Raw genomic sequence first — 72089 nt, 5'->3', positions numbered from 1 at the left:
CACTATTGTTAACTCTGTCTATTTTGACACAACAAAATCAAACTCAAATAGTAAAGTTAAATCATTTAGAATAAAAACGATGGGGATCAGTGATTTGTCTTTAGGCATGCACATTCAGTTCATCCACGTCTGTGTGGCTGATGATTGATCCACTGAACGTGTTGCTGCTGCTCTGTCCCACCCACTGAACAGTCCACCCAGAGAGCTACATTAACACTCATTCACTGAGAAATACTGGCGACTCCCTTCAAGAAAAGTAGTTAAGTTCTGTCCAAAAAGTTGCTAGATATGACGCGAGTCGCTTTAAAAAAAAAATCGCTGAAGGGTTCTGAAAAGTAGCTACATCTGGCGACAAAGTCACCAAGTTGGCAACACTGGTCGATACTACTGAACAACATCCTCATCATCCTGATAACATGAAAATATAATATATCAATTATTTAGTAAAAGTCACAATATGTTGCTAACACACACGTGCACATAGATTTTGATATACTGAGCAGTAATAATGAAGCTAACTGCTGTGTTTAAACGTACACAGCAGTGGTTGCAGTGACAAGACAGTTTGCAGCTTCATCACTTGTCACTACATTATTACATTATTAATGACCTGTTTCTGCACTAGCACTTACCGCAGCGATTGTTTTTTCCTTTTGCCCTCCCTCCTCTCTTTGCATTTCACATCAGATTAAAACACCTGTAGGTTCAAAATGCTGCTCCATATCGTATCATACTTACCAAAGTCTTGATTCACTGAAATCCCTATTTGTAGGTTGGTTATGCTTTTAATATCTTGTCTCATCTTGTTTATGAAAAATGATATCAAGTGAATGTCACCCACTGAATTATTTTTAATTGTAACACATAAAATAGTTAATGAATTTATGACACTGTAATACTATGATGTTTTTTTGTTGAAATGTTTTTCTAAAAAAAAATCTTCACCAGAAAGCATCTATGGTTGATTCATATTTTGTTGTCATGTAATACATTCTTTCTCTTCGGTACAGAAAAAAAGAATTACTGCAACTTCCAGTCTCACTTCAGATGAAGATGAAACACAGATTGACCCATCACAAGTTCTTCAAACAAATGTAAGTATTTACGGGAATAAGGGAATATTGTGGGATGATAAGACATATTTTTCATTATAAGTGGCTGTAGGTTTGTGGATGGTGGCACTCCAGCTGTTTTAGTTTTTCAAATACTGACTGTTTACTAAGTGCAAAAACTACTACAACACGTGACAAATAACCGATGTCTTTCTGCGTTGTGTCTTGTATCTTTGAGTGAGGCACACACAGGAGTCGAGTACTGGAGGTTTATTCTTTTCAAAGGAGACAAAACAACACGGGCGTCACACACAATCCGGGATATCACTCTCCACTCAGCTCCGTGCATCAGCGCTCACTGACGCTAGCTTAATATATCCTGTGACTTTCAATGAATACATGTAGGGAATAAATTATAAAAATGTAAACAAAGCATAAAATGATCTCAAATAAATAAATTAAATAAAAAGACAGTATATTAAATATATACACTAATAAAGGAAATAAAATATAATAGAGAATTGTCAGTTTCCTCACACTCATTTTACATATTTTACCATAAAGACACATAACAGGCATACCTTTTCAAAGGAGACAAAACAACACGGGCGTCACACACAATCCGGGATATCACTCTCCACTCTACAAAACAAAGGAAGCAAACAATTGACCACACATACCGGATAAAACCGCATTTGAAATATCAAGGCGGGAAAAAACTAAGCTACCACCGGCTCAAGCTACCACCGGCTCAAGCTAGGTTACGAGTTAATCAAAATCCACCCTTCCAACAGTTCAATTAAATTGTCTACGCACCAGAGTTTCTCCCGCGTGCCTAAAAGCACGTCGCAAAGCAGTGTGAACCACCACAGCCGTTCAAGGGCAACAAACCAGGGGTTAACATAAAAATCTAACGGGGAGAGACACAAACGGAACTCACCAGCTCCGTGCATCAGCGCTCACTGACGCTAGACACACAGGTGCAACGGCAAACCACTCCCCAGGGAAACAAAAGGCATGCCATACGGAACAACGAAATCAACTTACAACTAGGAACCAATATTTGGTGGAGTTCACAATAAAAAAGGTATGAACAATTATAAAAAAAATAAAACAAAATCAAATTAAATTTAGCTCGGCTACATGTATGATATGAAAAGATAAAATTGTGAGTAGTGAGTACTGTTCCTCTGGTGAAATATGGTCTGACGATACCTTAATAAGCTGTACAGTAGGTGATGGATTCTACAAACATCTACAAAGATGGATATTTACCCCTCTCTTGCCTTTGCAGTTTAACATTTTACTTTTTCTGCCCTTTGTTTAAGAAGCCGAAGATGACAAAGGCTGCAAGAGACAGAGCCCTTTCCCAACTGAAATCCTCGCTGCTGAGAAGAAAGCAAACAACCTCCACCCCCTTGACAAATGAAGACGATACAGACATAGACACCAATGTGGACTTATTTGACCCACCTCAGGCTTCGGGATCAACTGTAAGTATTTACAAAACGCAAGAAATAAGAGTAGAATTAGGGCCCTATTGTTTCCACGATCGCAGAATCGTGGACGGAATTGTGGAATTGAGTAATAAAAACGCAATCTACTTTTTAACACGGAATATCACGGAAAATTACAATTTGACTGAAATGCTGTTATCGTGAGGAAGAGGAATGTAAACCCAGGGGAAATTTTCACAATAATCCGCCTTCGCTTGTAAGAAAATGTAAGAAACACGACACTACACTCCAGGTGAGTCATACTAACATAGCATTGTTGACATTTTCATTTATGCAGGACCTCTGCCAAGGGGAAAGTGAAGAGGAGAGTGTCCTGATGGATCAGCCCAGATCCAGTGTTGGCATGCAACAGGAAGTGATGGATGCTCTGAAAGGTATTCATACAAAGAAGAATTGCTTATGTTTTTTATGTCAGTAATTGTATCGATCGCCTTATCTCTCATATATCAGTGACTTGTGTTTTTTTTTTCCTTAATGCAGAAATACCAGCCTTAGTCAAGTGTGTCAAAGATCTTATCACAACCATGAAGAGAATGCCACCTGTCATGGACACTGACAGTACATGTTCTGGTTCTTCCAGTCCAGCTCCAGAAATGGTATGTTTTGCATTTATACACGTTTTGTAAATACTGCCTTTTTATTACAGGAAACATTTCATCCAAAATTGTTGTAAACTACTTGACTGTTAGCAGTTTTGTCTCTGTAGTCTCGACCCACATTTTGCAAGTACTGTATTTGATAGAAACAATTTTTTCGATTTCAGCATGCAGTTGTTCAGAAATTATGCTTTAATTCATTGAAGACCACTTGCAGAAATTACAACTTAAATAATATTTTGCATTCAATAGTTCGGCTTTGTCTTTTAAGAAATGCATTCCAGCAACGTATTCCTAATACCATTTCTAATAATTGACTAACTCTATTTCCTGGACACAGATTTCCCTTGGCAACACGGGGTTGCAGGTCAGCAAAACCTGATTCAAAAGACTCAACCGAACAAGAATGTCCCTGTTCACACAGGACTTAGCTGTGCTCATCTTTGGGCGGGATGTTTTGGCATCCTCGACTCTCACAGGAAAACCAGGGCTTAATGGAACAGCGAAAGAGCAGCTAAATCCGGAAAAGCTGAGTGCCCTTGTTGGTAAGTATTGGTTAAGTCTTATTATCATTTTGTTTTTATGCCTCTACCCTTGCCTTGGCCATAGCCAGAAGCAACATGTTTCAGATTGCCCTCATGTATGTATGCCCCCTTCTTGCTAATGTGATAACTCTGGAAAAGCATGATTTGTAACACCATTTTATTTGTCCTTTTCTATTTTACAGATACAGTTATTGCTGAATTTCCAGGAACAAATGTGTCTGATGTGAGGGCAGTGATTCGGAGAAAATGTAACAATGAGAATTTTGTGAGCAAAAAGAAACAGTAAGAAGTAAATTAGTAACTGTTTGTAATCGTTTTTGTTTGTTTGTTCTTTGGTGGACATACATTTTGAGTTTAAACAAACTGTGTGAATGTTTCATTAAACGTCAGTTTAATGTTCATCCCTGTCATTACTAGCTTCTCTGCAGTGCACAGCTAGCAGGGTAGTGCTAGCACAGCTATTGTTTATCTTTATTTTTTCCTTTTATTATTGTTATTTAGTTAACTTGTTAAAGAGTGTGACTAAAAATAATTCTCTGGGGACAGATGATCCAAATTCGAATAAAAATTTGTTACATTTTCCCTGTCATGCCGTGCATGTTAAAAATAAACTTTATTTCTACCTCAAGTATGTTCTAAATATTTTTTATGTTTACTTAAAAGTAATTTCAAATTCAAATTAATTATAGAAAAAATATACTTCCTGTGTACTGTTGAAGTGTACTTTAATGAAATACATCTAGTATACTTTGCACATATAATTAGTGTACTCGCAGTATATTATTTTCAATGTGCTAACAATATACTTAGTATACTAATGATATATCATGAGTGCTACTTTAGACATACTAAAGTACAACTTAGTGTACTTATCTGTACTATTTTGAGACAACATTAAGATGAACTATAGTATGCTTTAGTACAACTTTTTAATTTGTATTTTGTAAATATATTTAAAATACAATGGCAATACATCATGATTAAATTAGAAATACATTTCCAGTATATTCTAAATGTATTGATAGTAATCTTAAAAGTGGATTTAAGTATACTTTAAATCGAACTAAAGAACATTATAAATAAGTACAGTATTAGTAGAGAAAAGTGTACTTAAGTATATTTAAGTTAATCTTAATGGTGTCTCAAAATAGTACAGTCAAGTACACTAAGATCTATTTTAGTATATCTTAAGTAGCAATAATGATATATCATCAAGTATACTAAGTACGTTTTTAGTACTCGAAAAGAACACACTTTGAGTACAATAATTTTGTGCTTATGAAGTACACTAAGTGTGCTTAAATTTAGTATGTTAAAGTATACTTTTTTTTCGCCTGGGGAGACAGACACCTTCGGGTAACGTTCATCACAATAAAGTATATTTATTGACAGGCAGTTCCATTAATCAACGCGGGCGCAGAGAAGACAATGGCTGTGTCCCAATTCGTAGACCGCGTCCTTCGAAGGATGCGGTCTACGTAGACCGCGAAGGACACTCCGAAGGCCGTAGAAATGGGACGGTCTAGCTTTCGGAGCATTTCCGGTTTACGTAACAAACCGTTACCGCCCTTTACCTTGCGTGACCACCACGCGCTGCTCCTGTCACCGCCACCCTGACAGCTGACCTGACCAGTTAGTAAACAGAAGTTATACCGGACAGCGCGATAAAAAAATAACAAAGAAACCCAATAAACCAACAAAGAAACCAACAAAAATGGAGCCAGAAATTATAATTTTATTTTTTATCTTTTATTGGAGGAGTTGGGGAATACTCACCGCCGGAGCCGACGGGGGATATATCTTCGGCTCCGAGCAAGAGACGACCACAGATTGGTAAAGCTGTGTTACCTTACTTTTAACCAGCAGTATTGTTAACATTATCGTGTTATATGGCTAGCGTAAATGTAAATGTCATTGAACTTTGACAATATAATTACATATTTAAAATAGTCTCAACCTTACATTAATATAAAAAAATGTTTCTGTCATTAATCAGCTAAATAAAGGTTGAGTAACTTAGATTGATATATAACTATTAACTATTATTCTGCCCCCGCTTCCTTGTGTGTGTGGCGCGAACTAGCCTGTTGCGTCAGCTCGGCAGATAGATAACAGTTTTCCCTTATAAAGAATGAAGCAGCTTGTTTCCTTTCCAAACTTTACTTGGTAAGCACTGTAAAACTGGACAGATACAAAATACATCTTTCAGTATCTCATACAGACGTTCAAGAACAGTATTCATCTATTGTCCGTTTAAAACGTTTCATAACAAACATTAACATATACGTTAGCTTAGGGCAAACGTCTATTGGAAATTACATTAAGATGCTCGCGATTAGCATAAAAGATCAAAATATACATTCTGAACTAATTTAATTCCATGACAAGATAGCTGTATGACATCTACTTACAGGCAAACGTGTTTTCTGGCCAACCAATACAAAAGAGAAAAAGTACGTGACTGTTGGTTCACATGCATCGTCGAACTACGGCAAGACTGCTAGTACAAAAACATTGCGTTAAAAGTTGACCACTAGGGGTCTCCCTTTCACCAAATAAACATCAGAACAGCACAACTATATTATATTATATATATATATATATATATATATATATAAAGATACATAACTATTGCATAGATAGATAACGATAGATATATATAGATATTTAAGCATTATCTATCTAAACTCTCCACACTTAATATCCAGCTATTGTTCAACAGTTTTACTTCTGTTTCTTTCACTAAACAGCCCAGACCCGTGTACTGCAGGATCAATCCAACGGTTCCTGTCCTGGACCGTTATTTTAATGGCCAGGACACCAAAACTGATTTCCGATTGGGCAGGGAGGCCCTGGCAGTGCTGCTGGACCTTCTCGACCAGGAGCGGAGCCATGGATGGGGTGCCACCATTGAGACCCTGGTGTTTCTATTCTGGCTGGCTAGTGGGACATCATACAGGGTGGTCTCCAGAGTGTTCGGGATGCCTCGTTCCACTGTCCACCGCATCGTCCACAGGGTCACTGAGGAGGTGGTGGCCATTCGCCACAAAGTATATTTATATTTATTTTATCACTAATTTCCTCTATCTTTGACTCTTGAGTTGCTGTAACAAGTAAATGTCCTGTGTGGGATAATAAAGTTGATCTTATCCTATCCTATCTTAAGGTCATCCACCTCCCGAAGACCCCTGAAGACCTGGTGGCAGTGACCAATGGGTTTGCAGGGCTGGCAAGACACCGCACTTTTTGGAAAGCAGCGGGAGCAATCGACGGCTGCCATGTCCGTATCAAGCCACCGAGCGGCCCTGATGGTCACTGCTACAGGAACAGGAAACTGTTTTCCTCCATAATTCTGCAGGCTGTTTGTGACCATCAGGGCCGCTTCCTTGATACGTACGTGGGCTGGCCTGGATCAGTCCATGACTCCAGAGTCCTCCGCCACAGCCCACTGTATAGGTCACTCTACCCTCCTCCAGGGCACTTCATCCTTGCAGACGGCGGGTACCCTTGCCTCCAACACCCACTACCCCTCATCACTCCCTACAAGAGGCCAGTGCGAGGTGTGGGAGCCCAGCGCTTCAACTGGCATCATTCCAGGGCACGCTCCATTATAGAGCGTGCTTTTGGAATGATGAAGACCAGGTTCAGGGCCATCTTCCTGCAAGCGCTGGAGGTGCACCACACCTTCGTACCTCACGTAAGTAATCACTCAACACAGGATTTTTTAGAATACTAAGAGTAAATCAAAAAAACATTTATTATTTTCTCAGGAGGTATATATATTTTTTTCATTTATTTTCTTTACCATTTCAGGTCATAACAGCATGTGCCATCCTCCACAACATCTGCCTTGGGGCCGATGACATCATGGCCCCAGAGGAGGAGGATGAGCCTGAGGACGATGTAGAGGAGGATGAGGGGGGCGATGGTTTGGAGGTCAGTGGTGCTCCCTGGCGGGACCAGCTGTCTGCAGAGGTGTCTGCCCTGGAGGAGGCCCCCCCTGACCACCAATATATACAGGCAAGTAATATAATTGAAAAGCTATTTCTATTTATTTAAAATGTTTTGTAGAATAGTTTTACCCGTTCAAATAATTTGTGGCAAGATTTCTTTTGTCAAAATAAGGTTGTGTAGTATTTAGTATGCACTCTTATTCTTGCCCTTTTCCAAACATATTTTAGTGACATGGCAGCCGTCGATTGAGTCAGCCCTGCAAACCCATTCGGTGCGGTGGACAGTGGAGAGAGGCATATCCAGCACACTCTGGAGACCACCATCTCACCATCGACAGCTCCTCAGTTTCCCCCTCCCCTCACGTTAAGAGCTTGGGTGTCATCCTCGATAGCACACTTTCCTTCCATTCTCACATCAACACCATTACCCGCACTGCATATTTCCATCTCCGCAACATCAACAGACTCCGCCCCTCCCTCACCCCCCACACCACCGCCATCCTTGTTCACAGCCTCGTCACCTCCCGTCTGGACTACTGCAATTCTCTCCTCTTCGGCCTCCCCCACAAGTCCCTCCGCAAACTACAACTGGTCCAAAACTCTGCCGCCCGCATCATCACAAAGACCCCCTCATACCATCACATCACCCCTGTCCTCCAGCAGCTCCACTGGCTCCCCGTAACCCACCGCATTAACTACAAACTCCTAGTGTTTACATTCATGGCCATCCATAACCTCGCCCCTCCCTACCTCTCTGATCTCCTGCACATTAACATCCCCACCCGTTCCCTTCGATCCTCCTCCTCCATCCACCTCTCTGTGCCCCCTGCCCGCCTCAGCACTATGGGGGGCAGAGCCTTCAGTCGCTCTGCTCCCCAGCTCTGGAACTCTCTACCACCCGACCTCCGAAACTGTGACTCTCTCCCCATTTTCAAAGCACAACTAAAAACCCACCTGTTTCGGACTGCCTACTCTCTCTAACCTCCATGCTTCCTGCCATTCTGCCCTATGTATTTTAACTTATTATGTTGTCCTTTCTATGTCTATTTTATCACGTTTTTTGTATATTTCATTGTGTGTTTTATTGTGTGTGATGTACAGTGTCCTTGAGTGACCTTTAAGGCGCTTTTCTAAATAAAATGCATTATTATTATTATTATTATTATTACCCCTGGATGTCCCACTGACAGGAGAGACACCAGGGTCTTTAATGTGGCAGCCCATCCGGGTCCAGCAGCACCACCAGGGGCTCCCTGCTCTGCTGAATCATTATGTTTTTGTGTATAGTAGTTTTATAATAATTGTTGTAAATAGTCACATGAATGTTTTGTTGTCAATAGTTTTATTGTTTTATACATGTTTTATAAGTTTTATACAAATAAATTAGTTAATATAAAAAAGTTCATTAGCGTTTTAATAAATAGTTAATAAAAAAGTTAGTTAATAAATAGATAAATAAGTTAAATAATAATAATAAACAATGTTAACAGAACTGAAATTATTTGTCAGCCAAACGCTCCAAAATTGAAAAAAAACGATCCATCCTCTCCCTGCTCTCCTGGGCTCTTCTCTCCTCTGCCTCCCTATTTAGCCTCATGTCCTCTTTAATCAAATGGAACATTTCGTCCTCTCTGTCCCTCTTTCTGGACCTTGGCCGCTGTCTTTCCTCCTCATCCTTCTCCTCCACCTCCAGATCCACCACTGCTGTACTTGGCCCTGGTGTGTTCTCAAGGATGGAGGCAATTAGGACAGGGGGGTTGGTGGAATGCCTCTGTCCCAATACCTCATCCATGAGGACAAACCAGGGCCAAGTGGCAGCAGTGGGTTTCCCACCTACCCCCTCTCCTGACCCTGGATACTTGCAATCCTAAGGCAGAGGAAATCAATCATGGCAGTTAACAACAACAGCAGTATCAAAACAAATTTCAGCAAAAGTGTTTATTAACTTGCATGGTTAAAACAAATAATGTATATTTAAAATGACCTGTACATACTTTATATATTTTTTTTAAATTATCCCATTTTTTCTTTGCCTGCAGGGGAGTCACCTTCCCCTGCAGGCCTATTTTCTCCAGAATTGTCCTAAACACAGAGAGATTATTAATCAGAGAAAACAAGAGACACATTTATCAATCATGTTAATAGCCCATGTTAACAATAGGCCATTTATAATATATACATTTGACCATCTTGTAAAGGTTACATTTAAATTAGCCCTCATCCTATATGAAGCCCATAATAATAAGACAACCAGTAGAAGTCAAAACACCCTTTTTCTTTGTGTGTTTTTCTAGTGCTGTCTAGTACTGATGCGAGCTGTGACTTTTTTTTGTCTTTCTTTCTTTAATAACCCAAAATAGGACATCGTAGTAAACGATTTCTGTGGATGTTGTATCTGTCCTGCTTTTTAATGAGGGCTAATTTAACTAACCTTTACAAGATGGTCAAATGTAGATATTAGAGCTGTCAAGCGATTAAAATATTTAATCGTGATTAATCGCATTAATGTCATAGTTAACTCACGATTAATCGCGATTAATCGCAAATTCTTTTTCTATGCTAAATATCCCTTGATTTTTTTGTCCCATAATTCTTCTCATTTTAATTCTCTTATCAACATGGTGAAGTGCATCGGCTTGTCTTGTGCAAATGATTTTTTATTGATAACAACATTGGCATATACTGATCAAAACAGGACGATACAAAAAAAGAGCCTATGGTGCAATTAAACGACTGCTTTGAACAAATGTCATTTGAACATAGCAGTCAGGCTACTGCTTCTTTTTTTTGAGCCAAAAAAGAAAAAATTAAAAAAAACTTTTTATTTTTTGTAAATAAAATATTTGCGTTAATTGCGCGATAATTTTTTTAACACCGTTAAAATTGGTTTGCGTTAACGCCGTTAATAACGCGTTTAACTGACAGCTCTAGTAGATATACAAATGGCCTATAATAATTTTTATAAACTAACTTACGATATAAATAAACAATTGTTTCCTTACCCCCAAGCCACACTCGCCGAATGTTTCACCCCGGTGAAGAGCTCGTCATTCTCCCCCCTCATTTTGATAAATTGAGCAGTATGCTCCTTGCTCCCTAAAGCAAAACCAAATGTTAGAATTAGTTTTACTTAACACTAACAAACAAAAGCAGCTTAAATTGCAAAATAACCAAGTTAGCTGTGTAATCAATCACAACGTCTGTAACATTACGGTCTGAAAACCAGGGTCCACAACCTGTGTTCGCGTTGGTCCATTTATCTAACGTTATAGAATAGCAAATTATCTATATAATCGCCCCAATTTCGGTAAATATAACCATTTTGACCTCTTAAATTTTAAACTATAGGGCTTAACGGGTGTTCTTAGTTACCGTTACAGCTTCACTAACTGTAACGTTACCTTACTTATATTGCCTATTACTTTAATGAAATAAGTTTTAAGGATAACTTATTTGTGTTTTTAACGATAAAAATTAGTATTTTAACATTTGTATCGTTAAATACTCGAGTGACTGGAAACCAAATACTTACATTTAAATGAAAAAGTCAAATCCACATTCTCCGCCATTGTTGTTTTATTTTTTGGATTGAATGCGCAATGAATCTTGGGAGGGATACGTTGGGCCGTGAAGGATCTTGGGATACGTTGGGCCGCGAAGGATACAGCCGATGCATCCTTCAAATCCGGGAAAAGAAGGCTGCATTCGTAGGCCGCATTTGAAGGACCCTTGGAATTGGGACAGCACTTGGCGCGTCGCTGTGACGCATCCTTCGAATGCAGCCTTCGAAGGATGCGTCCTAGGAATTGGGACACAGCCAATGTGATCCGCTGCATCCAGCCGTCAAACCGCGTCTAACAGAGAGAGAGAATATGGGGCCACAGGACACTGCCTATATCCCCGGCAGCCAGAACACGGCTGCCTGCAATTCCATCGTTACGCCAGGAACACTCAAGCTCCTCCTGCAGGCCAAAGGGAACAGTACCATACATAAACAATATACAACCATATTCCTATACCCTACAGGCAGAGGGAGGAATAGGCCTAGCGCTCAAGGAACAGAGCGGGGCGTCACACTAGACGCAGAGAAGGCGTTTGACAGGGTGGAATGGGCATTCTTGTTTGAAGTACTTGATAGGTTCGGGCTTGAGAATATTTTTTGTAATTGGGTGAAACTTTTATATAAAGAGCCATATGCAGAAATAGTTACTAATAATAATCTATCCACCAATTCAAATTAATAGGGTTTGTAGACAGGGTTGCCCATTATCGCATTTATTATTTACGATTGCAATTGAGCCTTTAGCAATAAGGCATCACTCACTGATCTCAGGCATATGCATAGGTCAAGTCGAACATCGTCTGGCTCTTTATGCTGATGATGTCATTATTTTTCTAAAAAAATTGAATAAATCCGTCCCAGCGCTTATGGACCTTATTAAAAGATTCGTGATGTATCAGGGTACAAAATTAACACCTCCAAATCCTCCATTTTATTGTGTAATTCGAATGATGGGAATAACCCACGACTTGTGTAAGTCAATTCAACTCGGTCAATAGTTTCACATACTGAGGCCCAATCCCATTTCTACCCCTTACCCCTTCCCCTTACCCCTCCCCCCTTCCCCTTGCCCCTCAATACAGAGGGGTAAAACGTTCCCCTAAGAAATGAGACGCCCCTCCATTACGTGGCTTCATCGTCGCTGACTGCGGACAGCTGACTGCTATGTCAACAGAGGCCAAGAGTAGGCATGTTTCAGATCAAGCATACGTTTCGTTGCCTCACATAACATAATGAATTAGTGGATAAAAACGTCAGAAATACTGGCGTTAAACTTCCCTATGTGACGTGTCACATGGCTTTAAAAACTCGCAGGATCTCCATTGTAACTCCCTCCGTCTGCTTTTCCGTGCATATACTCATTCAAATAAATGCAGACATAAGTCACTCCCCTCAACATATCAAAACATTGCCATAGTTGGTTGGAATTAAATCTAACCAAGCTCCTTCAATCGATAGCGTACACACACATCGCTTGGAGGAGCTATGCAAAAGAAGACGTGTCTTGTCGTGAATAATTTGTTGATCAAAAATCTGTTTGTTACAAAAATCCATGCCTTACATGCACAAACACATTATGGTCACTGGAATGTGATTTGATCTTCATTCTAACTGACCACTATATCAAAGCACAACAGTACAAGAACATATTGCATTTGGTTTCTTTATTAAAAGTAGACAATAACCGATGGAAACACGCAAAATGTGCCGGTGGAAGAGCATGAAGATCCTAAATAATGTTAAAACGTTAATTCGTATTAGTTACGATCAGTGGGTGTTCAGAAGGAAAAACACATAAAACATCCAATTACGTAACAGATCATTACACTACCTTGATATAGGGTATGTCTACAGTTGAGTTCCACGCGCACAGACCCCTCTCAAAGGCGGCAATTGAGTCGCATTAATTATTAATTCATGATGCCGTCCTCACTGGTTATAATGTCGGTTGCCTTGGCCATTTTTCTGTTTTTACGCTTGTCTGCTGCTAAAGAAAGACACCGGAGGCGACGAATGTATCACCGACGCATACGTCTGCTGACTAATCAAATGATGGTACGTATAACTTCTTTATTTTTTTATTGCATGAAATATCAGTTAGCCAGCCGGCTCAGCTGGAAATGTAGGCTAGCTTTCGTATGTGTTTGTATACGATCTGTTTTTTAACCATGTATGGATTAATTTATTTTTGTCAGTGCCGGGTTAGTGAGTTAGGAAATGTTATCATCAAGTGGTTTTAAATAGTGATGTAATGGTTTGCGTCGAGGCATCGGGGCGTGTGTCAAGTACAGGGTGTCCGCGCGGTAGTAAAAAATAAAATTTAAAATGAAGGCCCTTGAAGGTAGTGAAAGGTAACAAATGCAATTAGACTTGGTAGTACATTTTTCAGCACCACCTCAATATAAAATGAGCTTCCATTTTTTTGTTTACATGTTTTAACTTCATCTAGCCTAAAAAATACAGTATACGGTGCTTACAGGACCTGAACTGAGTAGCCGTTAGAGTTGGCGTCGCTGGTTGCTATAGCGACGACGTGTTACGAATTCTGCGACCCACCGAAAAGTGTGACCCCAGGGGGCGCTGTTGCATATTTTCTGCAATATGCACGAGTTTGAAGCGTAGACAGGCATGACAAAAACATACATGAAACATAAGATCTCCCCCCGACCAATTACCTTTTTACTAAGGGTGCTTAAAAATTACATTTGATTGATTTAATTAGCATTTTACAGACCCATACAATGGATAGGGCGTTTAGTACGGTCCTTCACCGTTGCTTCTTTACCCATAAAAAGGAACAGTCATTGTTAAATCACTTTCTGTCTAAGGAAAGGCCTGTACATTGGCTTGGAAAAAACGAGCGCGCATCTAATTCATTAGGCTACCAGTAATGGTAACATATTTATTGGTATGCCTGCATGTTTTCAACCATACAAAACATTAAATAGGCCTCAGTAACTGAAACACAAAACAGTCGCATATTAAAAAAAATAGAAACTCTGCAGGTCGGTACCAGCACGTCTAAATGAAAAATGAAAGGTAAAAGAATCAGCTGCTGCTTCGACCATGAAGGAGAAGTTGTTGAAAATGTAGGTTTTGCTTATTGATGAGGGCTTCATGATAATTTGTATAGTTTACTTTACCCTCATATTTGATTTGCGGGAGTGCAGTGTATCATCCCGCACCCGCAAATGCACCTCTATCATCCTGCCCGCACCCGCAATGAGCTTTAATTTTTTGTCCCGCGCTGCACTATTTTGCGTCGCGTCCCGCGGGAGTGAAGACCTCTACTCTCTGTCGTTGTTTTGCGGTGCTAGCAGCAGCAGCACTAGGGCTACAGGGATCGCGGCAGTGTCACATTTATACCTTATAGTAAGTAGTAAGTGGTGCTTTGCATACCCCCCGCCCCGCTGCTTGATGTCGTGTTGGTAGTAAAAAAAATATTGTGGAGGTAGTAAAAAAGGTAGTAAAAGGTAGTAAATTCCTCTCTCTATGATTCCTGCATATACCCTGAAGTAGGTGTCGGCTCCTCCCCAGCGAAGCTCCGTATCGAGTAGGATTCATAGGCGAAATTACGTTGTGCTGTCCCGCGATATGAAAATCTTAGCCAAATGATTCATGAATTCTCAAATGATTTGATCGAACCACTTTGGTGGTTCATCTGGCTGAGAGGCTTTGACATTTCATGAGGCATCATCTCGACCCCAGTTTGAACATCAGTCTTTTTGTTTCTCCAGGCGGATCGTCCACCTATGTATTGCAGGGTGGATGCAACTGCCCATCCTGCGGATATGGCGCGATGAGGGGGCTGAACTGTGGCAAGACTTTCGCCTGTCCAGACGTGCCATGAACAGCCTGCAGAGGCTCCTGGACAGGGGGCAAGATCATGGTTGGGGGAATCAATTTGGAATCCTGATCTACACATATTGGCTTGCCCATGGACTGTCATACCGGGTGGTATCCAGTGTGTTCAGTGTACCGAAGGCAACAGAACACTGCACAGAGTTCTACACCGGGTGGCACAAAGTATCTGGAACAATTTGAACAGGGTGATCTCCTTCCCACAGGCCTATGAGGAGCTGAAAGCAGTAGGGCAAGGGTTTGCTGATCTATCAGGGACCCTTGCTTTTGCAAATGTTGTCGGGCGATCGATGGAACCCATATTCGGATCAAGCCACCACAACTACATCGATTAGACTATCTAAATTACAAGAACTTTTATTAAATTAACATGCAGGCCATATGCGATGCAAAGGGGACATTTTTGCACATTTTTGTGGGCTACCCAGGGTCTGTCCATGACACAAGGGTAATGAAAAACAGTTCTTTTTATTTGACTGCCAGGTATCCACCGCCGGGTTACATGCTCTTAGGTGATGGTGGGTACCCCTGCCTCCAGACGCCCGCATGTCTGTTGACTCCCTATAAAGAGCCGGTGATTGGACGGGTGCAGCAGCGCTTTAATTACCGCCAATCCAAGGCGCGTTGTGTGATAGAGCGGGCCTTCGGGATGATGAAGACGAGGTGGAGGTCAACCCTTTTCCGGGCGCTAGAAGTCAAGCCTACCTTTGCCCCCCAGGTCATTGCTTCCTGTGCCTTCTTGCACAATGTTTGCTTAAATAATGGAGACACACTGGATCCTGATGAAGACATTGCCAGGGATGACCTTGACCCCCATCCCCCTCAAGAACAAATTGGACTCAATGAAACACCAGGATTTGTTATCCGAGACTCACTGGCTGCCCAAGTCTCATATGAATTTTAAATGTTATTACGCTTACTTATCAATTGTAAATAGTTTTTCTACATGCAGTTACCTGTTGGTTTTTATGTTCCCTTACAAGTTTATCCTGATGATTATGTTCATACCTTGTTATTTATTTGTTGATTGATTGTTAGATCAATCAAGTGATAATTTGATTGATCTAACAATCAAAATGGTTAGATCAATTTTGAGTGATAATTCACCCGAATCATCAGATTCTAAACTAAATTCATGGGAAGGTGATCTACAAAAGGAAATTACTAATGAAGAGTGGATTGTGGCATGTAAGAATGAATGCTCAGTCTCAAACTGCCAATACAAGGTAAAAATTGCTACAATACAACTGGTTAATGAGAGTATATATTACACCAGAAAAACTAAATAAATTGAATCCCAATATTCCAGATTTGTGCACAAGATATGGGGACAAAGGGAGAGGTATCGAATTGTTTTAAAAACTTCTTCACATCCTCTTTAGTAGTTTGCCCTGCAGGTTAGTTTTGACCATTAGAGATTCACCATAAACTTCATTTTTGGAAGAGAAGCTGGCGCGGACTACAGGAAGATGCAGGAAGGTCTCCGCCGAGGGAGGACCGATATTGCAGGAACTCGTGTGCCTTACGTGCTCGCAGCTGCAGTCCAACAAGAAGGCCCCGTTGAACGACCAGCCGTTAGGCAAATAGGGCCAGGGTCTAACATCTGAGTTATTGGGGCTCTTGCAGGGGCCGGAGGAGTTGCCCGCTGCATGTTCGGTAACTTGAACACACACCCGTTCACTCGTGAGGCTATGACAACGGGTTAGCTCACAATCGAAGGTATGATAACCGCTGCCTGCCTGATTTCTATGCGCATAACCAGCCCTGATGACTGGAGGCAGGTGATGATACACGAGATGATGTGCCCCTTGTGTTCCTGAGGATAACATAGCTTCTGAGCAAATTTCTCGAGATGAGCTACGGGGACTACTAGAACAACCCACTGGACTTCGGGGCCAGACGTGGTGGGCCCAATACACTGCAGGGAACGCTCAAGTGCCATGGGAAAACGCAACAGGGGCATGGACAGCTGGAACAGGCCTAGATGTTATGCTCAACCATGTCGCCACCGCCGCCAACCGAAATGGTGAGCAGATTAGAAACAGAGTCCTCTACATAGTCCTTCTTGCCATTGTATCATCTGCCCTTAGAGGAGACGTGTCAAACGCGAAGCTAGCAAGAATGCAAGCCGACCTCAGGACTGCCATGCCTTTTGTTGGAAACCTGTCTCGCGAGGACATCTTGCGAACCTGGACCAACTACGGGCATTTAGTTGACGAGGTGTCTGCGGGAGAGGTAATCACCCACTTGATGACATGTATCCCAGGTGGGTGCATTCGCTTGAGGGTATGCTTGGCCCAGGCTGCAGGGAGCGGGATGACTTCTCTGGACACTGTTGCGAGAGCATTTAGAGAACACCCTGACTTCCCGTCGCAAGCGGTTCAGAAAATGTACCCCAACGACTTCGCAGGAGCCTACAAAGCACTACACCTTGTTGCCGGGAACCCTCATTATGGGTATAAGAACGAGCTAGGAGCCGTCAGTTCTACTAACTATCGATCTTTGGCATGGGTGTGTGGTCTCGTCGCCACTGGGGATACATCCCTGAAGGAATACAAAGGGTTCAAGGAGGACTCGTGAAACAAGTCTACCATAACTGACATGATCGCAAGCTATGTGGCTCACTCTGGTGCATCAGTAGACATGTCCACCCCTTACACCGCAGTGGAACATTCTGGTATAAACGAGATGATTGCCATCTCAACTCGTCATGGGGTACCGAACTGAGAGGATGGAGAGCACTCAATCATTTAAGTTCTATTATGTCTCTGCCAGAAGTTTTTGAGTCGTTCCGCCAGTGTTATATGACTGCTTTTTCGTTCCCCTGGATCACTGTGTTCGATTATTATCCAGAGGGTTTTTCTTACATTGACCGCTTTTACTCTGGTTTTTACGGTCCGCCCACTGCCAAAGAGTCTGACGACTTGTCGTTTATATTCACGTTTTGTAATAATATGTTTGATTCATGCACTGAAGGACATGCTATCTCAGACCTCAAGAGGCACGACTCCTTTTAACTAAATACCTCAAAGGACGTGTGATGCCCAGCGCCGGTACACCTGAGGGCCTCAGGCTGACCCTTCAATTTAATAGTCACTTCACTTGATATAACCTCACACTGCATGAAAATGGAGATTACACAATAAGCATTTATTCTAATTGTTTTAAAAAATATATATATGATGTGGGGACGACATGGGAACACTTATCCATCGTATATGGAAGTGAATTCTGGAATGAAGTTGGAAAAGTAATACAGGACATTTTAACAATCCAAATAATAATAAAACCTAAACTTATTTATTCTAGGCATCTATCCAAAGAAACATAATATAAGTAGAGGAAAACTGATTTTTGTAAACATTTGCCTGTTACAGGCCAAAAGATTGATTGCATTAACGTGGAAAAGCAATGGGCGACTAAGTATTAGACAGTGGTTCAAAGAAATGTCGTTATGTCTGCCTCTAGAAAAAATTACTTATACACTCAGGGACAAACAAGAAAAGTTTCAAATAATATGGGGCCCATTCATTAACTACATCAGGGACAAGGATTTCTATCAGATGCTTGATGAAGTAAAGGAGGGATAAGTACAGCCTAATAGGGAGCGCATTGTAATGTACCTACTTTTTTTTATTTTTGCTTATTATTTATCTAAGCATTTATATGTGTGTGTGTGCATGCGTACATTTACATACTTTTTCTTATTATGTACTATGTGGCGGTATGCATTTATGTGTGTTTATTGTGGTAACCCGGTTCTATCAGCCCCCCATCCGATCAATGAACAAGAGTCTCTGATGCTCACAAACTGGCAACAAGGCACGTTTATTAAATCCAAAAACAGAAAAAAGGGGAATCACCCGTCAATGCAAACTATAACTAAAAAGAGTCTGGGCTCCGTGAGCCACTGGGGACGCTGTGGTCGTATCTAACGCGCTGTCCCGGTATCCAGATGAGGAGGTCCTTCCGTGTCGTCCTGTGGTCTTCTCTAGACTGGGTCCTGGGGCCAAAGTCCGTCCGGTAGGGAATCTCGGTCCGCTCTCGGCTCCTACATGGGTCACATACCTCCTGCCATTAGACCACGTCTCCGCTTCCCTTATATAGCCCTCACCTGGGTCTGATTGGCCTGGTACACAGATGGCGTTGAGTGGGACCCTTGGCGCCCTCTGGGGGAAAAGGGTGGTAGACTGCTTGTATTACCTGCCCTCTGGGCTTCCAGCGCCGCCGTGTCGGGGCCGGGTTGCCACATTATATATATGTTTTTTTTTTCTTTCTATATATGTGTTTTTATTTTACTTTTTCTATATTTTATTTTATTATTAATTCTGTTTTTATTTGGTGTTCTTTTGTAAAAGTTGGATAACTTAATAAATACATTTTTAAAAAATAATAATAGTTCCGTCTGACTCTATGCATGATGAACTCAGCCCGCCTCCACAACAGGTCGTTAAGCTCTACTTTAATTACATTTAACTCTTTGTTTACTGATTCAGAGTATTTGTTTTTTAGCCGCTTTTCAAGAGAGTGACACTTCCCTTCTAGCTCACAGATCCTTTTATTCCTTTCTTTTTTAAGGTGGGATGCATAGGAGGATGTAAAATCTCAAATAAACCCTTTAGTGGCCATCCATGTAAATGTGGGATCTTTCACTGAGTTTTTATTATTATCTTAGAAATACTATGAACTTTCCCCTAAATTGTGTAACAAACTCTTGGTCTTGCAACAGTGTTATCTTAAAACGCCACCTAGGTGTCTTCTTAAACCTATGGCTTAGATCTGTCATTAACAATGGATTATGGTCCGATAAAGTTGTGGGTAAAATTTGGATGAGGTCTGTGCATCCTCTCAAATTACGAGAAACTAGAAGGTAATCAATCCTCGAGTAGGATTTATGGCAAACTGAAAAACATGGCCAGGTTCTGAATCCGCCACACGTCGAGCAAATTTAGGTTTTCAATCAGTGTTTAGAGCCACCAATGCTAACTTTTGAGCATGAGAGGCTGGCAAAGTAGATCTATCTAGGTTTAAGTCACATATTGCATTCATATCCCCGCCTATGATCAACTCATATTCTGATAACGATAGCAGTTCCTTGGTTAACTCAGGAAAGTTGCAATCGAAGATTGCTGGTGCGTAAATTGACACAAATGCTACTTTCTTACCACTTATCTTTTCAACAGTAAAGTTCAAGTTCCGTCTGATTAGAATAATAGTCCCCCTAGAGTTAGAGCTACCGCTATCTGAAGCAATCACTTTTTATCGTCTGTTCTGAAAGCGGGGAACATTTTCTGCTCTTAAAGGTTGGGTAGGTGATTTGCGAAACGCCAGCAGATTTTGAAAAAACTCAAATGGTCCTACCCCCTCTCCTTCAACGCTGACTCTGACTCCACCCATTCCAAGTACCTGGACGCGCAATCATGCACGAGCGCGAACAGAGATGAGCGAGAGCGAGCCAGGCTAGCGTAGGTTTGCACCCAGTTGCACCCAGTACCGCGGGAAGTAGGGGTGCTGGGGGTGCTGCAACACCCCCTGTCCGAGGCCCTGTCTTATCACAGAAAACGATCATTTCTAAAAACTCCGGCCAAAGTGGAGATTTCTGAAAACGCCGGTTATGTGTTGTCGTGTCAACGGGGAGAAACGGGATTTTAGGTTCTGAAGCGTCACATTATGCACCAGGAAATGCTTAACGTCATGTGAGCGCCCGCTGTACCGTATTGGTCCGAATATAAACACAAACCCCATTGTAAGACGACCTATATTTGGAAAAAAGATTTGAAGACCAGATCCGGTTTTTATGAATAAATAAATTGTATTCATTGAAATAATATACGAAAATAAAAAGGCATCGAATAAAACACTGCATTGCCACTAAACAGTAGTGCAAATAGGCCGTACTGATGTGTACACCAAAGACTATTCCTGACACTCCTCTGCCCCGCTGTGTTCGCTCTGGCTGTGGTCGCTCCGAACTGTTTCGGCCCGTGGCAAAGCGAGTCATCCTCGCTGCTGTCCAAGGCATTTTGAGACGCAGCATTTATTTAATGCTCATATGACCTAGTGCTGAAAAAAGGTTATATGAAAAAGTGTGAGGGTAGCGGTGGTGCGCTAAACTTGTTCTGTGAGCAGCTGGATGTGAACGATCGATTTTCAACTGTGCGCGCATGCACTGGTGTAATTGAGCTGCGCTGCTATGCATCTTTTTTATCAATGTAACGAGTTGCGAGTCTAGTGCAGGCTGAGTTTTTTTTTTCCCAGCACACCCTGCTGAGAATACGTTCTCACTGCTATGGTTGCACCAGATGTTATAAACATTAAACGGTCACATAAATCATTACTATTTTTAGAAAATGTATGTTTGTTTCATATAATTGTATTGTAAGTCCTGGTTTTCACTAGGGTTGCCGCGGTGTGGACATTTTCACACCGAGTAATACACTCGTCTCCACACCGGTATTACCGAGTATAAACGGTATAAACTTTGAAACTAGGTCAACCGCCACACAAGCATCGGTTTTTAGACCCTTCTCGTCCTTCAGTTGCCGCCAACGTTCGAAAGCAGCGCCTAGGATTATTCTTGATTTCAGTTTTTCTCTTTCAGTGTTTTTATTATCAATTACTCTCTGAAAAAGAGTTTTCCTTCTCTTTGCTGGTGGTGGTGGTGGTGGTGGTGGGGATGGTGGCGTCTTGTCTGCCATGGAAATTGTCTTCTACTGCTAGGTCCAAATGTGGATTAACTAGTTCCAGTAGCTACCGCAGGATAACAACAAACAGGAGCTTGCTCTGGGTCACGAGTACTGCACGAAGGGGTCGCGCGCGGGGGAGTGCAGTACGACCGTTTGATTGACGTACTTACTGTCCAATGCAACGAGGTAGCAATCCAAATGATTGGCTGGAGTTTTTCGAGCCCTGCCCGTTCCACAGATGATTGACTTGTTTAATTTTCATGTCAGTACTTCTAACTCAGTGGCTGTAAGCGGGTTATGATAAGGATTTCAAGTAATTTTGCAAAAATGGCCAAAAAAGCGAATCACCTACCCAACCTTTAAGTGAGTTTCTTGAATAAGTGCAATATCAACCTGTTTACGACCTAGAAAATCTAGGCATTTTGTTCTTTTAACTTTAGCATTTAGGCCCCGTACATTATAGCTCAAAATTGATAATTGAAACATTATCAAACACAGTCCTTTATAGCTTTAAATGTAAAAATAGAAGGTATTTCTCAGACATGAAAGGCACCACCGAGATAATGTCCCTCCCCCCCACTCCTGCAGCCTCCCCTCTCTCTGAACGGTATTTCTGCGACGGATGATATCCACGTAACGCAGTTCTGCAAGTTCTCCTAAGCTCATACACATCCCTCTTATGCAGCAAAATAAAAACTTTACACAGTCAGGTTCTCCAAAAAGAACCAAAAAATATGCACATGAAAAGGGGGTTCATAAACATTCCCCTCCATTAGGAAAACTGAGTAAATATCATACAGCTTAAACCTATAACATTGGTTGTGTGTGTTACCAGTAAACTCTGAAATTATACACAATCACACATCTATTGCAACCCCTTAAACCATTGGTTCTCAAAGTGCGGCCCGCGGGCCAATGGCGGCCCGCGAAATCATTCCTGGCGGCCCGCAATGACATACATAATTATGTAAGTTATAAAAAAGATTTTTTTTTTTTTTTTTTTAGCAATATTAATTTTAACAAATATAAATAAATATAAAGAGAAAATTCGACTCTCTCTAGCTTTCAATTAAATCCTTTTACATTTTTTAGTTTTAATCCGGCTGTACATTACTTTGAAAGGGTGAACCTCAGTTTCATGATTTAGACCTCACTTGACTTCACTCCCAGAGGTCCACGGTGCGGGTGCAATGTTTTTTCACCACTGGGATGCTGACGGCGTTTCCCGCCAAAATTTTTTTTCCTTTGGCGGCCCTCAGTCAAATTTTGGGTTCCTAAATTGGCCCTTAGTTGTCAAAACTTTGAGAACCCCTGCCTTAAACGAACAATGTGAATCCTGTTTTCACAGTAACTTTCAAGTAGAATACAGTTTTATATAGCCACTCTGGCTCTGGTTATTTCCTCTACATAACAAAGTCATCACAGCATTACCTCAGTGTGAATTCCTCCAGCCTCTCATATAACCAAACCAAGTGAAACTTCGGCATTTAGTAGTTGGAGAAATATTTATTTTCAGCGTCGGCCCGAGGCATCATTCTGATCCATATCATCCTTCTGATCCATATCATCCTTCTCCCGGCGCTGAGATGTGGTCTCCGCGGCCGGAGGAAACAGCTGGCGTCGGCTGGTCGCTGTGGTCCTCTTGCCCGTCTCCTTTCTCAGGAACTGCTCGGCCTCGTGTGCTAAAGAAAATGCGCGTTGCTCTTCATTGAACATCATCCTCATGGTGGCCAGGTAGATCATGAAACCTGGGATACCTCTGTCATGGAGCTCCTTCATCACCCCGGCATATGCTTTGCGTCGTTCGTTGGTGAAAGCGCTGTAGTCCGCGTAGAATCGTATTGTCTTCCCCGTCTTGGATGGGCGCCTTTTTCCTCGCCTCACGAGCTCCTTGTAAAATGGAATTGCGGTCTCGGTATCGAAGCACCTTGAAGATCATGGTGGTCTGGCCGTCGTTCTTTGCGTTGTAAATCCTGTGAGCTCGCTCTGTATTTTTGAGGTGCCAATTGATGGAATCCACTTAGGCAGCATATCATGTAAGAAGGCAATGGCATCGCTTCCTTCTCTATTGGCCGTAATCCTCACGTTGTTTCTCCGATCTTGATCCTCCAGTACAGCTATTTTAAAGCGCATTTTCTCCAAGTCAGAGCTGTCACCTCCCGTTTCAGGGATCTGGTGTCAGCCTGCATACGTTCAACTTTACCAACAAGTCCCTTGACTGCTTCCATATGTGCCTCCATATTTTGCCGCAGATTATCCACAGAGCTTTTCATCTCTTCCATAGCGCCTTGTACTGCCCGCTTTACAACTGCCTCCAGACCATCTTGTTGTTTAGCTAACGCTAGCTCGATGGCTTCGCTGTCGGCGTTAGCTTCTGCGGACATGCTCTCCGTTTGGCAGGCGGGGTACAACCTTGCTTTTTGTTCCACGACATCTCTGCTAATTTCACTGACTTGCAAAGTGCTAGTGCTGGGTATAAAACCTGACTTATTTGGTAAAATTAGGGATAGTTCGTGAGAGCCTTAGAGTCCTCCGACCATTGCGCTTGTAGGTCACTTCCGATCCCCTACAAAGTACATGATTAAAAACTATGGGAAAGGCCCGTTGGGACATCTCGATTAATCCAACTCCTGGTAGAGTTCCCTCTTGCTTAAATGTAGCTCAACACACCTCTCTCTCTCTCTCTCTGGGTGCATGTTTGGTGGTTTTGACTGTTTCGTAGTGATTATATGGTTGTTGTTGTTGGTGTAGTTAGGTGAGTATTTAGCGGGTGTTTTGGTGGACGGGGAGCCGTGTTTCACGGCGGGGATGGTGTCTTCGGAGACGTCTAACCGATATGGAGTGAGGGTTCAGCCCGATCCGTCTATCCCGTTAGAGGCACTTTTCCTGGCTGTGGGAGACTGTGTGGGATACGCCAACCTGTCCCATGCCTCCAGAATGAATAAAGAAGGGGTTGTTGTTTCTGAAAGAGGAACCGGGGCCCAGCAGGCCGGCAGAGGAGCGCACTCACGCCTCGTGCCCACTGCATCCGTCCGTTGACTGATCACCATTGACTTTGAATGGGGACGGACGCGCAATGCATTGTGGATCCGTGCGCTCCGTCAAAAAGTAGAACATTTTTCAACTTTTTCGGCAACAACCAATCCATCATCCAATCAGATCGCGTATGCAAATTTAAGCACTGTGACACTACTCGGGCTCTGACGACTCTGGAAAGCTCCCCCATCCGTCAGCCACGCTTCCGACGTCCTTTGACGGACAGTGCAGTGGGCACGAGGCGTCACACCGGCACTCCGCCCGACGAGGAGTCGGCGTAGACCCCGCCGACTGAGCCCGAGGCAGGAGAGGGACACAGCGGACAGTCAGGCCGAGGAACAGCGAGTTGAGTTAGGCAGAGAAGAGAGGCAAGTAGCAGGAGTAGAAAAAGTTTGAAAGTCCGAAAGCTCTCTGGTATAACTGACCCACAAATAGCTATTTAAAAGACCATTTCCGCTGAAATTGATTTAAGAAATTATCGATAATCGATAACCATTGCATAATGCACTTCTCTTTTTGCAGAAACAAGTACCTAATTTCTCTGATAATCTCTACGATACAAGTGATGACAGTGCTCCAGACTCCACTTTTAAGGCTGCGCAGAGGCCAAGAAGGGCCTGTCGCCATCCAGTGAGATTCATTTTACATCATGTTAATACTTGGTTTTGGTTAGTGGCACAAAACACAATGTTCAGAGTTGTACTTGGAGTGCTAGATATTCTGATGATACAGGAATACATCGGTGGAACTTATTGTCATATTGATTTTAAGGCTACCTTCAAAGGCATAAAGCAAAATATTTTTACGTTGAATTTCGAAATTATTATAGCCAGTAAAAGTATTGTGTGTAACTAATTTGTTTTCATAATTATTTTCGTTTAAGATTCAAAAGAGTCTTCTAGAATCAGATGACTAGTGGAGAAGAGTATCTTCCAAATCCCAAAGATGAAGGAACAGATAGTGACAGAAGCTCAGAGTTATCTTTGGAAAGGAAAGAAATTAACAAAACTACTAAGGGCAGCTCCAGGTCTCCCAGCAAGGGCTGCTCCAAATCAAGCCAGAGCAGCTTCAAGTCTTCAAGCAAGAATGGCCCAAAATCATCAAGACAGAGCAGCTCCAGGTCTTCCTTTCAGAGCAGCTTACAGACATCTAAGCACAGCAAAGTGAAGTCGTCCAAGCAGAACAGGGTCATGTTTTCCAGTCAGTCGTTTTGCGTCTTCCAGTAAAAACATCTTCAGGTCTTCTAGTAATAGTCAGTCTGAGGCCAGTCAGAGCCAATTTGAGTCCAGACACACCCAGTTCAGGTCCACTGAGAACAACAGAGGCTTTTAAACCAGTCATGAGTCCTCTCAAAGTGTTGATGATGACAACGTTGATGTAAATGAAGATGTGGTTCATACTAACAAGAAACATCACTGCTTGTTTTGTGGGCAAGAAGTTCAGAAAATGTCAAGGCACTTGCTGCGTAAACAAAAGGATAATGTTGAAGTGGCCAAACCATTCATCTTCCCAACAAATTCCAAAGGGAGGCGACTACATCTTGATCATATCCGAAATAAGGGGAACTATGAACATAACATGGAAGTTATAGAGAGCCAGAAAGGAAAACTCATCCCATCAAAGCAACCAACGGAAAAAACAGAAGGAGCCAATTTCATGCATTGTGTACACTGCTATGGTTTGTTTAAACGAAAAGCAATGTGGCAACATTTTAAGGTCTGCAAATTCCAACCTGAAACATTAAAACCTGGACGAAAAAGAGTCCACGCTCTATGTGCATTCGCTGAAACTATTAAAACCAGATTTCCCAGTGGATATTGGACGCTTCTAAAAGGGATGAATCAAGATACAATTGCAATGGTTGTTAAGCAGTATTATTTCATTCTTGAGTTTGGTTACAGACTCTTCAATAAGAATGGTGAAGTAAAGAGCCAACACCAGTACATTCGACAAAGACTGAGAGAGCTTGTCAGACTGACATTGGAAACCAAAAAAAGTGCACCAGCGAAGACTATTAAAGATCTCATTAAACCTGAAATGTATGATAATTTGGTCACAACTGCAAAATGCATTGCCGGATTTAGTGATGACACTGGAGATTATCAATGTGCATCTCTTGCTCGGAAACTTGGCCACAACAGTTAAATCTCAAGGATTGAAAATGAAGGAAGAAATGAATGTCAAAAATGCTGAGGAATTCATACAGCTACACCAAGATAGCTGGAAATATGACATAGGAAGCTGTAACATAATTCACACATTCATACCAACAGGCCACATATGCCCTTGCCAATTAAAGAGGCTTATTTCTCACGCTAAGGAGGGATCCTGAGCCTAGGGAGGCGTCCAGCTCATACAGGAGGCCATTCATCATGTGTCAATTCTACAGATACGAGCGGTCAATATGTTCGAGAGACCCAAAAGCTCAAGGCCACAAAAACAAGTGTAATTCCCGCACATAGCCACAAACCAAGTTGCAATGCCAACACATAGCCACAAGAGAGCAGCATGAAGACACATACGGGTATTCAGGAGGCGGGAGTTCAGCACCATGCTTAGCTAATCAGCACGTAACTGAGTCCACGCCTGCCCAGTATTAAAGTCCCAACACATAGCCCAGGGGGCCAGAACGCTCCAGGTAACGCATCCTTCAGATGCCCTACTAAGTGTATCTCCACGCGTGCCTATACAATTCCCCTCCTTTTGCTTCATAGAGACTAGACCTTTACCAAATAAAGTGAGTTAAAAGCGATCCTGATTCGAGTACCTTTTCCAAGGAACACGACATGTCTAGAAAGGGTGGCTCCCAGAATGTAGGTTCCTGTCAGGTCGTCCCACAACGTGACAAAAACAAGTGTGTGTGTGTGTGTGTGTGTGTGTGTGTGTGTGTGTGTGTGTGTGTGTGTGTGTGTGTGTGTGTGTGTGTGTGTGTGTGTGTGTGTGTGTGTGTGTGTGTGTGTGTGTGTGTGTGTGTGTGTGTGTGTGTGTGTGTGTGTGTGTGTGTGTGTGTGTAATTGCAATTCCATTTTAAATCAAATAGGCTTGTGAAAAAGATCTTTCTTGACGCACGTCGTTGTTAAAAAGCATATATTTACTTAAAACACAGCACAACCGTCGAGTCACTTGCACAACTCAAGCCTCTCCAGTCTAAAACTCTGGCCCTCTTAAGGAGCACCAGAATGACTGGCTCAATTAGCCTATGAGCCACAGCTGCAGACTATCACAGCTAACCAGCCAGACAGGAGCACATGAATCTTTTAAAACATGTTGAAAACAGTGAAAATGCCATTCACATCTTCACAAGGCTACAGACTCGCATGATTATCGCCTCTCAGCTAACAATAGCCCGTTGCAAAAAATGATAACTGAAAAATTATTTAGCTCTATTGCTAGTATCAAACAACGTAATTACAATCATACATAAATGATGATTAAAAAAACACCAATGCCAATGTTTACTATGAATGCCGCAATATATCAATAAATAATGTTAAGCACATAAGCTGCCCCCACACATAGCCACTAGGAAGCAGGATCGAACACACAATCTGCATTACCCCCACATAGCCACTTGGAAGCAGGATCGAACACATAAGCTGCAATAACTACTCCAGCCACAGATGGCAGCACCTTTGGACAGGTGAGGACGGCGGAGCCAATACATCACACCGGCCACGCCTACTTGATACTAACCAGAATGGGAGTCAGATTGAGGTCAGAGAGACATAGGCAGACCCGCAGACAGCCTCGGGCCTAAGCCACGGGGATCGAAGTAGCTCAACGGTATTTTTCTCCACGCGTATCGGATACAATTCCCTCCCTTTTGATTCATAGTTACCATACCGAAATACTTTAACAAATAAAGTGAGTTAAAAGTGACCCGTTTCAAACTACTTTCTTCAAGAATGCGACAATAATCACATAAATAAATCAAAATCAATGACAAAACATACTTACGCAACCGTGTTCCAGCAAAGAAAATCTCAACTCGTATGATCGTCTCCGCTCTTGGTGTACCGTTATGGCGCGCCCGCGTTCGGGGATCAGACACGGGTCCGCTCAGGATCCGCTGTTTGAACGTAGAATTTTCAGAAGCAGACCTGATCCTCTGGGCAGCACCAAAACGGATGTAACAGTAACGCGGGTTTGGTGAATCCAATGTGGATCCGCCTAGGAGTCTCCTGCTGTGTGGGTAGGGAAGCATTGGTTTAGGCGCGTAGATGCGTTACACGCTCTAAAGCAGCGTGTTGGGTGTATTTTTACGCCCCTAACGCGCCCAACACACCAATGCGCAGAGTTCAAAAATTTGTAACTTTTTACGCTCTTACGCGTGACGCTTAGCCGCGATAGCCAATCAGCATTGAGCTTGACCCGACGTCACTGGCAGAGAGACAGAGGACGCACAGAAGTAGAAAGAAGGCAGCACCACAGACAAGGCGAGGAAGCCGAGGGTTACACCGGCCTCCTCCCACTGCTTCCGGGTCTTGCAGACCAGACGATAACACCAGGATCACGGGGGAGAGTTCTTCAGATTTCTTCCGGCAGCTATTTGGACAGGGTTAGGTCTATTGATCAGCTAGGAGAACGCTCGCACGTGCTTAGATACTCTTCAATCTCTCTTTGCTTCAGAGTCTCAGTTTACCATACCGAAAATACGAGATACCAAATAAACTCTCTTAAAAGCTATTCCTTTGGATTTGACCACTTTCCTTGAAGAACTCAGCACCGTAGAATTTTCGGAAGAGGACCAGGGGCCGGATTCACAAAGCATTCTTGAGAAAAAAAAAGTTCTTAAGTAGCACTTTTTTCTTAACTCATATCAACCAATATTTTTTACTTGCGTTTTTTCCTAACTTTCTTCTTTAGTATTTTCCTAAGAGAGTAATTAAGAACAAATGAGATTCGTGAAGACAAAGTTCTTGAATTTCTTCACAATTTTAAGATAACCCTTCACCTGTCTTAACCCTTATGCCCCGTTTACACCATCCCGCTAATGGCCGATGGACTACCGATGTGGAAGTCGGGGTGATTCGGGTGACATCGGGCTAAAAATGTATGATCGGGTAAATTTATCGGGGTAGCATTTACACATACCCGATGTTATAACGATAACATAACGATGTATGCCAGGGAAGACACCCGAAGTGCGTTTGGCGTCATTTGACGTCATTTCGAATGACGCCAAACACGTCAAATTACGCGTTTGGCGTCATTTCGGGAGAAGGCAAAGGGGAGACTGGTTTAGACTGATATTTATTTATATATTTATTTATATTACAATAGCGATTTTATAATAATAGAACGCCGGTTCTAAATGGGCGAAGTACCCTGTAATTATAAAAGTAGGACATCCATCCATCACCCCCTATTTATACCCAAGTGGCAGATTGAGGGTCTTCCTTAACACAATCTGGTCACTCACAATCGTTATTTGTCTAGGGTTCTCGAGGGTCTTTCGTGTGTTGAGGTTGCCGATATAAAGACGATAAAACACGATAAAGCGCGGAAGATTAACGAATATAGGCGATGTGCCCAGGAAAATTCCCGAACGATTTGTGATGTCTTACGTTGTGCTCCCGTTCTATTCCCGATTATAGCCGATTAGCCCATAGCAACACCTGGTAACCGATTCTACCCCGATAGACCCAAAATTAACAAACATGTTCGTTCTTTGCCGATGTTGCCCGTTGTTGCCCGATCATTGAGCATTTCTTCCCGTTGTCTAACGATGTTCCCGGGAAGAGTAACGGTGTTTCCCGATGCAACCACGCAATTTGCCGATGTTATAACGATAGCTGCTGATTTAGCCATCGGGCACCATCGGGGCCCACTATCGGGTAGGTGTAAACAGGGCATTAGATGCACGAGCGACTGGACCCTACACTCTTCCATAAGTGGGTCAAAAATGACCCATATTAGAATCAATGTGTTTTTATGCCATTTTTGTCATGAATAATCACTTGTATTATATTTAGGACCACACAATAATTATTTCATGTTTGAAATATCTCTATTTTTCACTTTTTAACATTTTTGAAAAATAAAATTACCCAGAACAGCAATAGAAAAATGTGAACATCCACTGTCTGTCCGTCCGTATGTCTGTCTGTAACTGTCCAGTCATTGACAGTTCCTCTCTCTTTTCCCTGTTTTGCCTTCTTGTCTCATCACTGTATGCAGTTCAGACAAACTACCTGTTTCTGGCTGTGATCATTGCACACACGTACATTGCATTTCCCACACCTATTGTTTACTTTGCGATCTTTGTTACTTGGGCAGATCTGACACCTTTCTCTTTGGTTGGCCCTGTCTGCTTCTTTCCTGTGGCTGGGTTGTGGCTTTTGTCACACCACACCTTTCCATTGCTTCAATAATCGGGGTTTGCAGTTGGGGGCATCCTTCCAGTCGACTTCTCATGTGTGGTGTGACAAGCTCCTTTGACAGCTCTTTGAGGAAGAGCCGTCGTGCATTGGTGATGCCGCTCTTGAATTCTGGGTGCTGAGCCGAGAAAAAGGTGTAGGCATTCAGGGTGGCAATGTCAATTATGTTGTACCACAGCACCATGGGCCACGTCTGTGTTTGGCGCTTGCAGGTGTTGGGCAAAATAACCTGCTGAGCACATCACATGTACATTATAAATATAGCTAACTCCCACCCTAGCTTGAGGAGCACAACACATGGCTGTCACGTTACAATATAGTCCATTTTTAACACATAACACACACATGAGAACATGGTCAGGTGAAGGCCAGAACCAAGGCCCCATCTCTCCTCCCGGCAAACGGTAAACACTCAGACAATGCACCGTTTCATCCTCAGAACGGGAGGGCCACAAGCAGGAGACTCTGTGAGACTCTCCCCCGTCAGGAAGAACACAAGAAGATATACATGCATACACTAGAGCCTGGGAGGCAAGGTCAACCAAAGACACACAGAACCATACACATCTTAAACGCACACACCTCATCGAGAGGAAGATACAGCATAAGAGTGTATCACACAGGAACTCATTCCTTCTTCTGCAGCAGACCTTCCACGGAGGCGAAGCTCTGGACGAACCATCAGCGCTGATTAGGGACTTAGACATATTCGATTTCTCACGCTTTATGACTCTGTATAACCGTTGCCACTTTACTTAATAAATCCAAGGTCCTCGTGCCGATAGACTTTATTACCTCTCCGTCTCATTTTATCTGGTCCAGTAGCTAGACAGACCGTTTTTCCCAACACAGGTGTAGGTACCAACCATCTGGTCAGTGGTGTCTACACCTCCTTTCGTCTTGTTGTAAAATGTGATTATTTCTGTTTTTTTCTTTCTGCTATATAGATTGCTATATAGATTATTGTAAAATAATCTTCCTGAGGGGTGACACTTCTGATATAGTCTGTGTGGTCCACAGTTAATTTATTCCTGACAGCCACAGTTGATTTTTTTTTGACCCACTTATGGAAGCTTGGGGTAGTTAACAAAAAACTACAATTTCTTAAAATGTATAGAGGGTAAGTTAAAAATGTTAATGGCATTATATCAAAAACATGTTTTTTGAGGAATACCTGGAACATGAAATGATAAGAATTTTTCATTACGAAGATATTTCAAGAAAACAACCTCACCGGGTCATTTTTGACCCACTTATGCATCTAAGGGTTAAAACAGCTTCATTAATATATTGCTTAAAGGTTGGGTATGGAATTTGCTTTTTTGGCCATTTTTGCAAAATTACTTGAAATCCTTATCATAACCCGCTTACAGCCACTGAGTTAGAAGTACTGACATGAAAATTAAACAAGTCAATCATCTGGGGAACGGGCAGGGCTCGAAAAACTCCAGCCAATCATTTGGATTGCCACCTCGTTGCATTGGACAGTAAGTACGTCAATCAAACGGTCGTACTGCACTCCCCCTCCCCCGCGCGCGCGACCCCTTCGTGCAGTACTCGTGACCCAGAGCAAGCTCCTGTTTGTTGTTATCCTGCGGTAGCTACTGGAACTAGTTAATCCACATTTGGACCTAGCAGTAGAAGACAATTTCCATGGCAGACAAGACGCCACCATCCCCACCACCACCACCACCACCAGCAAAGAGAAGGAAAACTCTTTTTCAGAGAGTAATTGATAATAAAAACGCTGAAAGAGAAAAACTGAAATCAAGAATAATCCTAGGCGCTGCTTTCGAACGTTGGCGGCCACTGAAGGACGAGAAGGGTCTAAAAACCGATGCTTGTGTGGCGGTTGACCTAGTTTCAAAGTTTATACCGTTTATACTCGGTAATACCGGTGTTGAGACGAGTGTATTACTCGTTGTGAAAATGTCCACACCGCAGCAACCCTAGTGAAAACCAGGACTTCCAATACAATTATATGAAACAAACATACATTTTCTAAAAATAGTAATGATTTATGTGACCGTTTAATGTTTATAACATCTGGTGCAACCATAGCCGCGAGAACGTATTCTCAGCAGGGGGTGCTGGAAAAAAAAAACTCAGCCTGCACTAGACTCGCAACTCGTTACATTGATAAAAAAGATATATAGCAGCGCAGCTCAATTACACCAGTGCATGCGCGCACAGTTGAAAATCGATCGTTGTGTTCACTTCCTTCACACCATGGTTCACATCCAGCTGCTCACAGAACAAGTTTAGCGCACCACCGCTACCCTCACACTTTTTCATATAACCTTTTTTCAGCACTAGGTCATATGAGCATTAAATAAATGCTGCGTCTCAAAATGCCTTGGACAGCAGCGAGGATGACTCGCTTTGCCACGGGCCGAAACAGTTCGGAGCGACCACAGCCAGAGCAAACACAGCAGGGCAGAGGAGTGTCAGGAATAGTCTTTGGTGTACACATCAGTACGGCCTATTTTCACTACTGTTTAGTGGCAATGCAGTGTTTTATTCTATGCCTATATATATTATTTCAATGAATACAATTTATTTATTCATAAAAACAAGATCTGGTCTTCAAATCTTTTTTCCAAATATAGGTCGTCTTACAATGGGGTTTGTGTTTATATTCGGACCAATACGGTACAGCGGGCGCTCACATGACGTTAAGCATTTCCTGGTGCATAATGTGACGCTTCAGAACCTAAAATCCCGTTTCTCCCCGTTGACACGACAACACATAACCAGCGTTTTCAGAAATCTCCACTTTGGCCGGAGTTTTTAGAAATGATCGTTTTCTGTGATAAGACAGGGCCTCGGACAGGGGGTGTTGCAGCACCCCCACTTCCCGCGGTACTGGGTGCAACTTACAGCTGAATGTAGTGCCATGTTGTTAAACGAAAACCTACGCTAGCCTGGCTCGCTCTCGCGCATCTCTGTTCGCGCTCGTGCATGATTGCGCGTCCAGGTACTTGGAATGGGTGGAGTCAGAGTCAGCGTTGAAGGAGAGGGGGTAGGACCATTTGAGTTGTGTATTTTCAAAATCTGCTGGCGTTTCGCAAATCGCATACCCAACCTTTAACCATAGACTATGTTAATCAATGTTGTTATTTTAAGCTTGTCATACTAGTTTTATTGTATCAAAAAAGCCTATTTTGACAATTGAAAATGAAATGGGCCTAAACTCTGTCAGTAACTATTAGGCCTATTGATAATACCAGAATGTTGAGAAGTAATAGTAATCAAGGATATGTTATTACACTTCAATTTACTCTTAAGTATATCAAGAAGGCAGCTGTATTTATTTAGACTATTTGATTATCTCAGTAGGCCAAGTCACTGAAAACATATTACTTACTTTTTTTAGATCGAAGTTCTTTGGGTGGGAGTTAGGGAGGAAAATCCACCAAGGCCATTGAGAGACAGAATGGATTCGCTCATACTCCCTGACCAAATGTTAATTAGACAATATAGGCTCCCTAGGTCTGCAATTATTTATTTGGCAGATATGCTGTCAGATGATCTGAAAAGGAAAACAATGCGATCGTCACCACTTCCAGTTGTAACACAAATTATGGCTGCCCTGAGATTTTTTGCCTCTGGGTCTTTCCAAATGGTCGTAGGGGGCACCCTGGGTGTGAGCCTAGCCGAGTGGTCAGAGATGTTGCAAATGCACTCTGCAGAAGAGCACGGCAGTTCATCAAGTTTCCAGCAACAGAGGCAGAATGCATTAGAACCAAACAACAATTTGGTGGCAGGGTTTCCTAACGTATTGGGCGTAGTTGAAGGGACACATATTGCAATCAAAGTATGATAATGTACAAATATCCTATTCTTGTATTCTTTTTTATTTTGGATTCATTATACTTTCTTATATGTTGTTTATAAAAAATATTGACTTGAATATATATATATGTGTGTGTTACGTGGGGATTAATGTGCTAATTAACTTATATTCATTTCATAGGCACCAAGTGATGAGGAGGATGGCTTTGTGAATAGAAAGAACTTCCACCCCATTAACACACAGGTGATCTGTGATGCAACACTAAGGGTTACTGACCTTGTGGCAAGGTGGCCAGGTAGTACCCACGACTCCTTCATATTGATGAATTCGGGAACAGGCATAAAATGTAATGAAGGAGAAATGCCAGATGGATGGTTGTTAGGTGAGTAACTAGTGATGAATTTTAATTTAGACTACACAAAATGATTCACCGTTTAATACTGCAATAATTGACCTAACTACTTTCCTAACCAATAAAAGGTGATAGTGGCAACGCTCTACGACCATGGCTGATGACTCCAATCCTCCACCCAGCAACAGAGCCTGAACAGCGCAACAGCCGTGCACAACGCAAAACAAGAAGTGTTGTGGAGAGGTGCATTGGGGTTGTCAAATCCAGATTAAGATGCATTGACCGCTCTGGTGGAGTGCTCCAATACACCCCTGAAAAGGGGTGTAAAATAATCACCTGTGTCTTCATCCTGCACAACATCTGCATGATGTACCGGCTGCCTCTTCCGGATGTTCCAGACAACCATGAACCAGAGGGAGATGGCCCCGTCCCCGCCCCATGTAATACCGGCATTCAAGTGAGACAAGAGCTTGTAAGGAGAAGATTCATGTAAATAAATAAATAATAAACGACACCTGAAAATCGATGAGCAATTTATTTTATTATTAATTATACTCATTACTAATACTTATATATAATATATTACTCTAATATAATACAATACAATACTCTATAATACTCTAATATATAATATATTACTCTATAATACAATACTCTAATATATATTGCTGAGTTCTTCAAGGAAAGTGATCGAATCCAAAGGAATAGCTTTAAAGAGACTTTATTTGTATAAAGTATTTTCGGTATGGTAAACTGATACTCTGAAGCAAAGAGAGATTGAAGATGCATTCTAAACACGTGCTGAGCGACTCCTAGCTGATCAATAGACCTAACCCTGTCCAATAGCTACCGGGAGTTTCTGAAGACAATACTCGATCTGTAGGCTGTTATGGTCTGAACAGCGCGGTCCGGAAGTAGTGGGGGGAGCCAATGTGGGGTAACCCTTGGTTTTCTCGCCTGGTCTGTGGTGCTGCCTTCTGTGGCTAAAGTATTTATTGCAGCCTTCAGTAAGGTCTTACTCCCCTTGTGGCTATGTATGGTATTTACGGCTTATATGTTTGGTCCTACTTCATTGGGTCTATGTGTGGGTAGCTTAGATTCTTAAAATACGTAACAATATCTAATATACTAATATATTATTACTAATACATTACTAATATTCCTTTTTTTTTTAGCTCAAATTTGGCTTTGGCCAAGAGCAGTCTCCTTCTCCACCAGCAAAAGTTGCTCTTGAACTCTTCTAAGTTGCCACACTTCCTCCAAAAGGTCTCCCTGAATGAAGATCATGTCCTCCATGCTGTGTGTCGTCACTGGTGTGGGCTGGAGGATGGACTCTGAAATGAGTTGTGACAGAGTGACAAGATCTTCTTCAGAATTCTGTAAGAACAAAAAGAACAGCAGAAGGTTCAATTCAATTGTAAAGCCAACAGGGGTAAATGTTAGGACTCAGGCTAGCTTTACACGACAACGATCTGAACACAAACCGCAAAAGTGGCGTTGCGTTCCCACTTTTTATTTCACGTTTAGACGAGCGACTTTGGGTGGAAATCTGCATGCACACGGGGACGCAAAAATGTGTGAAATTTGATGTAGTATGCATGCCAGGTGGCTAGGTGGTACTGTGAAGCACTGCCATACAACAACACCAAGAGCGTGCGCATGCGTTGAAACGTCCTTCTACTTCTCTCCTTAGCGCGAAATCGAAATTCGGAAAACCAAAACATGGCAAAGAAGCAAACAGAAAACTCTGTCTGGACAGACGAGGAGGTTGAGCTATTGCTGCATACAACAGTTGATTACAAAGCCACAAAGGTTGATGTTTGTTGGTGTTTGGCTGTACTGCACATGGGTATGACGTCAACGCGTAGGCAAGGATAGCCAGCGTGCGCAGCTCAGAGCACACTTTTGCGTTTTCAACCCTTTAGACGGGAACGTGACGGTGGAGCGTTTTTAAGATTTCCACTCTGGAGGGTGGGTTCATTTTTTTGCGTTTTTAAGCCCCAAAAACGCTGTCGCCGTCTAAACGAAAGGCACATCTGATAAAATATTTTGTCGGTTTCACCCGGGAGCGTTGTCGTGTAAAGCCACCCTCAGATTGTGAAGAGGAGGTCTAATTAAGCACTTCAATGATGCTGAGAACTGAGATTTCCATGTGAGATCTCTGTAGTCATCTCACATTTTACTGCTTTACAGCAAACAGCAATACATAACTGTAATTACACTACTTTTGTAACACATTATTGCCCAACACTGGATGGTATGGGCAGAAAGACATTCATGCTGAAAGGTCAATTTCTCCCCTCCTCTTTTGTTTGACATTGAATAGCTGGATGGCCCAGGGGACATGCCTCATCAAACTCTTGACACAAAAGAGGCAGCTTTCCTAAACAATATCAAAATGTATGGCGTGGTAGTCAGTGTCTGATACTGTTATAAACTTACATTTTGTAAGTTTAAAGTTCAATGTGGGGGGGGTACAATGACTTGAGTGGGTACAATAACTTGTGTGGGTGCACCTCCAGCTTGGTTGGGAAGAAATTCAAGGTCCACCATAGTATCTACAGAAAAGCAACAGAATCAGGAAAATTGGGCCATTAGTTAGGTAGTAGAATGCAGGCTCTGTTCACACAGTATACTAACCTAAAGGCCTAAGTGAAAAAAAAAGCTTAATCAACAGGATCAACAGTTAACAGTTAGTGACAGTCGCTTGTGAGCTTACCCGTTTGAGTCTGCTGTAGCAGCTGCATACAGCCGTTGTCTCCAGTGTCCACCCCTCCTTGAACTCCTCCTACCAGCGATTCCCCTATCACATCCAAAAACTTCTCCTCCAATGCGTCAAGTTTAACAGAGGACGTCCCTCCTGTCTTCCTCATCCCCCTCGCCCTCTCAGCAGCTTTTTTCTTGACGAGGGATATTACGTCTGCCCATTTTTTTTGGATTGCAATTGCATCGCGCTCCTTCTCCCCCACTGCGGACACCGATTGTGGGCGTGGGCAACTTTCGCCCACGCCCTCTTCTTATTTTCTGCCGTCACTACATTATCCAACCTACGCCTACGCCTTGAAACCACCTCCTCCACCAACACCTCCAACTCCTGTTTTGAGAAGTTCTTGCTGCGCTTGGTACTGTTGTCCTCCATTTTTTCGGTTTATTAATTAAAGGTCCCATGACATGAAAATCTCACTTTATGAGGTTTTCTAACATAAATATGAGTTCCCCTAGCCTGCCTATGGTCCCCCAATGGCTAAAACTTGCGTTTGGTGTAAAACGAGCACTAGCTGTTCTGCTCGCCTTTGAAAAAACAGAGGCTCAAGTGCGCTGATTTGGAATGTCTGTATTCATGACGTCATCAGGAATCTCAGCTCCTCCCCTTACTCTGCCTGGCCCGCCCAGAGGTGTTGGCCCGCCAATGAGACTCGACCGTGCAAGCGCCACGTGTGTGTGTGTGTGCGTGTGAATACACACACTGTAACGCAAGTGTTTCTTGTCGGTTCTTTGACGTGTCTTGTATTTCCACAACAAGACTGTTGTGGGGGTTATCTGAGCCATGGTTGAGAAGGAATTGGGGGAAAGGAACTTTGGCTTTGACTGGCTGAAGTACATGAACTGCGACATGCCGCCGGTTGCCGCGAGGCACCATCGCCCGGCAGCGGGCAGCCGGCAGCAGGCAGCGCCCGGTTCAGTCGACTTCAGGTTTAAATTCACTAAATATTTAAGGAAGAAACCCTTGAGTTAATAATGCATTGACATGATTTCATATTGCAGACTTAACCAGAGCAAGTCCCTACAGGCATATCATTAAACACATCACTAGTGGCCTATCGGTAATCTTTGTGGTTGGACACTCCATGTATGTCGCAGATCACACCGTGTGGGTATTTAGTGGAGGTCTGAAAAGTATAGCTTACCTCAGTCCAACAGCCAGTCGCTGTTTGGGCTCAATGGCAGCTCTGTAATTTGTTGACTGCCTGGTCAGTTCAGGACCGATTGTGGACAGAAGCTCTTCCATTTGCACTACACTCATTCGAAAGTATTGATGGTGGCGTTGGCTGTCCAGCCGCAACTCGCTACAAGGTGATGAAAATCCCCTTGTTCTCTCCTCCTCTGATTTATGGGATGTACCCAATAGCGACTTCTCCTCATCCTCTGCTGTTCAAGGAGAAGTACTCTCCTTCTGTTAACTGGCACTGCATGAAATATGAAATCGCACAAAATAATAGGTTAGATAATGTTTTAAAGACTTGTACAGGACCCTGACAACATATAAATTCCAACAATAAAATATTGTCAGAAAAGGATGGTAGGTTTAGTTATAGCCCATACAGGTGTTGTGCCGAAAATGTAATCCCCGTCGAATCGCACCCAATCTCCGCGTGAACGCGCTTTCGCTTATTTCGTCTGTGCTATTACGTATTTTAGTCCCCTCGTAGTTCATTATCGTGTACGTTGCCCATCTTGTGACGATATGATATAAAAACTGCTCTATCCATATTCGGCCCAACACCGGCATAAAATGAAAATCATGATTGTGTTGCCTAGGTTACTTTATAACTACAGCTAGCTCATGGCTAACATTTATTCAATAAAATTCTCTACGAACAAGTGAAGGCTATAGTCTTGAAAACAATAGCCTAGGCCCTATAGGCTACCACAATTAAAATAGATGAAACGTGATAACTGAGCTTTTTTACTTACCCATGGTAGATCGATGGAAAATTATGAGATGATTCGATAAGAATGAAATCCTGCGCCGATGCCTCCTCTATTCTCTAATCGCAATATTGTCGCGAGCTGACCGAGACGTTGCTTAATCATGACTTATGGCATAAATCATACCGTATTTAATGGGTTATAATATTGATACATATATATTATGTTGGGTTTGAATATAACTCGCGAATAATATTGTATGAATAATTATTATAATTATGCACGTCTTGAGCCATAGTCGGAACGTGTCCATGCCGCTTCCAGTGGGGATTGCAGTACGGAACACAGCCGGTTCGCTGCCGTGCCGCTTCCGTGCCGTTTCCAGTGGAAATTGGCCTTTACACATGACTTTACCAGGGTAGTCAATTCTCCTCACTGGTGCATTAACATTTTTAGGCTTTGAGCCAGGTAAGAATCCAGGTAACGACGAACCATAATGTAATTAAAAAATAATAATAATAAAACCCATAATGTTACAAAAAAAAATCCATACAGCAATAATCACAACAATAGATGCAATGATAAGTCAAAAAACTTTACAGTAATAACTGTAAAACATCAAAACTGGTGGTAATCTGGTTTATGTTTCAAAGCATTTACACATACTTCAGGACATCCCACTTTCCGGAGATGTGCGCGCTAGTTGGATAACTTGTATTTGAGGCTGGTCTTCCAACCCCCATATGGAAGTCTCAAGATTAGCGCCTCAGCAACTTGGTCAAGTCCCTGTCTGTGAGATACACTTTGTGATGAACTACCTCCTGAATCAACCCCTCCAGTATATCGGACTTAAATTTTGGATCAGGGATAAGCAGCATCCCATTTGCTTTTAAAGCTCCATGGGCGTTCTCGAGCTTGAACTCCGCATTGTACGAAAAACGGGGAACTTGAAATGTATCCGGCAAGAAAAACCGTGAAGAAGTGGACTGGTAAGATGAATTGTGCTGTCACTAGAAAAATATGTGGTGTCACCAGGAGTACTGGTTCGTGGACAAAAGAAACGTTAGTTACGTATTGTAACTCTAGATTCTATGAGGCGCAGCCTTTTAAGGCTATCGCTATTGGGTTTTCCCTAGGCGCGAGCCGTAGCACTGAAAAATGTGTAATCCCCGCCCACCAACAGCGTGGGCCTCAATCACGTCCGCAGTCCGCAAATATAAACGGGCGCCGGCGGTCGTTCTGCTCCAAATAAACAGCTATTTAAAGGTCAATGAGGCCGACAACATCTTATATCATAGACGGAGCATCGAACGCTACCACCTACTGGCGCGGACGAGACGCGGGGCCACCATCTTGGAGTGGTGATCCGCTCCACTCAGTGTAATCCGTTTGGCTGGATCAATGAACTGTCAGCGCATTTAATTCATCATACCTCGCTGAATACCACAGATTTTCAAACGTGTAGCTATGATAAAGGACACATGGTTTGGCGTGTTTTATTATTCATAGTTGGCTTAGCACTAATAGATTATTCTGATATGCTTTAAGTGACCAGACATCAGAGATCAAAACTGGGAACATAATCCAGAGAAGGGGAAAAAAAACTGTCAACTATATTTAAGTTGAAGAAACAATATGACATATATCCTGCATAAACAATGTATGAATACATTAGATATGTATATATCTTAGGGACCTTATAGACTGCATCTCTGACTGTGGCTGCAGCAGCAGTTTTGTATTTACTATTAACGTTTTCCTTAAATGATTATGTTTACAAACCCCTGAAAGAGGACTGTTTTGCACAGCTTCTTTCTTGTGCTTCCTTTCTGTAGTTGAAGAGAGGCAAGTTTGGCAATGTGGTGCAGCCATAGTTTATGAAACACCGACAGATGAGAGAATGTCTGAATGGTGGTTGTCGATGCCAAACTGTCTCCTCAATGTGTTCCCCAAGCAGAAATATATCCTCTGTTCCAATTTCCCCCTCGGACGATGTGTAGGACTGTTGGAATCTAGGTCAGTGTTTATGGAATATGATTTATCAAGTATCAGTTCATAGCCGGTTTAACACATAGCCTAGTTCAACAGTAATCCCAAATTGACCCCATTCCAGGTGTCGGGTGTGGCAGGGCCTTTTCCTGTTTATCACACAGGTGGGCCACACAAAAATGGGTTGGAAAGCTAGACTAGCTATACTCTCTATAGCCACTGTCCATCTGATTGTCTAGTTAGTTAACATATATTAGCCCCCCTACACAATCTGGACTGTGGTCCTAACTTTTATCCCTATTGGCTTTTACAATCTTTATCATCATTTATTCATTGACAAGCAATTATATTATGGTCATACTATTGTTTATTAGCCTAGCTGGCTACCATTTCAGTAGTACTATCGAAGACAAAAATACTGGTAATATTCCTTTCACAAAATACAACCAATAGTACGGTAATGTTAAATCTTACTTGTAAAAAGTAATCCTCCTGATTCCTATTGTGGATGGTCCGCTGATTTGAGCAGGAATACGCTGAACAACAGCTTTAAAACCGTACTCCTTAAAACTGAGGTTTTGGAGTTTAACACGCAGCTGGGTGAGGTTGAACGTGATTGCTGTGTAATGCCCCATCTGAGAATGAGCCTTTTGGTCAAGAAAGAAAAGGCCTATAATAAAACAATTATCCTTTAACTCTGACTTAGAAAATATTTATGTAAATGTTTGTATAGGATGGTTCGTCTTCAAAAATAATTGTTAGGGGCCTAATTTGCTGCTGGAGGAACTGTATTTGGAGCCTTAATTTAATTAGCTCTAATTCTATTTTTCTTGTCTCTGCCTCTAATTTAAATGTCTCTTTTTCGACGCGGATAATCTCCTTCTCCATGAGGACCTGTTGTAGGTCCTCAATTCTCCTCCGCTTCGTTGCCGGGGGTGGGGATGACATCGGACAGAAAGGGGTTGCCACTGCTGGTTCTAATGGTGGGGGTGTTGACCTTAGACTTGTGGTGACACTTGCCGTGACACTTGCCAAGTCTTAAACAAAATTTGAGTTTATTAATTCTGGGCAATAAGGATAGTCCTGCTTATTCAACTAACAAACCATCCTCAATAAATATGCTACATAGCCACAACCGATAGCTGAAGCCAGGCAAAATACACATACACATTATTCACTGATCTTACCAGGAAAGCCAGTATCCTCGGCCACGTCGACCCACGCCCTCTCTTTTTTGTTCCTGTCCCTGTACGACACCATCGTGGTGTCGTACAGGACAGGACGGCTGCACACTGCGACTATCAGGTTTATGTCCTCCATTTCTGTTCTGTCCTCTCCGTCTCTCTGCCAGTGACGTCGGGCCAAGCTCAACGCTGATTGGGCAACGCGGCTAATCGTCATGCGTAGGAGCGTAAAAAGTTACATTTTTTGAACTCCTTCCGTAGGTGCGTATATACGCAGCTCATACGCGGCTAAGATTTTGCTTCAGCGCATGTAACGCATCTACGCAGCTCATACACGCGTAAACCAATGGTTCCCTATGGAAAATTTGCCGATTTTATACGCGTCTTACGCGGGTAACGCGTTTGGTGTGTTCCCACCTTTACACTCAAAGAAATGCTGGGTTAAAAACAACCCAATTGTTACGTATTTTAAGCACATAAGAAGCCCCAACATGGAAGCAGGATCGAACACACAAGCTGCATTACCCTCACATAGCCACTAGGAAGCAGGATCGAACACATAAGTACTCCAGCCACAGATGGCAGCACATTGAGATAGGTGAGGAAAGCGGAGCCAATACGTCACACCGGCCACGCCTACTTCAGATAGGCCACGCCCACTTGACCATAACTAGCGCGGCAGTGAGATTGGAGTTCAGAGAATCATAGGCAGACCCGCAGTGAGACCCGGGCCTAAGCCTGGGGCTCAAAGTAGCTCTTCGATATATATCGCAAACACGCGTGTTAGATACAATTACCTCCCTTTTGCCTCATAGTTACCAACCGAAATACTTAGTTAGTTACCAAACAAATAAAGATAATTAAAAGCGACCAAGGATTGGACTACTTTCATCAAAAACGCGACACAATCTTAACCCAACTGCTGGTTTAATATAGGGCAGACCAAGCGTTGCGTTAGGATAACCCAACCAAATGGGTTGACGGTTTAACCCAAAAGTATCAAATGGGTGGGACCAATTTGGGACCAATTTATCCAATGCATATGCATGAAAACCCGTACAATTTAAAACAAGTCAATCAATAATACATTGACATTGAGTTAAGTGTTGAACCTGTAAAAAGTAGGACCATCGTCCGCTATACATAAAACAAATCACATAGTGTGTGTGAGAGATGTGCTTTGAGTCTGTGAGGACACAGAGAGAGTGAGAGACAGAGAGATTCATCACTTAAGCATGAATCACTCTGCATCTTCATCACTCTGGCCAGCATTGTTAGTCACCTGATGCAGTGCATCGTCATAAAAAGCCCTCACCACATCAGACACACCTATTGCTCCTAATAGTGCCAGCACATCGCACTTCTTTGCGCCTTTCACAGAGGTCTGCTTTGGAAGTAACGCAGGTTTCAGGTCAGCCCATCGCTTGCCCTGCTTTAATACGCTATGGAAATTATGCTCCCCATTGTAAGCTATCTTTAAACCAACCTTGTTGGTACTCAAATCAAGCATGCATGCTTCGCTGATTTTAAAGCTCCTCTGTGACTTAAAACGCAGAGTTACGTATGTAACTCCGGTTCTATGAATCCTGGATGACCGCCAGAGGCGGTGCATTAAGCACTGGATTTATCCGTCTCGCGCATGCGCAGTTCGAGTACCTATACCAACAAGGTCACATGTGACCCTCGTGACACCGGATTGGCTATACAGCCCGGTGTCGACAGAGGATCTGTTCCCAGAATCTTCTCGCGAACCACGAGACTTCTGAGTGACCTGTAACTCTGGCGGTCATCCAGGATTCATAGAACCGGAGTTACATACGTAACTCTGCGTTCTATTTCATCCTTACTGACCGCCAGAGGCGGTGCATTAAGCACTGGATGGCCAATACCAACAACGTCACGAAGAGTCAAGGTGCTCATCTACTGATCAGAGAAAGCAGAGCTTGGCATCAGGGCCACGCCCATTGGATGGGGAGTGGCAACGTTGACCCGGTAGAACCTGGAGAATGTGCTAGGCGACGCCCATGACGCCGCGGCACAGATGTCCCCAGGGGCACCCCTCTCAGGGCAGCCCATGATGTGGAGACGCTCCTAGTTGAGTGACACCTCACCCTGGATGGCGGGGGGCGGCCACTGGCCCCATAGGCGTGTGTTATGGTCTCCACAATCCAGTGGGACAGCCTCTGCTTTGTTAAAGCACGACCCCTGTTAGGGCCACCATGGCAAACAAAAAGCTGCTCCGACTGGCGAATACCGGCGGTAGCAGAAATATAAGCCCTAAGGGCCCGCACCGGGCACAGCAGCTCAGACCCACCCTCCCCAGAAGGGGGGTCAAAGCGTGCTAACTGGATGGGCTGGTTAAGGTGATTGCGTGGCAGGGTCTTTGGCAGGAACGCAACGTTCGGCCATAGAGTGACACCCGAGCCATCAGAGTTCCACCTCAGGCATGTATCACTCACTGATAGGCATGCAACTCCCCGACCCGCTTGGCAGATGTTATGGCGAGTAAAAAGGCAGCCTTCATAGACAGCCACTTCAAACCCCCTTGACCCAAAGGCTCGAAGGGAGGAGATGACAAGGCTTCCAGCACCAGCGGCAGGTCCCATGCTGGAGACCGCATGGCTGTAGGGGGACGCAGCCTCAAAGCCCCTCTTAGAAAGAGGGACACTAATCTGTGGAATTTGGGCTGCTAGATTATGGAAAAAATCATAATCACGATTATTTTGGTCAATATTGAAATCACGATCATTCAAACGATTATTTTTTTGTTTGAAAACATGATGTATTTATTCAGCATGTCTCTCCCAAAAAAAACTTTTTAACTTAGGACTTCTAAATTTCGAAAAATACACAAAATGTTAAACAAGATAATGTTCAAATCCAAAATATTGAGCAGATGTGTATCCAGCTGTTCTGCACGTTCTAGAAAACATTTCATGAAAATATATAAGTAAAAAAAGACATTGGAAAACTCGTTTATATTAGTTTTGTGATCGTTCAGCGCTGAAATCGCAATGAAAATGTATTAATCGCCCAGCCCTAAGCAGAACCATATGCTATGTGATCAATGCGTGTGTTGGGTGGTAGAATGAGAATTATTTACCTTGATGGCACCCCGGGCTGGGCCGCAGACCCCTGCTGAAGTCAAACAATCCTGTTATAAGACTATAACTCAATAGACAACGTCACACAGGCCACGCCTACTTCACATAGGCCACGCCCACTTGACCCTAACCAACGCGGCAGTGAGTTGGAGTTCAGAGACCTAGGCAGACCCGCAGAGAGTATGTCGCTCACACGCGTGTAAGATACAATTCCCTCCCTTTTGCTTCATAATTACCACTGCCGTGTTCTTTTGGAAAAAGTCTGCCGAGTCAGGATCGCTTTAACTCACTTTATTTAGCAAAGGTTTGGACTAGCATACTATGAAGCAAAAGGAGGAGAATTGTATAAGCATGCGTGGAGATACACTTAGTAGGGCATCAGAAGGATGCGTTACCTGGAGCGTTCTAACCCCCTGGGCTATGTGTTGGGACTTATCTACTGGGCAGGCGTGGACTCAGTTATGTGCTCTGATTGGCTAAGCATGGTGCTGAACTCCCGCCTCTCTGGATGTTGTATGTGTTGGCATTGCAACTTTGTTTGTGGCTATGTGCGGGAATTACACTTGTTCTTGTGGCCTTGAGCATCTGGGTCTCTCGAACATCTTGACCGCTCATATCTATAGAATTGACACATGATGAATGGCCTCCTTTATGAGCTGGATTCCTCCCTAGGCTCCGGATCCCTCCTTACGCCCCGTGCCCACTACCTCCGTCAGTTGACCGTTGCCCATTGACTTTGAATGGGGACGGACGCGCAATGCATTGTGGATCCGTCCGTTCAGTTGGAGCGTTCGCCACCGTCAGAAAGTTGAAAAATGTTCAACTTTTTCGGCAGCGACGGTTCCGTCATCCAATCAGATCGCGTATGCAAATGTAGGCACTGTGACGCGACTCGGGCTCTGACGATACTGGAAAGCGGGAAAGCGGGTCATCTTGCCTCGCAACAAGCAGGAAGAAGCGGGAAGAACCCGGCGAAGCGATTTGATTGGCTGACGGATGCCTCTGCAAAGACTACTCCCCCATCCGTCAGCCACGCCTTCCCACGTCCGTTGACTGACGGTGCAGTGGGCACGAGGCGTTAGCGTGATAAAGAAGACTCTTTAATTGGTAAGGGCATATGTGGCTTTGGTACGAGTGTGTGAATTACGTTACATGGCTATGTGCGGGAATTACACTTGTTCTTGTGGCCTTGAGCGTCTTGGTCTCTCGAACATCTTCACCGCTCGTATCTCTAGAATTGACACATGATGGATGGCCTCCTGTATGAGCTGGACGCCTCCCTAGGCTCCGGATCCCTCCTTAGCGTGATAAAGAAGACTCTTTAATTGGTAAGGGCATATGTGGCCTTGGTATGAATGTGTGAATTACGTTACACCACACCGAAAAATTTTAACAAATAAAGTGAGTTAAAAGCGACCAAGGATTGGACTACTTTCTTCAAAAACGCGACAGGTGGTAATACCTGGTGATGGATGTTCTACATCATCCATTTCTAAAGAGGGCCCACCAGTTTCAAAAAAATAAGAACCAAAAATGTTTAATTAATATGGCTAGGCTACATGAGCGCACCATAGTGCCAATGCCACCTTCAGATTCCTTTAACTCTAAATGCAGCGTGTTGACTGTTTTACATGATTCCATAACACATTGAATTACCACACATACTACTAGAAAACTACCCACAAAGCAAGCTTAAGACTCTTGTTTGGTGATTGGTGGATTGAATGATTGAAGTTTGAAGAAACAAGACGTATTGGTAATTTAACAATTTATTAATTTTACAAACAGGAGCCTCAGTACTGTGTGGAAAAAAAAGACCCATATCTGAACATGATGGTGACCAGCATGAGGAGGTGCTAGGCTGTTGTGGCTGTGTATGATATATTTTTAAACAAACGATTTGATTGGCTATTTTTTAAGTGACGCTATTACACACATGCCCTAACAGACGGTGGGAGGGGGTGAGTGCATGATCTTCGCTCTGTGCTTTGTATAGTGAAATATAAAAACATAAAACATTATTTTAAATTGGTCATGGGTCCGGATAGGACCGTCACTTGGTCTGGACCGCGGTCCGCCGTTTGAAGATGCCTGCTGTATGCTATTAGCTCAACCAAACACCATACACTCAAAAAAACAAACATTGGATCAACATGATTTTATCATGCCACGTAAACAAATCATGTTATGTCAGCGAACCTTAATCATGTTATTTGAACACATTGTACATGTGTAGGTTGAACATAATATTCATATTTAAATTCAACTAATTTGCATCATGTTGAATTCAAATGTTTGTACTAGGTTTTTTAGATCAAATCAATTTAAATGAATTCTACATTGGTCAAACAACTCAGTCGAACACCTTGTTGTAGTTATTCATGTGGCGTTTGTCAGTTGAACTAATGTTGATCTTGCAAGTGTTTCTTTCATTCCTAGTAAAATAATGCATTGTATACGACCAAATGTTGCTTAATATATGATAGCATACAAATTAAAATGTTACATTTTATTCAACATTTGGCTTAAAACATTTTGCCTGCATCAATTTTTCACATTAGTAGAAATATTGTCAAACTATCTCACAATGATCCGTAGTGGTTGCTGAACATTAAACCACTGTGACAAAAGATGCAGATTCAAACGCTCTGAAACACTGATGTAATGCAGGTACATATAGACAGGCAGGCAGACTCACACACAGTCACATAAGCAGAAATAAACTTTTTACCTAATACCACAATTTTCAAACAATCTTACAAAATGATCCGTAGTGGATCCTGAACTTTAGAGCACTGTGACAAAAGATGCCGATTCAAATGCTGATGTAATGCTGAAAACGCACACATACACAAGAGAATCACACGTGCACTGACACACAGATAGCAACCCGGGCTCACGAAAATACGTGACACTGTCACGTCATTATTGACTCATGATCGGGGACACGTATTTTCAAAATTATAAGCTCGAAATGCCCGAATTCAGTCAAGGGTTTCTTACCTGAAGGGACCTCCGCCCAGACACGCTTGTCTTCTGAGTTTCAGCCATTGTACAATTCAGAATGAACGAGGAGGGCTGTCAATCAAATATCGCAATTCAGAAACGGCCAATCATAGGAAAGCCCGCCTTCCTTGGTTCCCTCCCCCATAGTGGCAAGTTAATATCTATGCATGTGAAATAATATAATACGCCCGAATGCATGTTATTTCACATGCTTTATAGCACTATTGTGTCGCCATAGTTGAGAAGCACTTCCAGGGACCAAGCAGTCAGCTGCTCTGAATGGGTAAAACCAAACCCAAACAATGCTGAACGCAGCAATACAAGGCAATTGGTCTGTTCCAGATAGGCACTTTCCCTTTGGAGATAAATTAAGTTCTTGTAATTCTTAATAGTACTAATAACACGAAGATAAAGGGCAAGTCTATTTTCTTCGCCACAATCCTCAGTGCAGCTTCAATCTGGGGGAAAAAACAAGAGGTAAGATCAAAAGCTAAAGTTGAGCTGTTTTAGAATGAACAAGCATAAATAAATACATAAATAATCATTAAAGAGTAACACTAATCCGTGAATGTGCACACACGCGCACACACTTTACCTAAGTTATGTTTTCCTCTTCATCCTCACTGGTGTCTGGACTGCTGTGGACACTTTGATCTTCCTCTTCAATATTTAGAATAACAGAAGCCTCAGGACCTGAAGCAGTCTTGTATTGTTGGAGGACCACTTTCAACCTCTGAGTTTCTTCTCCTCAAGAGACTGCAAAGTCCTTCATTTCCTTTGTCTCCAGACTCTCCACCTCAAAATATACATGAGATTACATTACAGACCTTCTACATAGTAAGATTGCTCCATGAGTCCACATACTGTAACTTAAATAGAGTAGAAAGCTCTCTCCTGTCCAAATCTACACACCATGTGAATAGTTGCCATGGTACCAAGCAGGCTTCAGATGGAGCTAATAGTAAGCACAAGCTTACCATTATGCTAACCCCGTGTGACACATTAGCCACATATTCCAATGTTCACAATTATTTGGTTAATTTCTGATTTCAGGCTATAGCCACAGTGCTAAATATCTCCACATCGGGCAAAAGCGACACTTTGCAGCCCTACTGACTTGTTACCAAAGCAAACAACGTAAATCACCATTTAACTATGTACAAATTAATGACCATCACTGCAAACAATGATTGTTCTACTCTATTAGGTTTGTGATTGAAAGTGAGTTGGTCATGGACAGCTATGTTTTGCATCAAGTTACCCTCCTCAGCCACCTTGTTTTTGAGAATCAATGCCATGTTCTGCAACCATGTGCAGTGTTGTGCCATCTCCATCACCATCATTTTTTTTTTCCCCTGCAGTCGCTTTGTTGTCATCACTTGGTCATGAAGCAGTTTCTTTTTTCCAATGTTTGCTAAAAAGTCAATTACAGTTTTATGAATAATTTTACAATAACTTAAAATACACATAGAAACGACATGAATATTAAACCACTCAATATGTTTTGCACACTTATTTCAGCATACTGTATACAGCTTAACAAAAATCTTCTGAAAACTGACATACCACTTTCATGAACCTCCCAAGGCCTTATTGGGGACACAGTGCTCCACTCAGGGAGTGCTCCACCACAGCTGCATCGATGTTTGCTGCAGAGTCAAGCTTGTTGTGCTTTTGTATCTCCTGAAGAAGGAGCTTTTTGTCTTCTGCCAGCTTCCTCCGAAGCCGGTGGCAAAGCTTGTTGCTGTCTAGAATGACAAGAAGTAGACGGTTAAAGGCTCTTGACAGAACTGTTTGACAAGAAAAAAACGCATTGCACTCAAAAGGTGAAAGTGAAGCTGCAGTGACTGAAGAATTTAATAATGACAATCTAGATAATAATCAGTTACAATCAAACAGAAGACAATGTAATGATTGAGCTTTAATTGGCTTAATTGCTTCTACATTGTGTACTAATTCCATGTATTTGTTTGTGGAGAGTTAACCTATTGTATTATATGCAGTAGTAATACCATTCTGACAGTACAGGTTCTGCTTCCGCTGCCTCACACTGAGGTAGAGCCCCTCAATGGACCGCTGAAGCCCTGTGTGTGTGGTGCCTTGCAGGTTGTCAGATGTATCTCATGTCTCTGTAGAAATAATAGTAAAATTCACAATAAAACAACACAACAGTTTCGATGTTTGAATTCATGTTACACATAAACCCGACTTGATTGTACAACTTGGTATGTATACTTCCTACAGAGAAACTGGAATATACAACAAAGCCAACATGTCAAACAGTTTGCTTGTCTTGGTGGCAGGTGATGTCACCACCTCTTGTAATCCCTAGAGATCACTTTAACTGCCCTGAATGATCAGCCAACTATTGTTGGCTGATCTAGTTGGCTGATCTTTAATATCAAACCTGAAGATTCAAATAGTAGTGGAAAAGTATTGTGTTATTTTCTGTTATCTGGTCATGCTTACCACCAGCTGCCCATTCCTTCACATCTGAAATCCACTGTGACACCATTTCATCTGAACAATGTAGCTCTGCTAGCTTTGCAGTCTCATCCAGGAGCCTCAGACAAGTCTGATAAACAGTGTTGCACAGTAATCAGGATAAAGTCTGTATGATTAACAACAGCTCAAATGATAATAATAATATGATAACAATATGATAACAAATGATAACAACAAAGGACAAAATAAAACCATTAGACCTACCTTCTCGTATCTTGTGGAAAGTGCCTGATGTAAGGAATCCCATTTCCTGTGGTTCCACAACATTGCATGCAATGTGAGCATGTCCAACCGGGCTATTGAAGGCAAAGTATGAGTTGATGGCATGCAGTCTTTGAAAAAAAGTATGCAAAAATATGGAAAACACTCTGATCACCTGCTTTCGACATATATTTTGTCGTAAGGGCACAACGAGAGAGGTAGCTGTTCACTTGTTCCACCTCTTCACCGACGGTTGTCCCTGCTCCTTCCTGGTTCCTACCACTCCATTTAATCTGTTAGTAAAGGTTGAGTGGAATGGTTACATAATATAGTTTACCCATTAACTTCAATTTAATATTATTAAACATGATAATAAAAAAATAATAAACATACCTCACACTTAGTAGCATGAGCATGCATGACACTGAGGAAATGTTTCATGGAGGTCAGCTCCTGGAAGGCAGGAAGGACACTGGTAACTTTCTCCAGGTATGGCCAGTATTTGCAAGCCACATCCATGGCAAATAATTGTGCCTTGGCTGGCATCAGCTCCTTTTGAAGGTACAGGGGGTAGGCAAATATTTCTCCCCTGTACATATTAAGGGCTTTTAGAAGGAAACCATGGCGACACACAGCAACCTCCATGCCCTCTTCATCCAACTTGGAAGCCCTTCTTGATGTCACCCTTGCTGCTGTCCACTGGGAGTCACCACACGTGCCTCTTCCCTGTGTCTATGACACGTAAACAAAAATAAATAAAATAAAATCAATGGTATCATAAAACACTGTATGTGCCATGTATTCACTCAATTTGATGTTGCAGTTGGGGAGGAAATCTATTGGATATATATGGTTATTCTAGTAACAGAAGTATTTTGTCAAATTACGATTCAAACTTGCCTTTTTCCCCAGCTTTCTGGATTATGTCCACAAATCCAGACACTGCAACTGTCTTCAGCCACAAATAATCCTTCAAAAAAGGCATGGTCACCAGAACTGTGGAAGACAAATAGACAAATAATACATTTATTAAATATATAACTAAATCAATCAATAACACTGGAACAAAGAGCACCTTCCATTTCGGCGAAAGCGATATAATTTTCTGTTTCCATCTGCTGAAACAGCCAACATTTCTGGTGTGCAGGCTGGGCAGGTGAAAACGGCACCACAGCAGAGTTGGTCCTTCTCAAACTAAGCATATAAAAATTCCAAGTGTGTGTCGCCTTTGATATGTCCAGCCTGGAAGATACATAGAATAAAAAAATCGTTGTGATGTTGTCTGCTTATGCAAAGAAATGTTGTAATATGTCCAAGAACAATAATACTAAGTCGTCCTCCACACTTGGTGCGATGCTCCAGCAGCTTTGCGAAGGCCTGTCTGGAGAATCCCGGAGAGATGACTTTCAGTTCCTGAAAGGAGCTTATCAGCATGCCTGTATACACTCTGCACTATCTATTCTATCTGCATGTATGTTTGGTCTGTCATGTTGTACTTTCCCCGCCCTTAGGGGACAATAAAAAGCTTTAACTTAACTTGACAGAGGCTGGCCAATATCCACTCCGAAGGAAGTCCTTCATGTCAGGGGTCCACTGCTGCTGGCACGTCTTACATACATTCAGTGGCTGATGCAAGTCATAATGCCCTTAGAAAAAAAACATGCTTAAAACACATTTTAAAACACCCCCAATATCTTGATATGTGATTTTATTTCTGGAAATCATCTTCAAATAGAAATTTAAATAGTGAATTGTTTTTACCATTGATGTTAATTAAAATTCATTCATTCATATTATCTTTTAAAAGCTGCAGACACAGGTGAACAGCAAAATAAAAGCTTTGTTGAGAATATACCTTGCTCCTGAGTGTAATATCCACCCTCCCCTTTAATGACATGTGTGGTTGGAGGAATGGGTTCAAATAACCCACGTATCAGACATTCCCTGTTGTGGAGTGGCTGTTTTTTGTGATGCAGTACATCGCAGTCACCACAGAACCACTCTTCAAGGAGACACCCTCTGCAACTAGGGATGAAAAACAAAATTTATATAATCAACTATTCATGTGAATAACTCATAAACTACAATACACTCAAGTTACAGTATGCTACAGTATTCTAAATTAAGAAGAAGGTCCTAGATGTACTTTTCACATTCATGTAGGTTTCCTCTGGCTATCCAATTTTTCTCCCACCCCAAAAGACATGCATGTTAGCCTATATAGCAGGGCACTGAGAATTACTGTAATGCTCAGCTACTACCCTGGGTAAATAAAGTTTAAGATTAATGTGATCCAACCTAATAACAGCTGGCTTGTGGCAGAGGCAACACAAGGGATGACCAACAGCCTCCTTTTCAATGAGGCATTGTAGGTTGTTTGGTCGTTTTTCTGTCCAGCGCTCTGAGGCTTTCTGCTGCCGAAAAGTCCATGATGATGCAGAGCTTCTTTGAGGCTTGGCAGAAGGACCAGAGGCATTTAGAGAAGAAAGCCTCTCCATGAACTTTTCTGTAAAGCAAATAAAAACTTTGGCTATAATGGATTCACAGTTGAACTTGCCAGAATTTGTACTTTGACATAACAAAAAGTACATGGACCAAGAATACAAAGTGTTTTTTTCTCAGTGATACCTTTACATTTTTAGATTTAAACTTAAATTCATCAGTGGGATTTACCAAATGCCTCTTTAGGATTTAGTTGTGCTGAGGGTGCAGTAAGCTGAACGTCCACATTGGATGACAGGGAGCACTCAGCTGGGGGGAATGTGACTGTAAAAGAGTACATTAAAGAATAATTAACATTAATAAATATTTTTTCATGCTACAAACTCATCTAGTATTTACGCATTAAATTCCAATAAATGTCAAATAATTCAGATAAGAACAGTGGCATAACATCGTGGTGGTGTGCCCCGGTGCAAATATTGCACCGGGGCACATCAGGACAACGCTTGCTACAGTTTCAGTGCGCCCTAACAATTAATCCCCGCCCCCTCCCTTGTCTGTTCAATTTGGGAACATGTGTGGTTTCATTTTGCTTCTTTCGCATAATTTAATTAATCAATTAAGGGCGCCACCAGAGGGCGCCCCGACACATTTGTTGCCATAGGCGATGGCATAGGTCTTTTTTTTTTTTCTTCCTCCATGGGCCCCTGACGGCGTCTGGGCCCCCACCGGTTGCACCGTCGATATTTACGCCACTGGATAAGAACCTGTAGCTCTGGCTTTGTGTCGCCCTCCACGCCTCCCCCTCGGCTTGCCTCGTCTGGCACAGTCACTATTGGAGCCACATGGAGGTTCTCCACCAGAACGTGCCCGTTTCCTCTCAACTGCTCTCTGTGTGTTGAAGTGAAAATTCAATAATTAAAAGGTTCTGAAACCGAGACGGGTGACGAATGAAAAACGATTAATTTGAAATAAAAACACTAACCTCGGCTTCAGCTATAAGGTGGTCTTGTTTAATTTCAAACAATTTACGTTTCGCCTCTTCGTAGCTGAGATGTGGTCAATGGTATGTCTCATGGCCATTGCAACACAAACAGACTGACCTAGGCAGGCAGGCAGGCGTGGCAAAATGATGATAACGTGTGATGGGGGTTGACTATACAGGAGCTGCAGGGAGAAAAGAAAAAAACTGTCAACCATCAATCAATCACAAACAATGTTAGCAGCAATGTGCACTCTTGGTTTGCAAAAAAATACAATATTAATGTAGCCATTACCTAATGATAAGAAAACCCTATCAGATATGCATTAACATTAACTCAGACTTGCACCTGTGCCTGGGAGGGTGTTATTAACTGCTCGATTCTGGACAAATTTACTGTGAAAGTGTCATATCACAGTTATCACAGTTTTAATAATAGTTAAGTTTTGAAACGGTAGCCTAATATTAACTGTCAGGAATTCTACCATGGTTTACGTTTAAATTTGAAGGACCGCACGGAATACCAGAAGTAGGGAGGGTTTTGTTGTACTTAATTTAGCAGGTTTTTCTTTATCTCTATGGCAGACTTTTGCCGGTACAAGACCGGGAAAGCACCATGAGAGCATAATAAATTGTTCAAAGACGGCACCTTACTTGTTTTCTACACAACTTAACTTAAAGTAAAATCCAAAACAGTTAACTTTTAAAGTGATCCACAGTGACAGATGAAATGACAACGTCTAGATGAGCTCACACAATTAAATTACTCGCACATTATTATAGTCATAATTATGACATCTGCTTAATGCTCAACGCTACAATTCATTGGATATAACGTTAATGCTGCATTGTGTTAGTTTATATTGAACATTATCCGTTCGGCTAGCAAGGTTATGTTAATTTCAAGAGTTTCCCTTTTTAATTGATGCTGACCAATGGTGAATCAATGTTGGGGATTTAATCTTCGCACTAATATTTAAACTATGCAAGCAATTTATCATATTTTCATATATTAGGTAAAAACATCTAATTTGCCGAAATTGAGTGATAGGTTCTACAATTAAGAACAAACGGTGGGCCTCTTCATAACTAATTTAAAAATTTTTTTACAAACCTTAATTTTTGGTGCCCAACTCAGGTATTTCTTGCACTACGCACTCTGCGTATAGGGAGCGGCGGGAGTACAGATCCCTCAAAATTGTACTGTACTCAAGTAAATGTACTCCGTTACTGTCCGGCTCTGCGTATAGTCATACAACTTACCTTAGTAGGAGGGAGCGAATGAGCGAAATTCCCGCTAAAACTGACGACAGTGCTTCTTACGCCACCAGATAGCTTGCGTCTTCACTATGGCAACGGCAGAGAACGCTCATGGGTAAGTACGTAAGGCCAATTTCCACCGGAAGCAGCACGGACACGTTCCGACTGATCAAGACATGCATAATTATAATAATAATATATAGGGGAGGTATTCTAGTACGCTCAACATATTTATAATTCGAAATTCGTCCCAGCCTTTATACCATGGATACACTATAGGGTCTGTAGCATATAACCGCGTTTTCTGATTACAGTTTAATGCATTTTTCACAATTTACCAGCTCTCGTTTTGAAGGCTGAATAGACAATTTGACTGGAACTTCTTAGCAGGTGTCCGTAGGCCTGTATCAGAGTTAATGCACACCCTGCAGCCAATCAGAATACGAGTATTCCCCCAGACCGTGGTTTAAACAATATTATTCACGAGTTATAATCAACCCCTACGCATCAATATTAATTATAACCCATTAAATACGGTATGATTTCTAGATGTCATGGCAACGTCGGCTCGCGACACTGGACTTGCGAGACATCACGCAGACTTTCATTCACATAGCCAAAAACAAGACAATAGATGGCTAGATAAAATAAACATCAAGACATACAATTCTAAAAAGAACAGATGAAGCAGCTACCCTTCTTTTCTCTGCGGTTTGCCTACAGAGCAGCGCACCTGCATTTAATATATTTGTGAATGGTCACAATTTCTCAGAATCAAAGGTGAAAGTAGAAACGGGTGGCCAAAAGCTGTCATATTGTTAGTTATTACAGACAATCTTTAACATGTTGCATATTCTTGGAAGAAAGTTGTCCAATCCCGGGTTGCTTTGAACTCACTTTATTTATTATAAAGTAGGCATGTTTCGGTATGGTAACTGAAGTTATACGGAGGGAATTGTATCTAACACGTGTGAGAGGAAAATACCGTGATCTACTTCAAGCCCCCCGGGCTTAGGCCCGGGTGGCTCTCTGCGCCGTCTACCTATTGATCTCTGGCCTCTGGAGTTCGAAATCACCCGCTAGAGGACGTCAAGTGGGCGTGGCCTAGTGGGCGTGGCCGTAATGGCTTCGGCTTCTTCACCTAATTAAAGGTGACGCCTTCTGTGGTGGAGCAGCCTTCAATAAGGTCTTGCTCCCCTTGTGGCTATGTGAGGGTAATGCAGCTTCTTATATGTTTGGTCCTACTCCCTAGTGGTGTGTTTGGTCCTACTCCCTTGTGTTCTTAAAATACGTAACAATCCCTCCTTGGTCATCTCAGATGACCATACAATAATATTTTAAATCATAAACACCATTTACCACACCGAAAACATAGTCAAAGTAGGATAATTCATCAACACCATCAACCGTGTGGGAACAACTCTATAGAATAGAGAAAAACCACTACGCGTCCCCATAATACTGAAACGGTATTCACATTGTGGCTCTCATAGGAAATACAGGTCATTATTTAACAATACAACAATGAACATATATCTTGTTATCATACACTCATATGGTCAAACAGCACACAAACAAAAGTATCCATAGAAATCCTGAGCTAATACTTTTGGTTATGTGCTACAAGGTCATCCAATTTTCAACATGTGCAAAAGTAAAGTAAAAATTTGTAGTCATAATACAATTTTAAAAATTCAAAATGATTGATAGGCTAGCATGGATTTGGGTGGTTCAGGTGATCTTCGTGTATTGGTGCGCTGTTTCATGTGGGTGGTTTTGGGCGTTGTTATTATCGTAGCCATTGTTTCTTCTGTCGCCGTCGGGCCTGCAATTCATGAACCCAAGACTCGTCCCTCCTTGTCAAGGGCTCAGCTCACAGAGAGGTTACTTTTACATCATGGGAGCCTCCCAACAGGTTCTCCGTCGTCGTCGTGTCAGCAACAGGTGGCCTGTAAACAACTGTCTCAAAGAAGATCAACAGTACCATTATCAATGCAGCGATTCAGAAATAACGGGTTGCACTCGCAACCAAGCAACACTACACAATAATAACATAGTCTGGTATGGTTGTTTTAAAATGTGTTATTCAAGTAAATCCGGGATATTGATTATCTTAAATACAGTCGATTCTACTAGATTAGTATAGGTGTTGACTATTCTACATATTACAGCTGGATAGGGTCGGGCCCCTCAGGTGATGTATTGTTCACTTTCATCGGATCATATCTGATCCCCATGTAAGCCTGAATGGCACTTGGCGCTTCTGTAGCGCCCACTGCTGTGGTGATCAGCAGATGCAGTAGCCCTCGTGCGCAGGGAATATAACGGCAGCCGGTGACAATTAACACGGTCTCTGCATTTATTCCCGCGACGGGCACTTACTGGATCATGCCTTTCCACCTCCCAAACATATTCTCCATCCATCCTGTGAAAGGGTCATTAATGCCGGAGTTCTCTGCCAATTCTAACCTGAGGGATTGTAATCATGCCAGCGCCCTGGCCACCAACCCATCCGGAGCGATTCAAATCCTGCTGTTATTTGATCTCCTCATGTGACTGTTAGTCCTTGCTCGGCGGTGGTAGTTTGTAGGCTCCGGGTGTGTCTGCATCTGGTTCTGGAACTTTTGTTTCTATTGCAGAAATACAAACTCATGTACAGCAGTTAGTTGTTCAAAAACATGTTTCCATTAATTCTAATTTTAATTGTTTTACAGTATCTACTTTGATTTAATTTCACACTACAAAAAATAAATTATCTGTACGGAGCTCTTTAAGGGACATTAGGGAGAACGCTCCTGGACAGAACCTTAGTTTGAAAGTCGTGCTTAGTGACACGACAAATATACATGAGTTTGAAAATTTTGCTTTTTGGCACGAAAACTTTGAAAACACGTGTTCCCGATCACGAGTCAATAGATTAAATGACGTGACAGTGTCACGTATTTTCGTGAGACTGGGTTGGCAGGTCACACACCTGGCATTTGGCATGTCCTTCAACTCCGAGGCAGTGAAGGGAAAGGGGTCAGTAGTGAGCCTGTGTTGAATAGGCATTATGTACAGGCATCCTTTGCCTCCCCAGGCCCTTGTCAATCCAGTCCCTGTGTAGCCCGTCTCATCGGAGGAGACCAAGTTAAGGCGGCGCTGGGATAATTATAACTTGTTTCATTAATTAACACACATAGGGAAACTTGGAAACACACAAGTTCAGTGAAAATTTTACCCATGCATCATCCACGCTCCCTCAAGGTCACACATTTTTGGGTAAGCTGCACAAAGAAGTTCAGCTATCTGTGAAATTAAAAGTGTGTGTTGTACTCAAAATTACACTAAAGAATGCGACATTTAGTATTACAAATTTACAACAGGCCTAAACTGGTTTAAATTTACAAGGCTTAAACTGAGAGTCCTAAGTAAATCAGCTCATATCCCTGTTCAGAGTCCCAAGTAGTAGAAAATTTCAGTTAAATTCTTTTAATTCTGTGGGCTGCTATTTGGGACACCCTGATGTATACGACATGCAAGTTTTAGCCTGATTCCTAAAAAAACCAACATATACATAATTGTCACATACTGTACCTCCTGATGGTCAGAAGCCTCTGGAATATTTATGGTCCTTCTGCCTAAGCCCGCCTGAAGAAGAACCATTTCTTCGGATGGCTTCGGGGTCTTTTGGGAAGTAGCGTCCAATAGCAAGAAATGCATTTGGGACATTTTCTCAGCAGGTCTTTTCCTCTGGAACCTAGGTCCATTCTTAAACATTACAGGGAAAGCCCTGGATGAAAGGATTAGATTCAAAGCAATTCAAGACCTCTACTAATTAACTTCAAGAAGGTTTGATTTCACTTCACACAAAGTAAGGTCATGCTACAAGAACATACAAACCTGCTCTGACCTGAGCTCCGCACTTGCCCTGTATTTGCTCAGGACTGTCCCAGATCTACAGCACAATTAATTCAGTGGCTTCACATCATTGCCTATATGGGTGGTTGATATGTAAACCACCAGTACTAAAGAGAATCATGTTGTACTGCATTTCATGTCTTTCAAAATAAGTGTGTTCCTTTAGATTTTGTACTTTTAATTTGTGTGAAATTACTACTGTTGTCACTTCCTAAGGAGGTCTTTATCATGGCCATGACATCCATGGCCATCTTGCGCAAATTCTGCTGAGGTATTATAGAGAATATGCACCTATTAGAAGTTAACAATGTCAAACAAATAACCCTAAAAAATGTCATGTCAATTATATGGAATTAATTCAATCGCACAAGTCACAATGTGTTAAGTACAGAAATCTTTTTTTTTTATTAACATCAATAGCTGCGTTTCCATCTTAAAGGTGATGCGAATCTTTAAAAAGTTCGCAAAAAAGTAATTCGAATTACGGTAGGTGCGTTTCCATCAAGTGGTTGGAGCGGGTAACTACCCTAGTTCTGCCTGGAAGTGGCGCTGTAGGCAAAAAATGAATGCCGATACGTGGCTGTAATAATTGGTAGAAGTAGGAAAGCTGTATCGTTGTTTGAGAGCTTTCCACTTACTCAACACATTCCAGGGCTTGTCGTATCCTTTTAGTAACATCATCTCTCTTATGGTACGAACACACCAAACGCGTACCCGCGTAAGATTTACGCGCGTAACGCAGCTAAAATGTTGCTTGACCATTTTGTGTCAAAAATGGTCCTACGTACGCAGCTACGCGCCTGTGGCTGCGCTGGATTTAGGAGTCCGAGGAAGGAAACCCAAACGCCGCCGTGTTTGGGTGCATGATAGAGCTTGGATCGGGTTAGATTAAATAATCTTGGATATAAATAACAATAATCGGGTTAAATAACTTCACATGGTGTGTCTGGTGTGTTTCCAGAATTTGTAGTGTTGATCAGCAGAGATATAGTCCGCCAAGACGTTGAGGTTGCTTAGCAACCAGAGACTCTGTCCATGCAAGTGAACGGAGCGTTCCCTCTTCGTCATAACTATCAAACCAAACATCCTTCACATTCACCGAGCGAACATTATGAAAGTAAAATGCACATTTCTCGCTAAAAATGTTTACATAAACGCATTTAATGGCGTAACTATGTTACTATTTCCACCCAGAATAAAGAAAGATGTCGGCCGTATGCTTCTGTGCAAGCGTCACTACTCTCTGCCAGTGACGTCGGGTCAAGCTCAACGCTGATTGGGCAACGCGGCTAATCGTCATGCGTATGAGCGTAAAAAGTTAAATTTTTTGAACTCCTCGCGTACGTGCGTATATGTACGCCGCTAACGCGGGTAAAATGTTGCTTTAACGCATGTACACAGCTCATACGCGCGTAAACCAATGGTTCCCTATGGAAAAATTGCCGATTTTATACGCGTCTATACACACCAAACGCGGGGTACGCGTTTGGTGTGTTCGTACCTTTAGGTCCTGATAAATAGTGAAATTACGTTGTTGTCTTCCATCTAAAATAGCTGTTAGGTTCTTTTCTTGGACGAGAGCAAGGAATAGTTTAATCTCTTCGTCGGTCCACACGTATCTAGTATTTACATTGGCCATCTGTTCGATGTACGTAATTAAAGGATATACAAACGGTTAAAAATAGATACGTCGTTTCTCGAACACGTATGGTTGTTTGAGAGCACAATAGGGTGATGACATTACACGTTGATGTCGGCAGGGTTGCTTTGGCCGGTCGTTATGCGGAAATCGGAAAGACTGTCAGTCCTGTGTGTTCAAAGTTCGCTACGTCACAGCTGTTTCGAAAAGTGTGTTTCCATCTCCCATTTGGCGAATTTACTCTTTCACATTTCTCAAAAACCACCTCAAGCGAGTGGATAAACTTTTTTGCTAATTAGTTTCCATCACCGTTTACTGATTCGATACTTCAAAGTTTGCATAAAATAAGGGGGATGGAAACACACCTAATGAAGATTCACATTCATCCAGGTCATGGTGGTTATGAGTGCCTAGTTGTAGGCAACTAGACTTCTTTTTGGAGTTTGAAGACGTTGCACCTTTTATCTAAAAGGCTTCTTCAGTTCTGAACCTGGTGATGGAGACCTTCCTAGAGATGGAGATACTCAGAGTTTCAGAACCGAAGAAGCCTTTTGGATAATACGTGAAATGTCTTCAAACTCCAAAAACAAGTCCAGTTGCCTATAACTTCGCAGCAATGCTACGATCAAAAATAAATCGACTTGAACCACTTGTAAATTAGAAATAGTGCTAAAAGCAATTCAACTGATTAGCGTTAAGTGGATCGTATACCTCATTGGGGCCCGCCATTTAAAGAACTGAAAAAAATCTGCCAAAAGCAAGAGAGGGTGGGATAGTTAGAACAAACCCAACTTTAGACAGCACTGTGTTACCATGTGCTTGCAGATGGGAACACAGCTTTTCATTTATGTTGTTAATTTGATTTTGTGTAACTTGGCGGTTGCCAGGAGCAACCGTTTTATGTGCAGATCTGCTCACTGTTTGGCAGTGCACCTGGAGCTCCTGCTTCAGCCCCTCCTCCTCGTTACCTGGCACCTGCTGTTGCCTTTAAAGCCTGGGAGGCTTCACTCACTCAGTCTCCAGCCAGGGCCAGCAGCATGGTCCCCATTCACCAGTTTGATTAACCTTTGTTACAATAAACCTAGTTTTCTTATATTCAATCCTTGTTTGTCTGCTTCATGTTACTTCCCTTGAGCCGGGTCGTAACAAGCCTACATCAGGCATTCTGACCAAAACTCATGCACTCCCCCCCACAATTATTCCAGGATTAAAGCAAAGCAAGAATGTTTCAACAAGAGACTGACTCCACCGGGGGCCTGCCCGTAATTCCGACGCCTCATTGTTCCGACGTCTCAATGGTCCGAAATATTTCCCATTAGATCGACATGCCACTATGCCGACGGTTCAATGTTCCGAAAACGGAACCCATTGGTCCGAAGGTCCGTTTGTCCGACTTTTCAAAAAGGAGGCGCAATAGGCCGACGGTTCAATATGCCTACATATAAAGAGTTTTATACCTCGCTAGCGCTCTCGCTCTCTCTCAAAAATACAACATAGGCCCACATATCACGTTCACGATGAATATTGGAGAGCAAAGTGACAACGCATTCATTTCGACAGGGTGTTTCAGCCCAATGGACAGAGAGCGTAGGTCTAATTCTCAACACACACACACACACGACTAAGTACACGGTATGAGATATACGTTTGACTAAATCAATACCAGCGAAATTATTTAGGCTAAAAGCCCACTGTAAACACAGTAAACAACACGTATAGGCCCCCACAAAGCTACTTAAGATAAAAAAAATATTAGTTTTTCACTCACCGTTTGACTTCTTTACGGGAAAAGTATTAGTCCTTGTATAACATGCGCTTCATAAATTCACCTCTTGTGACCGTTCAAGCCCACAGCAACAGTCTGGCTAGGTGAAGTGCACTGCTGGAACTTAGCCTATCGTCTTTTATTTTTGGTTTCATAATCACACGTGTGGAATTGTGCCTTGGCCTATTCGGCATATTGAACCGTCGGCCTAATGCGCCTCCTTTTTGAAAAGTCGGACAAACGGACCTTCGGACCAATGGGTTCCGTTTTCGGAACATTGAACCGTCGGCATAGTGGCATGTCGATCTAATGGGAAATATTTCGGACCAGATATAGGCTAAATCGTGAGGGCATTAAACTTGTTGTGGAGTTAGTACGGGATGCAATAACATCCCCGACTAACAGGAACAATCCGATTAGTCCCGAAATAAAATGTTTGGCAACACTGCGCTATTTAGCAACAGGGAAAATGCAACTTTGCAATGCAGACGATTTAGGAATATCGCAACCATCAGTCATCCGTGCCATAAACCAAACCATCAACGCGCTCTCTAGACCACATATAATCCAACAGTTTATCCGGTTTCCTTTGGACATTCAACATTTACACAGGATCAAAGCCAACTTCATGGCAATTGCAGGTATGCCCGGTGTGGCCTGTGTTATTGACAGGACGCACATAAAAATAATCGCGCCATCAAATGACAAGGACGTGTTCGTCAATAGGAAGAAGGTGCATTCAATCAACACGCAGGTTGTTTTTGATGCAAATTTTAACATACTGGATGTTGTTGCAAAGTGGCCTGGAGCTACCCATGATTCGTGCATTTTAATGGAGAGCGGTCTGAGGCAGCATTTTGAGAGGCACCATGTACCAGTTGGGTGTCACTTCCTGGGTGACAGTGGCTATCCCTGCAAGACGTGGCTCTTGACACCCTACCTCAATCCTCAACCGGGAGCACAGTTAACGTATAACATGTAGCTTAGTCCTATGCGTAAAACACATCGTATTGGCTCTTTGACGCCTTTTATTTGTTGAATCCATATTAATTATTGTTAACTGTTTTCCTCCATACATGTTAAAGCCCACAAACATACACGAAATGTTGTGGAGAGAGGAATTGGGCAGATGAAACGTCGGTTTTTATGTCCTCCACGGCGAAATTCGCCTCACCCCAGAGAGGGCAAGCACAGTCACTGTATGTGCCATTCTCCACAACCTCTGCAAGCGGAGGAACATTCCACAGCCAGAAGATGATGACGACGATGAAGAGGACGATGATGATGATGGCGATCAACATGACGATGAATTTGGCCGTGTGGAACTGAGTGGACTGGCATTTAGGGATCACTTTGTGAATACACATTTTAGGTAAACACCTTGGCACAAATCAATCAACACACATTCGTGTAGTGCACAACATTTATTTTCTTTCAATTTTTCCATCTTAAGACAGTAATATTCAGTCTTCATTTTTATTAGCCGCTCTTGCGTGTTGAGAACCTTTCTTTGCCTTTTTAAAACCCTCATTTCCATCTTCAATTTCCTCTCCAACAGTGAACCGGCACCAGCAGCAGGAGTGAGAGGAGAGCCAGTGGGTTGCTGAGTTCTTCAAGGAAAGTGATCGAATCCAAAGGAATAGCTTTAAAGAGACTTTATTTAGTATAAAGTATTTTCGGTATGGTAAACTGATACTCTGAAGCAAAGAGAGATTGAAGATGTATTCTAAGCACGTGCGAGTATCTCCTAGCTGATCAAAAACATTAACCCATGATGTATGTCTAATAGCTGCCGGAAGATTCTGAAGATAATGTTCGATCTGTAGGCTTTTATGGTCTGAACAGCGCGGTCCGGAAGTAGTGGGGGGAGCAGATGTGAGATAACCCTCGGCTTTCTCGCCTGGTCTGTGGTGCTGCCTTCTGTGGCTAAAGTATTTATTACAGCCTTCAGTAAGGTCTTGCTCCCCTTGTGGGTATGTATGGTATTTACGGCTTATATGTTTGGTCCTGCTTCATTGGGTCTATGTGTGGGTAGCTTAGATTCTTAAAATACGTAACCGGGTGCACCAAGAGGGAGAGTTGGAAGAGGAAGAGCAGGGAGAGGAAGAGCTGTGAGAGGAGGTGCAGCTGGAAGAGGAAGAGCTGTGAGAGGAGGTGCAGCTGGAAGAGGTAGAGCTGGCAGAGGAAGGGCTAGGAGGGGGAGAAGAGGAAGAGCTGTGTGATGTGATGCTGCAGCAGGACTTTGTTCTTCATTTCTCCTGTGGGGAATATATGTACATAATTTGTCACACATTTTTGGGAAGTGGGTTGACCAGTTGCACATTGTAATTCTTCTGTAAATATTAAACGGAAAGGTTTTTCATGGAGCCTATTGCAATCATTGCATACATACCCCTCAATCTCCTTTAGCAACTCGACTGCAGGATCAGCTGCACCCTCAAGGCCAGTTATACTAATGTCCGAGCCTAGGACGGCGTACACCACCGATGCGACCGGGGACAACGGCTTTGGTGCAGATCCTCCTCCAACAAATTAAATTTCAGTTTTATTCACGTTTCATATCACTGTAGCCTTTGTTAATTGTAAATTCAAGACATGCAAATGCATTTCCCAAATGAATGCAAGCAATGTTAATAATGGACTTACCTGTAGCCACGACAGCTCTTTTATTGCCGGCAATCTCGAACCTACACTGTGATTGCAGGGCATACCAACGTTTTTCGCAATCGTCGGTAGAGCGACACACAGCAGGGAAGGAAGCATTTATGTTCACGCAAATTTCTTCCCATGCCTCCCGCTTCTTCTTACTGGTCACTCCAGCCCCGAATCGACCCTGTATTACCCCCCTCCGCTCCAGCACAAACTGGGCAAGTAGTAGCAATTGGTCCTGGGACCAATTGGCCTTTCGCTTGCTTTTCACTTTTTCATCATCCATCATGATAGGGGGACTTGAATTGCGGCATGGGCTGTTATTTAAAGGAAATATGCTAATGAGATAATAGTTTGCAGGGTGTTTTAATTGCCTCCTTGATTTAATGCAATTTACGTATTTTTATTGTTTGCTTTCTCTCTCTCTCTATTGAACGTGCAGGCTATAACGCCATTATCGCACAAACTTGTCATCATGCGTGTATTCTGCTAACTGCACTATAACTACTTAATAGGAATTCATTTCTAGCCTAGGCTATTTCCTTGTTTTTCGGTGATTTAGTGGGCTCGTCTGAACAACCAATCACCGCACTGACCGCTTCTAAACTCGTGCACGAGAATCGACGTAATCCATAGCAACAGCGCGTCACTTAGTTCACTCTTAGTGATATATCCTTAGTAAGAGTAGGTCTCAGCGGCTTTGTGAATAACTTTTAAGAAAAAACTCCTACGTAAAATGTTTTAGCGCGAGTTAGGAGCACTCCTAGCGGTAAGATAAAATGCTTTGTGAATACGGCCCCTGGTCTCCAGGCATGATGTTCGATGTCTTGTCACTGATGGAGGAACCCCTGCCCCCTGAACCCGACGGAGCTCTCCCCCGCTGGTATACCTGTAGACACTGCAGGGAGATGGATACAGACCTGGAGAGAATATGCTGTCGCCAATTGACACTAAACTGCATCAGCAACATGGCATATATGGGATTTTATGTCTTGAATGAGGGGGAGTTGCGGCTGGCGAGGGCGGCGTGGAACAACGTATTTGATATTTTAAGAAGCGAGAGAGGTGGAGGAAGAATAGATATCTTGTTTCCCTTTACTTTATAACACAACATTAGCGGGATCTCTGGAGGAAAAGTAATACTTAAAACCTTAGCTTAGTTTGTTTACGTTCGCTGTACAGCGCCGCGCCAATCAACTGTGACTGGCTTGCTGCAGAGCGTTAGCGTCTTGGGAATACCCGGTCAATATAATGGATATAATATGGACACATAAGACAATCAATATTCGGTATTTGTTATGGATTTATTGTACAAATTCCCTGAAAAGATGCACGTTCCAGGATGAATTGAAAAGTTCCCGTAAGGGCTTAGATGACAGAGAACAGCTGATTTGGAACGGAGCAACAGCTGTTCGCTTTCACAGGGAAAAACGAAGGAACTTCAACCTACTTAGGCCTACTAATTAACGTTCAAAAAGCTATTAAACAAAATATGCAGATACTGTCAAAATCGGTTCCAGGGAGTATATAAGGATTATTAATGTGGTTTTTGATGGTGTTTTTTTCTGGAACGAGTATTCGAATATTCGCTCGGAAAAACCAACGAGTATTCGAAGCCTGAAAAATGGCATTCGGGCCAACCCTATGAAGATCCTATTCGAACAATAAAAGTTGAAAACCACAGTTTGTGTTTTGGCTTGTTTTGCAAAACAGCGTTGGAAACACCAGGGTATTGGCTCGGGATATGTAGGCCTAATACTAATACACACAGGACAAAGAACAGTGTTGGTGTTGGGAAAAACGGTCTGTCTAGCTACTGGACCAGATAAAATGAGACGGAGAGGTAATAAAGTCTATCGGCACAAGGACCTTGGATTTATTAAGTAAAGTGGCAACGGTTATACAGAGTCATAAAGCGTGAGAAATCGAATATGTCTAAGTCCCTAATCAGCGCTGATGGTTCGTCCAGAGCTTCGCCTCCGTGGAAGGTCTGCTGCAGAAGAAGATGAAGAGTCCCTGTGTGATACAGTCTTATGCTGTATCCTCCTCTCGATGAGGTGTGTGCGTTTGAGGTGTGTGCGGTTCGGTGTGTTTTGGCTCCCAGGCCCTGAGAGAGCTTCGTAACGGGGAGAGTTCCTCGTGTCTCTGGTGTGATAAATTAAAACGGGGGAGTGCCCCCCCGAAGTGTCTCGTGTGTGGTAATTTAATGTGGCTCTGAGGCCCTGGTATGGGCAGGTGTATCTCTTGGTTCCTCCTAACGGGGCAGAGCTCTCAAAATGTCTCCTGTGTGATAAATTAAATGTGGCTCTCAGGCCCCTAGTATCTGCATGTGTTCCTTCTAGTGAGGGAGAGCTTCGAGGTGTCTCCTGTGTGATAAATTAAATGTGGCTCTCAGGCCCCTAGTATCTGCATGTGTTCCTTCTAGTGAGGGAGAGCTTCGAGGTGTCTCCTGTGGGATAAATTAATGTGGCTCTCCCGTTCTGGAGATGATACTGGTGCATTGTCTGAGTGTCCACCATCTGCCTGCCTGGGAGATGGGGCCTTCAGCTCCGGCCTTGACCTGACTATATATTATCATGTTTGTGTTATGTGTTCGTTGGGTTTAGAGCAAGAGTTGACTATATATTAATGTGCCTGCCATATGATGTGCTCATCAGGTTATTTTTCCCAACATTGGCAATTTAACACTTATCTTGACATCGACAGAGTTTACCAGACAAACAATGCCAGACTGTAAAGGGGGTACGAAATGAAACGAGGTACTGAGCATCAGCCTTTTGAAGACGCGCAAGGGCTGCTGGTAGCATATGTTATGCTGCATTAAAAAAAGAAAAATACAAGCACCCAGAGGAGAATTGCATCTGCCAAATCCTGACCACCAGTAAACACTTGCGTAGGACCAATGTAGACTTCACTCGTTACAACATCATAAGAAAATTGTCCGCAAATAAAATCCCCTTCAGTTTAGGATAATCACACGGGTTATGCGAGAACATATTTATGTCAGGATAGGCCTACCAGGCTCCAAGTCGTCACATATCTCAATCAGACAAAACCAACTATAACCACATTGGCATAGCAATCGCACCGTGTGTAGCTGCTACTAGCTGCAATCTATATATACACAACGCATACTAACTGAAGCACCAACCAGAATCAGATCAAAATCGCTTGGGACCGTTGGTAACCTTTGGCCAGGTCATCACGATTCACGAGCAAACAGAACCAGCAGCAAAGTTTACGTAAACCAATTTCTTACCTTATGTGGCCCTCCACATGCAGGCTAGATGACGTATCCATATCGATATCCAGTGTCACAAACATGCTTTTTATAGGAAGCAAAAGGACCGGCTATTTTCTGAATAAAAATGTCAATTTTGGCTGTCTGTCTTGAAACTTCTCCAGTGCGTTCACCCCAAAATGCAACGGGACGACAAGATCCCATACAAAGTGAACGTATAGACGCGTATCGGGCGAATATTTTTGATTTGTCGCGCCACACTTTCGCCGTGCACAGGCAAGCGCGTTCACGAGGATTTGTGGCGCGAAAAATTTCAACTTTGACACGAATTTCGCGTGATGACAGCCAATCAGCGTTCAACAGCGTGGCCACTGAGTGACATGTGTAACGTAACAGCCAATCAGCGTTCAACCGTCAAACTCAGCGCAGTGCAGTCCGGGGTGTACTGCAGCATGGAGGAGAAAGTGATTATTGCCGTTTGCGACTCTCGGAGCTCTATATATAATAGTATATAATATAATATAATTGTATATATAATATCAGTCACGGCCAAAAGCTCTGTGTGCCTCCGGATGGCCGTAGCGCAGGGAGCTCATAGGGATTGGGCTTCTCGGGAGTCGGGGTTTGTTTACCGGCGTTGCCGCCTATCACATGATTTTAGACTTGACGATTTCGGTTGAGTATGTGGGGATATATATATATATATATATTTTTTTTTTGAAAAGTGGTGGGGACAAAATTCGTTTTTCAAATAGTGGGGGGGACATGTCCCCCCCGTCCCCCCCGTAATCGACGCCTATGGTTCTGACCCTCCAGTTCTTGGACTTCTTGTTGTTAAGACCGTTTGTACCTGGTGACAGAGGATGAGATAGATTCATTATTTAGACCAAAGCTTATAAACAATAATAAAGTTCTCTTTACAGTAGTTTAGTACAATTCTAACTTACATCTTGTGCCCTTCCCTATTGCGTGCTGCCTGACGTCGGTTGTGTTTGTTGTAGTCAATAGCTGCAAGAAGGGTTTGTGTCTTGTATACGAAGGGTGTGTATCCCATGCACTTTGCTGCATGCATCAGGACATGGTTTTGGAAACTCTCCAGGTCTGATGTGGTCCTATGGGGTTTGGTGGGAAATAGATAAGAATAACACTGTTAGCAGACAAAACAGCAATACTTTACAATACATACACTGACAGTCACATAGTAAAGTAAAGGCAAATAGTGGGGGTGGGGTTTGCAGTTGGCCAGGGCCCCGTTTCCCGAAAGCGTCGTTAGCCTAAGTGGATCGTGAAGTGCGTCAAAAGGGCATCGTAGAGTTTTCACCGCGTTTCCCGAAAGCATCGTTGGGAACCAACGTCTTGAAAACGCTCGTACTCCAGGGGTGCTCGTAGGTACTCGTAGGACGCTAAGAGCATCGTCAGCTATAGCCTCAGTGGCGTCACCATCGGACATTCCGTCTATTGGATGCGTTTTATTAAAACGCATTGCGCCTTTATGTTCTTAGTTTGGTAATTAATAAAGATTATTAATTAATTTATTAATAAAGATGTTAAAATGGCCACTCATAAAACGTAGCATAAAATAATGTAAAAAATTAAATTAAAAAAATTAAAAAATAAATAAAATAAAGAAATAAAAAAAAATATAAAAAACAAGCAAAGGAGCAGGCAAAAGGCTGGGATATGGTGGGGATTGGTCACGTTGACGGGAATGTTTAGTGACATGTGGGAGGGTGGAGGGGGTTAAAAAAAAGTCTCAATCACTCTTCGACGCGCATGAAAACCAGCCGCGTAGTTATGAGGGAGGCCGTCCTCACACCGATCTTCCTCGTCGTCATCGTCCTCAACGTCCTCCGGTTCAAGCAAAGCCACCCCAGCCTTAGCTGCAATGTTGTGCAACATAGCCGTCACACATATCACGGCGCATGACTTGGCCGGCGAAAACTGGAGCCCTCCGCTGGACTTGTGAAGGCATCTAAAGCGCAACTTCCACCTCCCGATCGTGCGCTCAGGATTAGGACTGATATATTTCGGTTTAAGCCTAATCAATTGTGTTTTAATGTCTTTAGCATTCATATAATTGCAGTCTATTTTTTTCGTAGGCTACTCTGCTGTTGTCCTTGATGGGGATATATTTTAACCCTTTTTAACACAATTTTCTTGCGACATTCCTGCGTCTCCTCCTCCTACGGAGCCCATTTCAGCACCGTGTCAGTAGACAGTTACAATCCTACGACGT

The 72089-nt window shown here is 42.6% G+C and overlaps 1 protein-coding gene and 4 long non-coding RNA genes across 5 annotated transcripts in view; 2 read left to right on the top strand and 3 right to left on the bottom strand.

Annotated features, from left to right (window-relative positions):
- Nucleotides 1-2384, bottom strand: part of LOC132467332 (uncharacterized) — a 140381-nt gene extending 137997 nt beyond the window's left edge. Inside the window, exons 1-2 of the long non-coding RNA XR_009527996.1 lie at nucleotides 1993-2384; nucleotides 1249-1694 (exon numbers count right to left, since the gene is read on the bottom strand). This is a non-coding gene — a long non-coding RNA (uncharacterized LOC132467332). The remainder of the gene's footprint in view (nucleotides 1-1248; nucleotides 1695-1992) is intronic.
- Nucleotides 1-4027, top strand: part of LOC132467319 (uncharacterized) — a 4180-nt gene extending 153 nt beyond the window's left edge. The window contains exons 1-6 of the long non-coding RNA XR_009527988.1: nucleotides 1-1094; nucleotides 2381-2545; nucleotides 2847-2943; nucleotides 3050-3165; nucleotides 3506-3710; nucleotides 3893-4027. The exon at nucleotides 1-1094 is cut by the window's left edge and continues 153 nt beyond it. This is a non-coding gene — a long non-coding RNA (uncharacterized LOC132467319). The remainder of the gene's footprint in view (nucleotides 1095-2380; nucleotides 2546-2846; nucleotides 2944-3049; nucleotides 3166-3505; nucleotides 3711-3892) is intronic.
- Nucleotides 4028-5403: 1376 nt separating this feature from the next.
- On the top strand, nucleotides 5404-7845 carry LOC132467271 (putative nuclease HARBI1). Its single transcript, XM_060064456.1, has 4 exons — nucleotides 5404-5543; nucleotides 6461-6760; nucleotides 6877-7407; nucleotides 7524-7845. The coding sequence occupies exons 2-4, from the start codon at nucleotides 6692-6694 to the stop codon at nucleotides 7767-7769; spliced, it is 846 nt and encodes a 281-aa protein (XP_059920439.1). The 5' UTR covers nucleotides 5404-5543; nucleotides 6461-6691; the 3' UTR covers nucleotides 7770-7845.
- Nucleotides 7846-49707: 41862 nt separating this feature from the next.
- LOC132467112 (uncharacterized) lies at nucleotides 49708-52275 on the bottom strand. Its single transcript, XR_009527952.1, has 8 exons — nucleotides 52151-52275; nucleotides 51979-52070; nucleotides 51739-51844; nucleotides 51282-51398; nucleotides 50836-51017; nucleotides 50531-50683; nucleotides 49865-50065; nucleotides 49708-49727 (listed from the first exon to the last, which is right to left on the bottom strand). It is a non-coding gene; the product is annotated as an uncharacterized LOC132467112 (long non-coding RNA).
- A 1237-nt stretch (nucleotides 52276-53512) lies between these two features.
- LOC132464300 (uncharacterized) lies at nucleotides 53513-54763 on the bottom strand. Its single transcript, XR_009527227.1, has 4 exons — nucleotides 54649-54763; nucleotides 54274-54481; nucleotides 53831-54000; nucleotides 53513-53621 (listed from the first exon to the last, which is right to left on the bottom strand). It is a non-coding gene; the product is annotated as an uncharacterized LOC132464300 (long non-coding RNA).
- Nucleotides 54764-72089: the final 17326 nt, after the last annotated feature.

Source organism: Gadus macrocephalus, chromosome 1 (assembly GCF_031168955.1).
Source record: "Gadus macrocephalus chromosome 1, ASM3116895v1".
Taxonomy (NCBI): domain Eukaryota; kingdom Metazoa; phylum Chordata; class Actinopteri; order Gadiformes; family Gadidae; genus Gadus; species Gadus macrocephalus.
The sequence above is the reverse complement of the archived record's forward strand: the minus strand, read 5'-3'. Positions and strand labels throughout refer to the sequence as shown.

What these genes read in the sequence shown, in the direction of transcription:
- LOC132467271 (XM_060064456.1), top strand. Translation starts at nt 6,692, where the DNA reads ATGCCTCGTTCCACTGTCCACCGCATCGTCCACAGGGTCACTGAGGAG. An exon ending in TGGTGGCCATTCGCCACAAA is followed by an intron (nt 6,761 to 6,876) that starts GTATATTTATAT and finishes TCCTATCTTAAG; the next exon opens with GTCATCCACCTCCCGAAGAC. An exon ending in ACCACACCTTCGTACCTCAC is followed by an intron (nt 7,408 to 7,523) that starts GTAAGTAATCAC and finishes TTACCATTTCAG; the next exon opens with GTCATAACAGCATGTGCCAT.